General features: G+C 42.6%; 1 protein-coding gene across 1 annotated transcript; it reads left to right on the forward strand.

The window, feature by feature from the left end:
- The first annotated feature begins 24,960 nt into the window (after nt 1–24,960).
- Nucleotides 24,961–52,486, forward strand: C6 (complement C6). Its single transcript, XM_052777749.1, has 18 exons — nt 24,961–25,299; nt 26,563–26,720; nt 27,504–27,660; nt 30,008–30,152; nt 30,797–30,938; nt 31,785–31,923; nt 33,924–34,124; nt 40,096–40,336; nt 41,049–41,171; nt 42,144–42,310; nt 43,254–43,479; nt 44,686–44,857; nt 45,965–46,076; nt 46,501–46,633; nt 47,629–47,820; nt 48,358–48,448; nt 49,593–49,834; nt 52,296–52,486. The coding sequence occupies exons 2-18, from the start codon at nt 26,590–26,592 to the stop codon at nt 52,475–52,477; spliced, it is 2,796 nt and encodes a 931-aa protein (XP_052633709.1). The 5' UTR covers nt 24,961–25,299; nt 26,563–26,589; the 3' UTR covers nt 52,478–52,486.
- Nucleotides 52,487–61,628: the final 9,142 nt, after the last annotated feature.

Raw genomic sequence — 61,628 nt, forward strand, 5'->3', positions numbered from 1 at the left:
CAGAAAAGGGACGTCTTCCTGGCTTTTAAATCCATTTTTTTCAGCTCTGAAAAAACTAGTTAGTAAGAGAGGAAAACTTACTGATTTCTGCTGCAAAGATCCCACATGCCAAAAAAGTCAGTCACTTCAAGAAACTTTATTCCTTGGTGCTTAGAGCTGGGAACGTCAACCATTTCACCCTTTCACATTTGTCCGTGTTTCAGTGTGAACAAAGTGGAAATTATTTTGTAGTACTAAATAGTAAATGTAGTCTTTCATTTGGATCAGTGTTGATCCACAAAGCTTCCATCTCCCCTTAAAATGGTGGAAGTGATACCCAATTTTCATATAGTCATTAATAGCTAGCAAACCTTCCCAGAAGTGAGGGCAGCTGGAATAAAGTCTGGTGCTCTTGGGAGAGAGGGAGAATTTGACTCTCGTGCTGGTGGAGAGAAGCGTGGCGGGGGTGGCACAAATTGCAGAAGGAGCTGATCAGCTGGAAGGGACCCAAACGCGGGATTGAATTTCACAGGATGGCTCTGAACAGGATGTCCTGGGGGCTGTGGTGTGGAAAAAGAAATGTGTTTTGGGGAGAGTCAATGAGAAAGTGGGAAAATCTAAGAACAGGGGGCCTTTGTGCACCTGAGAGGTGAACTACTGCCTCAGGAGGCATCACATGGGAAGGGACTGGGTCTGCTGCTTCGTAAAATGCAACAGTAAATGCTCCAGGTGTTTTGTTTCTCTGGGAGACACAGATGTAAATAACCTGCCTGGCTGATCCAACAGATTCAGCCCAGCCAATATGGCCTGAAAGACATACCTGAGCACCTTCACCTTCAAATAAGCATATTCAAGCAAGACCAAGCCATGGAAATAGAAGAACACTAAGACTGAACAATGAGCTGCAGGCAGATGGGTGCTTGCAGGACTTCGGGAAACCCATTGCTCCATCACAGCATTCAGATTAAAAGGAAGACAGCTTTAAAAAACTCCAGTGCTTGATTTATGTGATGCACGCAGTCCTTGCTCATTAATGCCACATGATCTATGCAGATATATTCAGTTTTCTTGTTCCTGTGCAGTCTGCACAGGTGAGGAAGTGTCATCCTCATTAGCAAAACTATGGTCTGACCAAATCGCTTCCCATTCCCCGAGTAGCCGTCACATTTCTGAAACTCATAAACATCTTAAAATAAAGCTTGTACAATTTGCAAGGAAGAATTGGAAGGCATGAGCTGGGGTGTATTTCAGGTATGTCGGGTACCACATGGATGAAACTGCCAGAATAGATCTTGCCTTGGAGTACAAAAGTCTATTATTAGCCAATTGTCTAAGTCCTCTGGCTTTGCTTTTCTAGTAACTCAGGAAAAACATTAAACCCATCTCTCAGCTTGCATTCAAACCCAGGAGGACAGTACGCTATGTTACTAGGTGATACTTGAACGAATTGCTTATTCCCAACCTTCCAAGCCCTGCCTGCCCCCGTGCCGATCTAGCTCTGCGGGTGAGAGCACTGACACCAGCCAGGGTTTAGTGCTTTCATCTTTCTCTAGTGCTGTACTCGTCTACCTGGCCGTCATCTGACAAGAGTCGTCAAAGATCTTGCAAAAATTTTTTGAGGGTTGGTTTCTTGATAGCAAATCATGATTTATTTCCCTGCAGTAATAGGAAGATTTGCCCATGTTCATTAAAACGCTTCACCCAAAATCTGAGCAAACTCCTTTTCCACTGTCTCATGTATCTGCTACCCCATTAAATTCATGTCTACTCGTCCTCTAATTACAGCATTAAAAAATAGCAAGTGTGAGAAGTCGTCAGAAATAAAGCATACTGCATCTACTTTTACATGCTCAAGCCTTGTAGCTTATATATAGTCACTGCAAGCTCCCAAAGTAGCCAATACATTTTAATAATCCCTTTGGCATTGGATTGTTTCAAGAATAAGTGTCTGGTTTTATATTTTAACTGAAATTAAATATGCAATTGGCAGTGAATACAGTAAATGGCTGTGGCCTATTCTCCGGGCTATTGAGAAACATTTATTTGTCATCTGTCTACCTTTCGATCCTGTCATGACTGTTAGTATCAGCACTGAAACAAACTGTAAATAATGGAGCAATAAAATTCATTTGCTTTTGTGGTCAAAAAGGCAAATCACAGTAGGGATCATGAGGAAAGAAATAGGAACAAACCAGAACACATCATTATGTGTTCAACTAAGCAGTGTCTGCATCTCATGTACTGAGTGCAGTTTGGTTCACCGGTCTTAAGGAGGATGTGACAGATCTGAAAAAGACTCAGAGAAGGACAACAAGGATGAGCAAAGTTATGGCTAACTTCCACCTCAGGAAAGACTAGGTCAAGACTCTTCAGATGGGAGAAGAGGCTGATAGGAGGAGGTATGATAGCTGGCTATGAAACCATGAGTGGCATGGAAAGGGTGGACTGCAAGTTGTGGCCCACAAGTGGAAGGAGGCATCAGCTGAATCTTGCTGGAGGCATGTTCAGAGCAAACAAAAGGAGGGGGTTTCATCTGCTGTGTAGTTACACAGGGGAGCTCCTTCCTACCAGATGCTGGGGTGGGTGTTGAATGTTTTCATCAGCCCAAAGGAAGACTAGGCAAGTTCATGAAAAATAAATTTATTGAAGGTTACTAAATACACAGACAGTGGAGTCATCTTAAGGCATTCCTTAGCTGCGAACTGTTGGGGACTGAGAGGGTGCTTAGGAGCTCTTGTTTCATAACAGAAAGAAAAATTACTAATTTTGATGGTAACGAGTAATCCTTCACACAAAGCAAAATCTGATAGCACTTGTCTAGTGATGAATAGGAAAAAAGTTAATTCATGTTACATGGAAGTGAAGGTAAACCCTGCTTGGATAGCTCACTCTTGAGCACCCCACTGATTTGTTATCATACGGTCACAGAATAATTCAGGTTCATCTATTTCTGTATGTAATCCTTCCTAATACCCTTGGCGAGACAGGATTATCAGATCCTGAAAACATTATCTTGGAGGAAAAGATCCTGCTGTGCCTTCATTCATCTATTTGATGTACTGATTTTCTTAAGACTGCCTGGCTATTCACCCAAACCCTCATTTGTGTAACAGTATTTTTGTGGGCTAAAGATTTGCAGATATAATTTACAGCAGAGTGGAGAGCCAGGAGTACTTTATTAGCTGGAGTCACAGCTTGTCACAAGGCCTGGTATCAAACTGACCTGCATGCCTTGTCTCCATAGTCCAATCTAACAAGCTATTGTGTCTTCATGGTCTGTGTTCAATGAAATAAAGACTGCAATAGCCTTTTCCAGATGAAAAGCAAGCTTCCGCATTGAATGCTTTGGGATGATTAACTACGTAGTTATACAAGTAGGTAATCACACCCACAATTCATGGACTTGCACAAAATAGCAGTGGTCCAATTAATCAAACCATTTAGAGACGAGTCTGTCACCTGCTTGAATTACTGCATTACTAAAGCTCTTATATGGTCAGATCAGGTGCTTTTTTATAATACGAGGATTATTACTCTGTACATCTGTTTGTGCAGACAATGTACTCTGCAAGAAAATCAGGTAATCTGTATTCTCCTTACTAGAACAGTTAAATGCACAAGCTAAACTCAGCTGAACCTTTTGTACGTGTGCATAATCGGTCTGCATGTAACAGGGGAGGGAGGGGGAATTTCTTTCAAAAAGCTGCTTGCAAAATCCAACAGCACCGCTGTAAGCACCAACTATATCGTCTGAACACCGGGATTTTAGCTTGTGTATAGCAAAATCAAAGTTGAAAGCAAGGGAATGGTTGGGGCAATTAGCTGCCTCATCTTTGAAATGCAGCAAGGCAAAGCTGGTGTATCTCCAGGCTAGTGAAAATTGGTGGGGGCTGTTATATCACACATTGCCAGTGCTGGAAGTACATGTGCTTTTTTAGTGAGGACTAAGGCCCGTTCCATTTACTGCAGAAGAGGAACATGGACCACCCAGCCAGCCATTATGAAGTACTTAAGATACAAGAAATTTAGGCTTTGTGTTTTCTTGGCAATAATTATTAAGAGCTGGTGCCCTGGCTACCCCACCACTCAGTCCAGAAGAAAGCACATCAGGTATGATCTCAACTTTCTAAGGGTTCAACTAAATGGTTCTGCTTTTATAAAATTTGGCTGCAGTTTAGTGTGATGATATCAAATTGGCGGTTTAAAAACCAAAACTAGGAGCAGATGAAAGCAAACACAACCCCACCCTTCCTGGAGCCTCCTAAGAGGAGGCTGTTTGCTGGTGAAGGGAGTAAACACGGCTGCTGCTGCCCTCAAATGTTTGTCATCTCTCTGCTTTCTTTTTAACAAAGCCTGAGTCCTAAATTAGAGCTTGCTAAAAGGACTTGACAAAGATAAATGTAAATTAACAATTTATGATGAAGCTGCTTTTCAACTTTCAGGGCTGCTCTTTCTGTACATTGAAAGTGTCAGTTGTGCAAAGGCTGCAGTTAACAAGTAAGTGTAAAGTGTGTTAATTTGCCTGTAATCATAACATTTAACGCAGTAGAGCTCTGACGAGCTTTTCTCCTGATGTTCTCTTTGTGCAGCTAAGATTATCTTTTGGATTAAATAAATACAACTTTTAGAGTAAAAAAGGAGCTTAATTTAGAAGACCAAGTTACTGATGTGAGCACTTGTATGTACGTTGCTAAATTAATTAATTATTCAGTGAACCTCCTGATAGGTTTTTTTTTTAGTTTGCCCTTTTTCCAGACATTCAGAAAAAAACTCTTGAGCTTCTAGAAGAACTAAATAAATAGCTTGGAGAATTATGCTAGCAATTTTGTGGTAACTTTTAGTCCCATAGCATTGTGCAGAATAGAGAATTGGTCCGAAATGTCTCACTTTTCGTATCAAACCAAACGCTTGACCTGCTGTTCCTGCAAGGAGCTCTTTTTTTCTCTTTCTTGGGCATTGTGGACAAAACCAGGAGAAGAACTGGATGCTGTTAACCAGTGGTATTTAATGCCAATGTCCTGCAGCTTCTAATACAGCCTTTGCTGCATTGGTCAGATCACATGAGTGGAAGGAAGTGGTTTAGTGGAACCTTTGTGGGAGCAAAATATCAGTAACTTTTGGTCCTGTGTGTCTTGTGGGACCCAGTGCATGCTCAGAAATAGTTTGGTAATAAATATAAATGGGAGTTATTCACAGGTCTGCACAAGTTCTCTCTTACTTCAAAGCAAGTGGTAAATATTGTAGTATTAATGATCTGAGTGCTATTTTGATGCATTGAGGATTTATGATACTGAGTTGTGAGAACTTTGTCAATTTTTTTGAAAGGCCATGTAAAGGAGCTGAGTCAACTATGTTTACAAAGATTTGTCAGAAAATCTATGTATTTTTATTCTCTAAGAAAATAGAAAGAGTGATTCAGCCCCATAAACATCATACGTGCATACATGGCAGCACTTGCCTATGAGTATGCACTTAAAGGGGAGAGAGGGGACCTCCTCCAAGGACGAATCATCCTGTGTTTTTATATTTTACAAACTTGCCTATGGGTTTGGGGTTTTTTTTTCCTTTTTGAAGTTTGTTTCCCAAAACAGTTTTTCAACACAAAATTGCTAATATCTATCATGTTAGCCAAATATTTTGGCAGTGCAGGAGCCCTGGGCTCCAGCCCCAGGCAGCTCCCGAGGAACAGATCCATGAGCCAGCTGGTCTGCAGCTTTTCCATTTTCTTCTCCTGGGGGTCTTGTATGTTGCATAGAGCACTTACATACCAACAGACATGTGGAAAATAGAGTATCTTGATTCAGGTCCATACTCCTCTAACAATTGGACAAAATGGAAGGGAACATAATGGTCTGGGGACTTTTCTGATGCTACTTTTGTGATTATAAAGGGGATGGATAGCTTCAGAAGAGTAAAGGAGAAAAGAAGACTAAACATGTTTGTGTCCTGTTGTTCCTCATGCATCGTTTCTGCAATTGCTATACAAAACCTGTGTGGCAGATGGTTCAGAGCACACTGACCTTCCAAACAGAAAACCCTTTTCTTTTCTGAGTAAAACCAGATGCTGATTCTCCCTGTTTGTGTTATATGTATTTGCATATGTGCAGCTATTTGGAGGTCAGGTGCCATCTTGTAACATGGGATTGCCTTGTGCTGCCTCTGACAGCATTTCTAGTGTGAGGATGTGCACAGGTTTTGCTCTGCTTTGCCTGCTCTCAGTTTATTTGCTCCACTACCTTGGAGCTTGCCTGGTATTTATACCTCTGCAAAGTAAAGGTAAGATATTTGTGCTCTAATTTGCTAGCACTTCATATTCACTTGGCAAAAGCATAAAGCCTTGGGAATGGGAGCTTCTCTCTGGATTTTGCAGGCAGCCAGGGACAGCAGTGGTGGGAAGCTTGGGGTCCAGCATGTGCCCAGCTGCCCATGGGTGAGCAGAAACAGCCTTCCCATCCACTGAGGAAGGCAACCTCCACTACATCATGTTGCAAAGGACTCCCTTTTAAACTACAATATGACTGCCAGTTTCCATACCTTCAAGCTCTTCTTAAACAACAGCATTTTCTTTGTCTGTCTGACTGTTGTGTCTAAGCTGTGTTATTTGAGATCCCATTAATTGCATTTTTATGAGAGATGGAGATGGCTCTTCCATTTCTTTGCTGTATCTCAAAGTTTGCCTTCAAAGGCGTAGCTGGCTCTCCTGTATGGGTAACACCTTCCCAATAGTTCCTAGGCATGTCAGGATATAAGCATGGCTCTATAACATGTCCAGGTGCCTCTGTGTTGCAGCTGTGTGTCCAAATGGCAGATAGAATACTTCCTTTAAACGCTGTCTGCAAGCTATGCTAATCCTGTTACTTTGAAGGTGATGAACTGTGCAATTCTGAGTGTATTTGCATATTGATGAAAGAAAGAAGAATTTTCATAAAATTCAGGAGAGACATCTGACTCTGAAACGAGCTCCTTCTTCAGACCAGACCTGGGGCTTGGATAAATCTCAGCCTTTAAGGACTCAGTTCTTGGTTACTATAAATCTGTGTGGTCCCATTGCAGTTACAAAGCAGCATATGTACCAGCTTATTACATGGCTCTTATCTATGTTTGTCTCCTTTGTGTTTAATCACACTGAATCCAACCACCTGCAAATCATCAAGGGTTCAAAATACTGCCACTCAGCCTGACCTGCAAGTCCCATGTGAAGAACGTTGCAGGAGTTTTACAGGAATTTTGCAGTGGCTAATTGTGAACTAAACTATCCCCAAACACGTCTACTGGTCCTTCTGTTTTCAAACCAAAAGTCTAGCATGGACTTTTTTTGGCAGGGAGGTGGGCAAGAAAACATCTGCTTTCAGGACAGAGTCACCTCCTTCCCCATCCCCTCCTTGCCTGAAAGTCACATGACTCACATAAAGTTCCTGTCCTGAAGTCCATAACTGTTGCTCTGCAAGTGCTCAGTGTATTATTTCCAGTGGCAGCCACTGTTAATGGTGGCATGACTTGTTTTGTAAGTCTCTGCAGCTTGATTAAGCAGTGTTGTGATCTAAAAGTTATTTTGTCATGAATTATAAAACACAATAATTCTTACTGCAACACTGATCCACATGGTCTCAGCATCACCCTTACAAGGGGTGATGGTGCAGCTGCAAATCACTCACCTGAATGCAGATAACAAGGTTCTGCTGTAATTTAATTCACACAGATCTAGTTTTCATGGTTATCCCTGAGGACTTGAAAAAGATCAGTTATTGATCATGTTTGTAAATTCTCAAGTGAATAGTGCAATTAGGCTTCAAGTGATATTTAAAAAATTAAATCAATATTTTAGTAGCACCTCTTCAGCATTCTTGCCTTGTGTAAGGCAGAAAATAGTAGGCCTGGCTATAATAAACACACATGCATGCACATATACATGAGGCAATATTTGTATTAAATAAGTTGTGATGTGTCTTGGGAGAGCATTCAGCACAAGCTCCCTGTTGTACAGCACTGTTCTCTAGCTTCACCTGCAGCTGAATGTGTCCTACAAATCCACCATGTATAGTTCTGGCACTATTTTTCTTTATTTAGTTTAGTAACCCTAAAAACTGCCTCTGGATCACATCATCTTTCATTTTAGTCAGATTGTGAGGATTCTAGAAATGGGAAGTCTTTATGCACAGCTGCTATGAGATATCAGCTGGATCATGTCTAATTAGATAGTGCACACTCTGGGTAATTAATTTTTTTTTTAGGCAACAGATCCTTCTTTTTCTCAACTGTTCTAATTCTTCCACAAGACCTTTACAACCATCAAAACAAACAAAATAAAACAAAATTCCTGTCAGTGAAGCTGAATCTCACCTTGCTTATACATAAGAAAAATGAAGTTTAATTAATGTGGTGATACCAAAACCCTAATTTTCTTATTTAGGTATCTTGTTCAAAAACAATTAAAATTCCTTCATGGGCTTGGTCATACACAATACAGTTCTCTTTGCTATCATCCTCCTCTCCAAACTTCCAGATCTAGTCACTGTACTAATTCCTTCTCTGCATGCTCACCTTCTGTTACACTCACTGAGTCTTTCTAACATTTCATATAAGAGAAGCTTCTCACCTGACTTGCTCTTAATTTTTTTTAAATTAAAAAAACCTCCAGCTACTACGATCACAAAATATCAAAAGAATTTCAAAATGAAGAGTCCTTTACTGTTCTTCCCAATACTCTGCTTATGACCTTGCTTTTAAGTTCTACCTTTTCTAATTTTTGGCTGAAGAAATAGCCTCTCCTCCTAGAGATGGAGCTAACCATGGCTGTAGCATTGTAATTGCACTGTGCTGTTTTTATGCAGCTTAAAAAATTCAGGTCACTGGCCATTTTCTTACTTCTGCAGAGCAGAATTAACACTACAGTGTCAGCTGGACATTAATGACTTAAATTTCCTTTAATGAAATGAAAGAAATTTTGCATGACCTTCTTGTCTGGGCTGAATAGCAGAAAAAAGAAGGCAAATCTCTGGTATATGTTGCTTAATTTGTTTCTACAGGTTCCCTTGGGCTAAATTACTGCAGTGGTGCGGTCAGCTTTCTTCACATGGCCCACCATCATTAGCGGTCTGAAAAGCTTCTCATTATGAGTATCTTTACAGGGCAAAGGTGGTGTTAAGCAAGTGTTCGTGTAATGTACCATGGGTCTTGGTGATTGCAATATGCTCATGCTGCACAAAGTGTTCGGCTCATTCCAAGTTCTTTCACCAAGACTGACTTCAAAGGTTGAAATGGGAAATTGTATAGCCAAAACCATTATCTTGGGGTGTTGCTTTCACAGTCACCAGAAGGCCTACGTGTTCCTCTGGTTGGTTGTGAAGCAGCTTGTGGTGCCTCAGCAGAGAGGGATATGATGGCCGTCTGGAGCAGCCTGTGCAGGAGAAGCCATAACCAGGGCAGCCTGGAATGCTGCCAAGCCTGTGTGCAAACAGGGTGGGTGAGTGGGTGTAGGGAAGGAGGGATGGACGGATGGATGGATGGAGGGATGGAGAGAATGGGACCAGCAGGTCATTGCTGCACTGTAAACTGGACAAGCAAAGGTGAGTGTCACAGCTGGGGTGGTTATGGACTGGGAACATATACAGAAGCTGGAAGCCAGGGCTCTCCGTGCCCAAGCACTGGGAATGGGAGGATTTAGTGGAGAAAGTGTGGGTGGAAAACCAAGCCTCAGAATGCCTGCAGTTAGCAACATTGACGCACCAGGGGCCCAGGAGCGGTGTGTTAGTCATGAGACTGCCTTCCTGTGGAGTTAAATCCCGGAGGGCAGTGTGGGCTTGCATCTTCACCAGCTTCCTCCATCAGCAGCCTTCTTCCATCCTGCATCCTTGTGGCTTACAAGTGAAGAACAAAAACCCTTCTGGCACGTTCCCTGCTTCTGCACAGCACTGTCTTCTCTCTCCAGTGTGAGTTCATGCAGACAGCAGGGAGCAGAGAGGGGGAGTCCAGGCTGTGCCCGGCTGTGCTGCAATGTGTGATGAGAAGCAGAGCTGGTTGTCAGTGATGTCTTTGTCCAAGAAAACTAGTAACTTGAAGATTGTGTAGTGGTTTTAGAGGTCAACAAATCTTTTTTTTAAATAGATGAATAAACCCCTGAGTCTGAAAATAGAAGAGGAGAAGGCCAAGAAAAGTAAGTGACTTGGCATAATCCATAGAAAAGAAGGCATGGGACTGGGTGTTGTAATTTATAGTTCCTAACCTTGTGTTTGGTTGTCTGGACTACGCTTCCCTCTGCTGCTCTATCTTGAATGTCATTAATTTAATCACTTCAGTGGGAACAGGAGCAAGATCTTAGGCTGGGATTTTCAGGACAGTTGAGGGAGACAGAGACTCACTGCTGGGTTCCAGCACAATGTTGTTGTTTTCAAAACCTCTTGGAAAGCCAAGATCTCAGTTACTTGTAAATGGTGGCTTAGGGAATTTGGAGTTCTTTTATTCACTTTGCAAGCAAGAGGTCAGAAGAATTATGTGGACCCTGATAGAGCTGTCGGTTGATTGTTTATTTGTTGGCCACTGAACACAGCCATCAGGTTCCTTGACAAGTAAGTATGTACATATGCTTTCTGCAGTACATTTTTAAGACAATTTTAAAAAAAAATGTAAAACTAAGAGTTGTGTGACAGACTTATAACAACAAAATCACAGTATGACTTACTGGATCCACCTCTTGAATGCCTCAGAATGTGTTAATACAGGTAAGGCTGAAGATCATAAACTCAAAAATTACTCACTGAGGACCTGCTGACACCTTGGGCAGGGGAAGGGACAGCCTGTGACTGCATGGACATCCACAGCAGGGAGCAAGGAAGGAGTTGGTTTTCCCTCTTCATCAGTCTAACAGTGTGAGTTTCCACCCATGGCTGCTACAGAGGACTTAGCAGTGTGAGTAGATCATGTAGGCATAATGGAGATCGCCCTTTATTTTCCTGGATATGCAAGGATTTGTAGTGCAGCTCAGGAGATCAAGGCTGCCAGATGCAGCCAAGCTGGGAGCTGAGTCAGCCTGAGGGTCTGCCACACACTCTAAAGGAGCTCAGTGGGATGGCTGAGAAGGAGGGTGTCTGGCAGAATGACCGCCTGAGTCATATGACATAGGATATCATTTTTCTCCCATCTTCATACAGGTGTTTAAGGAGTCATGCATGCAGTTATCCTTGGATACAGAGGCATGCACGTTAAATTTGCACAGCCAGCTGTGCTCTGTATGCAGGTCACATGCAGGTAAACGGACATGCAGCAAGTTTGGCATGCAACTCTCCTTCAGACACACAAATGTCAGCATAAGGCATGAGAATTGAGACCCACAGCTGTAAACCTAGCCATTAGCATGCAAAGGAGTTTCAGTATCATCAGAGTCCCCTGCGCTTTGTCTTACCATAAATGGATCATGAATAAAACATTCTGAGTCATGGAGAAGAGCACAGCTCCCATAATTGCAGGTGAGTGATATAAAGATCGCATGGCAACACCACCAACTCCATCCCACTATAGGACACAGGGAGTGACAGAGAAATAATCATCTCGGCTCCATCAGCAGAGCCATTTCAGGAGCCTGTCTGCCTGCCATGGAGGCATGTGTACACCTAAAAAGCATCATCAGATAAATCTACAACCACAGCTCCTGGCTCTGCTGCCAGGATGCTGGACCAGGAATTTAGGTCCATCCCAAGGCTTGGGGGAAGAGCTGAGATCATGCCTTTCTAATGCAACTCCTCCTTTGACTTTTGGATTTCAGCAGTAGATTCTGTCCAGCACTGGACAGAATTGCCTCACCACAAAAATACATACATGTTAATTTTTATTCATGTTTGCAGAACTGTAAGTAAAAAGGGGACAATCTGACTTTGAGACAAAATTGCTTTCAGGATTTGTGGAAAGCTGTGACGACTTACAACTCTCATTATGCCCATGGCAAAGATATTACCATCCAGCAGCAACTGTGGTGTAACCAGCCATCTCTAAAGCCTTTCTGTAGGGGTAGGGACACTGATGGCAGAAGGTAGAGGTGACGTTTAGTCCCAGGGAAATGAAAGCAAAGTACCATTTCCAGATTTGCCCTTTTTCTGAGAATACTTTATATAGGGTTTCCTATGTGAAGAAGAGACTGCTTCTTGTTCCTCTGCTTCTGTTGTGGGTGACCTGTAAAACAAACACACAAATACACATGTACACAGCTGATCAGAAAGATCTAGCCATATACTTGTTCAAGTTACTTTCTAAATCCATCACGATTGGTAGTGTGTCATGTTTCTTGGAAGCAGTCTGTTTCAGGTCACAGAGTGTAATTAAAGGCAATTAATGCAATTACTCACAACTGTGCTACTGATAATGCTCCAGATGCCATTACGGCACTGTGCTTCCTGCTGCTGGCCCTCACAGGCTGTGCCTTTATGTTCTCCTAGTGTTGTCATTGTGGTTAAACCAGGGGGCTGGAAATGGGAGGAAAATACAATTTATTGTTCCTAATTCCCCTCACTCTGAAAATTTCAAGTGTGCCAGGCAGACCTCAAACCCATTTGTCCATTCTCTTTTCTACTCACTTAGTGATGAAGAGTAAGAAGAAGACAAGGGTGAAGACTGCCATGGAAAATGGTTGTAGCTGAAATGTTATAAAATACTTATATATAAAATACATATTTTACAGTAGTCTGTTCTACAATTAAACATGTACTAAATGTGTCAATTTCCACTAATGAGTTTTATAATTATAGAGTAATTATTCAAAGGGACTATAACTTTAGGCAGTAAAATCTGAAAGACTTGAATTAGCTGTGAACTTAAAACTTTTCATTTGGAATTCAGCTCTGTCTTTCCCTTTTGTCTCAGCTGCTGCCAAGTAATTTACAGTTCAAGAAAGGCTAATGGAGCTATAAACAATGCACAGATGCCTCTCACACTTCCTTTATTGGGCTGTGGTATGAAAATAGCCGCTGCTTCCAGAGGAGGGCACATGCATAATTACAGAAGAGCCTCAAGTCTCCTGCTTATCCACAGAACAGGTACACCATAAATCGTCTTTCGTCTTCAGTGGGGCTGGCTTAAGGGGCTGAAACCTACCTGAATTCACCCTCTGTCCTCTGCATTTATTTTTGTAAAATGAGCATTGGCCTACTGGAATGATCGTTAGACTCATTAAGTCTCTAAAGAAGGACTGAGTACTGGAAGCTCGGTTTTAAAAGCTGTCTCAGATAGATAGTGGGATATCTCTGGATGAACTTGTGAGCCTGTCAATCACTGCAATCACATTAAAGTTCGACATTTCCCACTCTCACCAGCATGAAACAAAAACATCTCAGTGGAGCTGAATTGTGTTGAAACCATTTCATAGCAATGCAGTTGTGATTGAGTTCATTAGCACCAGGTCAGGGCTGCCTCATGTTCTCCTATGCCTTTCCTGAAAGGCAGGTTCAGCAGTTCTGGAGCCTGGGCACACAGCACTGTCCTGCTGCAGCTGCTGCCTCCGAGCTCTGCCTGCCTCCAGGGACGGCTCTTGCTGCTGCTGCTGGGACGGGGGCACGGGGTGGCCCAGGCAAGCCAAGAGCTTTGTCCGGGAGGGCTGAACCCGTCTCCCTGCTTCCCATGGGGATGGTTGTAGGAAAGGGGAGACCGTGTCCGTGGAAAGATGCAGTAGGATTCATCCAACGGTTCCTTTGGAGAAGGCGGACTGTTAGCAGATGTTGGTAGCTGATGGTCAGCTTCACTGCAGGTGAATACTTGTGCATATACGGGTATTTCAGGACATGAGGCCAAGTGAGCAGAGGTAAGCTAGCCTGCACGTGCACGTTGCAGTTCACTCCCCGGTTTGCTGAAGCTGCATTTGCTGGCTCTGGGATCTTGCATGGCAAGCAGTCCTGTCAGATAACAGATGGGCTCTGTGAAAAGCTGATCTTCAGCTCTTTAGTAGTCAGCTTTGCCCTGCAATGAAGAGGCAAGGAGGCTGGGTCATTTATGTACCAGCCAGCCAGAGGAAAAGCTTTCCAGACTGACAGTTTTCATGAGCCCTGATGTTAAGCATTTGCATCGCAGCTGACAAGAACCATGGTTTGATTTTTAGGTCTGCTCAGAAATGTCACTGGTCAAAGAATGGCAGAGTTGCAGCAGAGACCTTGGGACCCCTCACACCTCAGGGCCCTTTTCACGCACCCTGGACCCCCACCAAACTTTGGCTGTTCTACTGAGTGCGTGGCTTGCCAGGCATTTTGGAGAGCCAACCTTTAGATGGGTGGTATGACTATAAAGGGAGGTCAGAAGTCAGGTCTCTAAGATACGGTATTTAGAGTAGTTGTTCTGATACTAAAGGGGAAGCAGCTTCTACCTGCATAGGGCACTATTTCTGTACTGAATTGTACAGCCCATACAATGCCCAGCAACCCTCAAGACTTTCATCCTCTGTATGGTTTCTCTTATTCAGCTTTGCAGATCATATCAAGCATAACTCAGGTATGTACCTACTGTTCTCAGTTCAATTTCATTTCCGCTGCCCCACATCTGCTCCCATCTCTATTGCCATCAAACACAGAGTGCCCAAGTGGACTAAGGAGTCCCCAGCTGGGGATCCATGTCCCTGGCCAGCCTGGCAACACCGCGGCTCAGAAGCAGTCCTCTGCATGTGGTCAGGAATGTCATCTTAAAGTCATTGCAGTGTACAAGTGGACAGGAGCTTTCCTACTGAATTCAATTACACCTTCTCTTGATACTTAGAGCACATTCACTACAGTGATATGACTATTGAGAAGAACAAGATATGAGATAACATGCCACTGAGGAAGGGGAGAGCCTTAATCCAACTGGAAGTGGGCTACCAGCCAGGCTAGATGAATGCAGTTTAGTTTCCATACAATAACAAAAAGGTTTTTCCTAAGAGTGTGCCATCACCCACTGCATCAGGTTTGTAAGGCCTTGCAGCTTGCGTCTTTTGACAGCTATGGCATGTGCATGTTTGCTTAGAGAATTTTCTTGCAGTCATGGCTCCAGCCATGGAGGACAGACCCTATGAGCAGTGGCTATAGACGAGTCTCCAGCCAAACCTCCTTTGTCTTGTGGGAATTGGTGTGAGGTATGCCAGGGCTGCTTTCCAAATGGATGACACTGTCATGACACATGGCACAACATCCTGGTTGCTGGGGAAAATGAAGGCTGGGAAGAGCTGCAGCATGGGCGGCTCCTGAGTCACTGAATAATCAAGGCTAATCCCATCTTCCAGTTTTAAAAGCAGAAGATAACATGTGAAATCTGACATTGATGATCAGTTTATTATACACTTTGGTCTGTAACCACAAAGCCATTTAGAAGTCGAGGTTGTGTTGACTTGAGCCTTGCCTTCATTTCAATGCCCTGAGGCTCCTGAACATCCCCATGGAACCGGGTTGATGTGGCATACAGCTAAAACCAGAACAGCCAGAGAGTTTCACAGCACAGTCTGACACCGTCCTTATTGTCACCCCACTCTGCACAGATGTGATGGCAATGCTGATGTTTTGTGTCCAGCTCACACAGAAAGAGAAGGTAAGGAGGGCATATAGTTGTGCTTCTGGCAAGAGGAAAAGGAATTGAAGGTGTATGGGGCGAGCTGTTAGCAACCATCTGTGGACAGTCAGTTCTGCTGTGTGGACTGGGATTTGAGCTACAGCTCCGAATTTTCTCCATCTGCCTCTGAGTCACTGCCAAACACCATCAGGATCCTCTGATCCCGATTTCCCACAGAAAAAACCAAGCTGTTTGTTTTCTCAGCTCTGTAATGTACTTCAGCTTTGACCTAGAAGGTTTGTATCTGGTGGAGAAAAACTCCTTCAGTGCCCGGTATTTGTCTTCTTTTATCATGATAAAGTTACCAGTCATACAAAGACTCGGAAAAAAATATCCAATAGTTGAAGAGATGAATCAGCAAAGCTCGTGATTGGTATCAATTTACAGACCTTGCCTAGTGATCAAATAAATTAAAATCTCTTGCCCCATTACTCCTGATTCATCTAGTTTCTCAGTGGGCAGTTTTAAAAAATTGCAATTTAAAATATTTATTTATTGTGTCAGTGTTAAATGCATTCTGTATTTTATAGTTATAGTTTGATTTCAATAAAGAAAAGCTCTAAAAAACTTTATCTGTTGGTGCTCTCTAGTGGTGACGTTTGCCTGCAGTAAAGCTGCAGGAATTTTGCTAATGATTGTGCAATTCCATATCTTAATTGCTTTAAATTAAGTTCCTCAGAAAGCCTGTTTGCGTGTATAAAGTCACTCACACAAATCAGTGCTTGCAGGACTGTGCTTTCATGTAGCACAGGGCCTTTACAACGTGAAAAATATACACAGCAGCGAAGAAAATCCTTTTTCCTTCCTAGGCTTTGTTCATTTCTGTTCTTAGTCTTAACATGCTACATAAACTTTCCTAAATAAGATGAGATATGCCACTCTTGTTTCTTTTCTCATTCTGTATCAGACAGAAAGCCACACACACACACACAGAGAGAGAGGGGCATGGAGAATATTTCTGCTCTCAAGCCCATCCCCAGGGTCTGTTTCCAGCAGCAAGTGGTGCAGTTCCCAGTATGGAGGTCACTCCTGTCCTGTGGTCCAAGGCTCCCTCCCCATACATGTCCCAGGCTGGGGATGAAGCACCGGTGAAAAGGACTTTGATGAATGCCAAACTGGCATCAACACACGCCTCTCTCTTGGGCCGAACTTTACCAACTTAAGAAATATCTGAGAGAGGAGGAAACCCCACAGCCGTGAGTCTACTCTTGCCTGCAAAATAGCTGTATGCAGCCAAGTGCCACAGCTCCCTAGTGCAGCAGGAGCCAAGCATAACCATGTTGCCCCTGAGAAACAACAGTTAAGCCAAAAAAAGTCTCTTCTGCCCTCATCCACTGGCAGCCGTGGTACGGGAATTATTCTGAGCCTGACCTGATGGACAAAGCTTCACAGACTGGATTTGCACTGGTAAATCCTCATTGTGTCAATCTCCTCCAGCACAAAACCCCTAAAGCCTTTGGGTTTCCCCAGCACATGCTGGAATTTATGTCTACACAGTCAAAACAAGGAACGAAAGGAGAAGTTGGTGCAATCTATATATCCAGATCTGGTATCTTTTAAATACATGTATGTAATATATATATAAGCATATAAAACATGTATATACCTTTTAAATGACACCACTTTCAAACACTTAAGCCCAGCACAATAGTGTTGGCTCAGGTTCATTTATGTGAAAGGTTGCTAAGGCTATATTACAGGAAAGGGAGTACAACAGCACCACATATGCAGAGGCAGTGGGATGCTTCTGCCCCAGGGAAACTGCCACTAATCCTGGTCCAGTAAAGGACAAGGATGACTGCAATGGTTTAGATTCTGCTGAGAAAGGGACATTGTCCCAGGACTTTGAAAGGCCCCAGAGAAAACAGCAGAGTCGGCAGATCATCTGGTTTTGCACAGAGGCAGTGAGTCTGAGCAGGGAGTGGGAGCACTGGGATGGGAGCAGTGATTAGGGATACACCCAGTTCCCTTCACCTCTTCCCTGTGGGGTGGCTTCTGGGTGCTGGTTTAATCAAACAAGGTGATTACCAGATGCTTTGATTGATGACTATCAAACATTTTCATAGTAAATACCATTGCTTACCAGGGATCCTTATTGCTTCACATTGTTCCTTTTGAAGTTTTTTCTACCCTTTTTTCTTTCAGGCAGGCTCTTATCTTCCTACCTTCAGCATTTTCAGCACCATGTAATCTCTTTCATGAAGCTGAGATCTATGTGCAAACTGGCTGGAAGCAAACTGAAATCAGTCTGTGGAATCTGTAAGGGAAAATTTCAATTTCTAGTGTTCACCTTATGTATGCACTTTACTAGACCTTCCTGCCCAATGCAGGAAAGCCCAGTACAGCAGACGGCTCCCACAGATGCAAAGTGTATTTCCAGTGGCCTGGAAAAGAGTCTTTTCCCCATGTAATTTCCATGACTTAGGTCAGTTTTTGAGAGTTGGTTCCCTGGGAGTTTCCAAAGCCCATAGGCAGGCGATGCGCACCCCGGCTCCCTCGCTGCAGACAGGGAGCGGTTGCCCTGGTAAATATCAGGGAAATCAGCTGTGGCACAAGGCGCTGTCTCCTGAACTCTAGGTATGCTCACAGGTACTCACACTACCCCCATCTGCATCGAGCACTGATACAGCTACAGAGTTAGTTGTTATATGACATGACAGGTATTTTCTCCTGCCTTTTGTCTAGAATACCTGCTCAGCCATGGGGTACAAATGCCTCGCAGCCCTGTTGTCCCTCCTGTTTGTTAGCACTCCAGAAGTACTATCATTTCTTGTAGAAGAACTAAACACAGATGCACCTTCCAGCATGACTTGCTGGGTGATGTTTCAGGGATCCTGAATCTCCAGCCCTATTTGCTGTCTGAGGCCTCAACATCTGTCTCTCATTTCAGTGCTCCAGTGCCTATGGGTTCCAAGAGAGATTTAATTTGCTCAATGACTTAATTTAGGTCACTACTGCAAACAGGGAGACCGTGGTCACACATTGCCACGTGATAGATGACCGGTGTAGGACAAAGTGGTGGTGCCAGCTCAGCTGCAGCGATGCCCATGGCCCAGCCATGAACCGTGGGCCAGGCCCTCAACACCGGGTTGATGAAGAACAAGAGTGTGCTGCCCCTCTCCTGCATTCACCCCTCCACAGACTGGGGGCTCCTGTGGTAATCTGGGTTGTCCTTAAAAGCCTTGATGGAGCGATAAACACTCACTTCTGTGAAGGTGGAAGTCATGTATCTCCTCTGGATTTCGTGGGGGAAACTTGCCTCCTTGGTGAAAAAGGGCACACAGCCACCTTTTGTAACTTGTCTTATTTGCTGAGACACAAGGGCGTCTTTGACTTCTCCCCCACAGAGGAATGCACCCCAGTAAATGGTGTGCTTATAGAAATCCGAAATGATATAAAATATGTATTACAAATTATAGCTTTAATATAATTTAATATAATTATAAATTAAATTATAAATTATATAAATTATAGATTGGTCCAGGCAGCCTGTGCAGGGGTGGTGGAAAGGGAGTCCCCCAAGATACTGCCTGTATCTGTGCGCCCAAGCTGTCCTGGGGTGCCTACTCTGCACATAAAATAGGGATACCATGAACAGAAAATGCTGTTCTCCTCATGAACAGGCCTCAGGGGACGTGCATAGGTTTCTGACTGCAGGAGGGAAAAGCAGCCTTACAGACTGCCTGGACCAGAAGTAGGGAGCCCCAGTGCTGGCAGCCAACTATTACAACCAGTATGGGGAAGGGGCACACTTTTGGCATCGAAGAGTCTAATGGGTTTCCGTTTTGGCAGTTCCAGCTGATTTCCAACCCCTTCAAGGCAAGAAGAGACCTCTCCTGGTGCATCTTTTAGGAGATAATTTTTTCTCAAGGTTCTTGCAGTTTGTTTTAAGTCTTATTTTATTTGGATGCATGAAAAACCGAGCAATAATTGTACTGAGGAAATCCTGCTCTGTGTTCTTGTCACACTTAATCACCTCGATTTAAGCACTCAGGGTTGTAGGAAAGGGTCTGTGTACATGTGTGATTTGAGTTTTTCTGGGCACACCACAGATTAGATCTATTTAGCAGAGAGAACTGTGAGAAAAAAATTGCAAGGCAATGGAAAAATATGTCTGTATTTTTCAAATTAATTTCAAGTGAAAATTTCTACTTTTTCTTAAGGAGGAAAAAAAAAGGAAAAAAACCCTCCCCTTTTAAAAATTTCAGTCATCACAAGTGCAAGTTTTCACATTTAAAAAAAACAGGGAGAAGTAGGTATTTTCTATGAAAGATGTTAAGCAGGCAATTTCCATTAAAGTTTTGACAAACATTTCAACTGGTCTCTTATAAAAATAATGATTGGACAATGTTTTACTGGTCATTAATGATACCATCTCATTAGTACTTGTGAAGTGTTAACCAGGAAACAAAACAGTTAAATAAATCACTTGTTTTGTACAGTCATACCTGGATGCAAATTCCTCAATGTACAAGCAGCTTGAATAGTAGCTACTTAATGATAGCTTCTATTCATTCTGAAAAATGTTATAAGGTAAGATCACTATCGCCTGGGCAAATACAAGGTGTGGGTCAAGCAGCCCAGCTCAAGTGCATCCTCCTTCCACCTATGTACCCAAATCACTAGCTAGCACCAGATGCTTTCTGACCTCCTTCCTTCCCCATAAACCTTGCAGTGGTGACTGCTGCAGACTCCTTGTTGTGTTGCAGCTCATGCAATAGAGGATACATGACTCTTCTGAGATAGACCAGCTCAGACTCTCTTCATTCAGATGCTGCTTCCTCATTCCTTGGTGGCTCTTTTGGCAAGCAGGGTATTGTGCAAAGGGTGGCTGACGTTCCATCCACCCTCCATGAGGAGGTGAGGTGGCTGAGTGCTGAGTGAATGCCTGTATGCAATGTTTCTGGCTGGTTCCCTGTCTTCTCCTTTGCTGGTAAGGTGCCTTACAAGCATGGCAACTAGGATTTATTTTCCCCAGAATTTTGTTTTTCCACTGTGTGGTAACTAAAACCCACTTTTAAGTATTTCAGACCCTGGCAGAAGGGGTGCTTTTGCTGCTTTGGGGGAACGTGCCTGTGCTGTAGTTGTGCTCAGGTAATCCCATGCTCGTGCTTCAGTCTGTCAGCACGGTCACTGGGTATTAATGGGTATGAAATCCAATGTGGCCTCTAAAAGTGAAAAGTATTAATTTAATTTCCAGGTGATCTGTGGGATGAAGAAGTGACAAAACAGTAGCCTGAAAGCATAGAAATGAAGGAAGGTGCTGAGCTGGTGTTTCCCTCCTTGGCTCCAGCTCACCCATTACCATGGGATGCAAGCAACAGGGCTGAGGGTCAGGAAACAAAGCTTGTGCTGGGCTTCCTGGTAATGCAAGCAGTGAATGTGCTTTTCAGAGCTATACACCCTAAACTGTGCTTGATCCAGAGCAAAGCTACCTGAACACATTTTCAGAAGCAGTGTCTGGTTTTGCTTGCTGGTGCCCCGGAGTGACCTTGGTGCCGACCACCAACACCATGAAGTCCTGAGTCCTGGGCTACTCCTGATGCACCAAATACTTTCAGCTTGTTAATTAAAGTCAAGGAGCAGCAAATTCTGTATGAGAGGCAATACCTGACTGTTCAACAAAGCAGCCGGAAAGGGCAGCTGCACCTCAACACTTTCAAATCTTGCAGCATAAAATCTGAATCTGCTAACACAATCCTTGGGCAGAAATTGTTTTTCTCCACAGGTGTTGCTGTTTCACAGCATCCTCTGTGCTGATACAACCCCTCTTCTTACAGCCTTTGCCTCTGCTCTTTGACCCCACACCTCCTTGAGATCAGCAGTAGCAGCCATGGAGGAGCCTGCAGCGTGGGTTTCCTGGTGAAGCAGAGCACAAGTGCCAGGCTGCAGGCAAGGCTGCCCGCCACTGCTGTGCATGCCAGGGTCAGTGCCACCCCTATCATCAGACAGCCCAGAGATGGACAAAGTAAGATATTTTATGGTTCACTTTTCTTAGTGCCACAGGGTATGTCAAAACAGCCCAGTATTGAAGCCATTCAGATGACCTTCCGGGCTTAAAGGTACCTTCATTTTTTTGTTTCAATATCCTTTCTCATGGGGGACATATAGGGCGATAAAAGTTTAAAGAGGAGAAAAAATACCTCACTGAATTATTGAATTAAGTGCAAAGTGTATTTTCCTCCCAGTTCAGCCTGATAGTAAATTTTAATCTGCCGTGTAGGGATGAGAGATTTCTCTTGTACTTTGATTTCAGGAAGATTTTAAGGGGAAAAAAGTCTAGTGGCAGTATCAGTTTATGCTCTTAAAACTCCGGACTTTGTCAGGGAGCAGACAGCTGAATTCAAGTCTGCAAGTTCTGTATGAGATGGATGAGGGGTGCAGTTCAGTAAATTCTTGCTATTCATCATCCAAAGAACTGGAAATAGGTGGCAACAGTCCACCATTGTGAATTTTATGGGACAGGATGAATGTTTTTTTCCTGTCTCTGCACCTAAGGGATCTGGAAAGCACCAGGGGATGTCACTTAAACTGAAGAGCTGTTTGACTTCTGTTTTGCTTACTTCCCAGAAAATGTTGTGGTGCTTGCCCCCTTCCTTCTGCTCTTTCCCCTTTACTGTTCTAGAGTTTCTCCCTTGAGCAGAGCTTTGGGGTGAGAACATAGGCTGCTCTCAGGGAGGTCTTCAAGGTTGACTTGGGAGGATAACACGGGTTTTCTGAATAGGAGGAATTAGATATAAGATGAAATATATGAGGTGTGACCTTGTGAAACCCAGCTAGAAACACTACAATCTCAGGCAGAATACTCATTGGATTTCTCCGCTCCCTTTGAGATAACATTTCTCTAATCTTTGAAAAATGATCTTTTATAAACACATTGCAGCAGAGATGAAGGGATGTTATGTTTGTTTTGCTGGAGAAATATTTCTTGTAGAAATAATGAAATCAAGGCCGTGGATATGTACCTAGACACTCTCAAAGTCTCAGTGTTGTAAAATGGCATGCATCTATACACTGACCTCTCTGGGTTGCTCTCAGTTTGATTCCAGGGATAGTGCTTTGGTCTTTGGGGAATACTGCACCAGAGCTTGAGACCAGAGACTTGGTAAGGCACAGCATCATATGGGTGTGAAAGCTTGAAGGACCGCAGTCCAGAGGAGGAGCATCTTTTGGTGCTGGTGCTTTTCCATGAGGCAATCTGTCCTAGAAGGCACCGTTGTCTGCATGAGCCATCACTTGCCATATTGCTGACCAAATTTCTAAATGTTTGTATCTCTAAGCAGACTTATTTGATTTCTCATACTTTTAAAAGGTCATGAGGAAGCCTTGCAAGCATCTGACTGTGAGGACAGAAAGTGAAGTCTCAGCAGTAGGGTATTGCCTGCTGTTCAGATGCCCTAACACATTCTATGGTATAAGGGCATATGAGCATATGCAAGCACTGATCTCCAGCCAGGGCAGAAGAGAGCAAGATTGCTCTGAGGATATCCTATAGACAAAGCCTGTGAGGATCTGCGGTATATATATGAGAGCAGTCCTGCAGTGTCACGAGGTGAGCTGCCACACCTGGGAAAAGCTCCTTTCTCTAGTCACTTTGGTTACATGAGTACCAGCTTTGTTGTCCTAGTCCAGACCCTTCATTCCTCTAATCAGCTGGCCTGCTTGCAGGTGAGCTGACAATCTCCTGGGGCACATCAGCAGCTGCATGCAGCTTTGCCAAAATGTAAGTTAGCCCAAGCAGTGCTCTTTGCTGCTGTGGCCCATCAGCCTCAGGCAACTGAGCTAAGTTCACATGAAGCCCCATATAAGGATTCAACATGGATGTCCTCATCTGTCCTCAATCCCTGACTTTGGTGTGAAGTCTACCAGTTCCAGTCTCCACCTAACATTTCTGTTAATGCTAATGGTGGTACTTCTCTGCTAGCTTGTTCTCTGATTATAAATGGCACAGACTGCTTGTAGACTGTGTGAAGTGCCCTTTCCTTGTAATAATTTTAAAATTTATAAAGTCTTTTAGTAACTCCTTGTTTTCCTGTTAAGAAAAAGCGTAAAAGTAGTTTCTTAGCTAGAAGGTTTTAGCCATCTGCATTATACTACAGTAAACACTGACTTGCAGCTCACAGCTGTGGTTTGTTTCTACAGGCCTGGGAGAAGCCAGGCATCTCCTGCTCAGGATCCCACTGGGGCTGGAGGGGCTGCCCTCAGTGAGCTAGAAGTGCTGAGGGTTAGGAGATGCTCTCTGAAAGGTAGAAGCCAGTATTTTTCACATAACTTTCACATATTTTTCACATAAATCCCACCCAGCAACAACCATGGAGCCAGAGTGATGACTATTTTGATTTCTTATGACAAGTTTACACAATGTAACAAGGATCTGGCAGAACATCAGTTTGCTAATTGTGTCCTCAAGTTGTGTAACAACACTTCCTTGGCCAAACTCAAGAGTTTAAAAAAAAAAACCAAAACAACTGCAAAGGCAACTGGAAAATGAAGCTATGCAGGAAGCTCTGAATTGTTTTTCTTTTTCAAGGATACATGTAACCTTGGGTCCCAACAAATTGGGAAATATCTTTTGAGGACTCTGACATCTTGACATGTTTCTGCCAGTCTGCTAGAGTGAAGAGGGATTCAATGCAGCAATACCCTCTGGGTGGGACGCATGCCGGGTAGTTGGGAGGTTTTGGGTTCTGTTCCAGACTTTGATTACTTTTTTAGGGCAAACTACTTCCTTAGTTTGTGCTTGTCACTGCTGTTTCTGTTCTGCATGGGTGTATTCTCTGGCTTTCCATTTTAATTCCTGCCCTGGCACCTCAGTCTCGGTCGGGGTGGTGCCCGCTTCTCAGGGCAGAGGCTCTCAGCTGCTCTTGTCTGCTGGCTGCGCTTCCCCAGGGTCACTGTGCACCCAGAGCTCACCACCAAGGGCAAAAGGCAAAGAGCTGTAAATAATGTCAAATGTATTTGGATTCTTGCCTTCTCTGGGAGCCCCGCTTTTGCAGAGATGGTGCAGCAGCAGACAGGTATTTTGCCCTGGCTTGGACTCTGTCTTCTGTTTCCTAGTGAAAACAACAATGAATTACGAGCATGTGCCATCTTACCAGGTTCTTACTCTCTTGCCTTCAAACTGAGAGCAGAGAGGTTATGCAGCTCTATCGGGCAGCACAGGGAGACCTGCAGTGCATCGAGCCATTATGGCCTAATGCAAAGGTATTTTTAATTCCTCTTGGCTCACATTGGGCAGCTACATTTGTACGAAGAGCTGTTCCTCCACAGCTTTCTATAACATGTCTTTCTGGGGGTGCTGGTGGACAGGCCGTTTTGTTCCGACCATTTCTGCCACCAGACCAGACCTGCCTTCATTAACGGATAACCAAATCAAACAAAACCTCCAACCTTTCATTTAAGAGACTGCAGCAAACCATGTCAAGTCAAAGTTGACTGACTTTGCAGCTAACAGTAAGTCTTACAGTCTTACAGTAAGTTAATAAGGAAGCTTTTTTGTTGGCTTCAGTGCACACAGGTTACAAGACATGTGGAAGTGTTTTGTGTGCGTGTTTTTTCTTTAAAATGCTGAATTAGTCTTTCATGTACTTACATTTATATGGCTGTTGATATGCTTCTGATGTATTGATTAGCTGGAGTTTTTCTCACAGATGAGAATAAACAGTGTTTTTCTATGTACAGTACAGTGAAGGAATGAACACAGTAATTTTTCTGTAGGTCTTCATCTCTTTTCTAAGCTGGCACTGTTGGTGCAAGGTGCTAGGAACTCAGGTAAGGAAAAAGATGTAATTCCTGTTCTCCTCTTGGTTCATTGGCAAGACTGCTGATTTCTCTGTCTTCAGTTTTACCATATTTTGGGTTTGGTTATACTTAAATCTCTCTGAAAGGCTTGTTCATTGATGAATTATTGTGTAAAAAGTGCTCTGGGTTCTCACTACGACAGCTGTGTGAAGACTTACTGCCTTTCTTTACTAGAGAAGAAAGCAGTGTTTGGACTTCACGCAATTTCATTTTTCTCAGCAAGGTATGAAAAGCATAATAGCATATGTGGCAAAAAACCTAAAATAGAAAATAATTGCACATTTCATTTCAAACTTTTCAAAATGAAATCTTTTGGAGAATTGTTTTAAAATAAATACTTTGCTTTTAAAACTTCCTATTGGTTTGGGGGGTTTTTGAGGCAAAACAAAATGATAATGTTCTACTGTAACAGCCTGTCAAATTTAGGGTTGATTCAATCTCATGATGAGGGGGAAAAGTCTTTTGCATTTTTCAATGAATAAATAGTTTGTCTGGAAAATGTTTTTCAAGTTTACTAAGCATTATTATTTCCTAAAGACTGCCTATAACCTTCTACCTCATCAAATAAAGTTTGATTGACCACTGGAGTGAGAAATAGGCTAGCTGTTCTGTCTTCAGCTGTTGGTAGAAAATTTAGATGAGCTTTGAATAGTGATGGTTTGTGGTTTAGACAACCTAGTCAAAACTAAGAACAACACAAAGCTTCGTTCCTAGGAAGGATTCACTGCAGCAAAGTGCTTATGCAAAGGGGGCTTATAGGCATGTGAAAATGAACTGGTTATGGGGTAATAGATAGGGCTGCTTATTCTTAAGGTCCTTTTTGTTGTTTCACACATTTTATAGGAAGATGTGTCTCATGCTTTTATTCTTATTCCTAGAAAATATTTTTGAGAATACTTCTAAGCAATTAAGAGCAACAACAGATCTTTATTTGTCACATTCAAAATGATTTATAAGCAACTTCTTAAATAGAAATAATGCACAGTCATGATTAGTACTCCTGATAAATAAATGGCTGAAAAAGCCATTGTGACTTCTGGTCCTTAAAGTATTAACTAAATTAATGATAAATATGTATCACGCATTATTGCCCCTTTCTAGGTACAAAGCTTAGCAACTTTGTATTGTGAAGCAGATTATAGACTCTGCAAATTAGAAGAGATGTCTCTCTAAGGGTGCAGGCATAATTATAAGTGATAGATTCTTGAGCTTTTGTTACCTTTACATGTGTAGGTGGACACCTCCACTACAGACAAGACTATGTTAATGCACCTGATCCTACTGAGCCTGGTGATTGGGAGCAGCCAGGGGTGCTATTGTGAACATTACCCATGGGGGTCGTGGTCTGCCTGTTCACAGACCTGCAACTATGGCACACAGACCAGGCACAGGTAGGGCCAAACTATCTCACTACTTCTATGTTTCTATTTATTCCCTGAGAAAATACCATTTCTGGGGAGGGGGACCTGTGTCTGAAGCTCCAGCTTCCACAATATACTGAGAAAAATTGTCATATCCAAGTGTGTACCAGATGAATAGATTACATTTTAATTGCAATACTTAAAAATTACAAAATTATGTATATAGAGCATTATGGTGCCTCCAAACAAACGTGTGTCTGCCAACACGTGTTGTGAGGAGAGAACAGCCAGGTCCTAGGAAGGCCTTGCCAGCAGCATGCATTGAGCAACCGGCCCCTGTGAGCACACGGGGCCAGTGCTCAGTGCCCTGCTCCAGGAGCTCTGCTCAGTGCAGAGCAATGCTATGGGAGGGATGAGCTCCAGCATGGCAAGCATACAGAAAGTTCCTTGCTGTATTGTTAGTTTTATGACAGCAGTTAAAGTCAAATAAAGATTCAGGAGCACCAAATTAGATGAAATTCAGTGGTATACTCTAAACTTGTGAGAAATTCCCTCTTTTCCTCCTGGCTTTTTCTGTAGCTATTCTCTGGGACATTTGAAGTGACATGAATCAAAAAGAATTGCTCTGTAAACTTAAGGCATATTTGGATTTTTCTATTAATCAATATTCTGCAACTACCTATTATCTCTCAAGTTTTTTTCATTGGGCTCAAATAATTTTCTTTATCAGCCTTCACCTACAGTTAAAGAACATCTACGATTCTACCATCTGTCTATGATTCCTTCCTAGCATAACTTGTTAAATTTTTTCAGGCAAATAAGAATGGATGAATATTATAGCCAAAACTTCTGTGACCAGCTATGCACAAAGCAGGAATCTCGTGCATGTAACCAGCAAACATGTCCTATCAACTGTCAGCTTGGAGACTTTGGCCCTTGGTCAGAATGTGATCCATGCGTTAAAAAACAAGTAGGTAGAAAATGTGTTATATGGGTTAAATGCAAGAAATTATGCCTAAGACATGTCTTTGTTTCAGACATTCAGCTTTATGGCAATTGATCTGCAAAATTACAGTTTAAGTTAACAAGGGAAATGGGTTATGAATTATAACAGTAGAAGATGGAGAGAACAAGTTAAAATAAGCATATCAAAACAGGTGCGATTTAGTAGCGTAAATCCATTTATAAGAACTTACTTCAAAAGTTCCATTGTCACAGTTAAAGATGAGTTTTCCACATAAAGGATAAATTAAGCTATAGAGTTTGCATGTCTGTTCAAGCAGGAGAAAGTCATGGAATATTTAGCTTATCCATAGCATTCTATACATTCTAAAGACAAGAAAAATAGGACCAAATAATCTATTAAAAAGAGTTAACTGGCAAATCCTAACCATAACTGGCTAGAAATGATCAGGCTATATGTTACACTGATAGTCAGGATCAGTTTGAGATTGCTGTTAAGAAATCTGGAGCACTGTTCCACCAACCTTTATAGCCCACACAAAAACCAGGTGGATGTGCTTAATATCAGTGGAACAAAGCCCCAGGATTGTCTTTTTTTCCTCTTGGGCTTGTGTCCGTCAACTGATGGTGGACTTTGAGGTGAGGTGCCAGAGGGGGAAGAGGTGAGAAGTCAGGTTTGAGTGGATTTAACCTAAAGAAACTGAGCTCTGCCAAACGTAAGGTTGTAGGGAGTGGAGGGGAGCAGACTGCAGATTATTTGGGGTAGTTACATGGCTGGTGGGTCTGAGCTTTGAGGCTGACCATAATAGCAGCTCTGAGTTTCTGTGCAGACAGAGCCTACAGCTCTCTGAATGTCCTGCTCAGCTTCAGAAATCCATGCCTGAAAAGCAATCTTGAAAAACCTGTCACATATCATAAGTATTTTTTTACATACATATATAACTTTCTGATGCCCATGCAGGATGAGGAAGACCTGAAGAAGTTTTCTAGGTGTGAGATGTGAACCACCCTGTAGGGTTCCTATCCTACAGCTGGGATGGAGAGTATGAGAGCAGAGCAGGGAGAAACAGTGAGGGAGTGGGAGACAGCAAACAAGCTGCAAGAGCTGAAAGGGAGCATTGCTTGAAATTGAACTGATTTTTTTTTGTAATCAATATCGTCTAAATGGCTGAGTTTCTTACCTACGCATCCATATATCGAAGCATTGTTCATTTTTATTAACTTTAAATATTGATGCAACATATATGCTGCTTCAAGCAAAAAGGTGCTTTTGTGGACTATGATCCATTTTTTCCCTCCAAGCTATGAAGATCACTGCTTGTGACCTTTATAAACATAAACCGTAAGAATGGAGGACATGAATTCCAAGGTAAGTGTGAAGACTAGTGTAAGCAAGCTCCCAGTGAGAGGAAAGGATGAAGAGGTGGAAGCTCACACAAATAATATAGTGAGTGTTGTGGATCCCAAATGGAGTACAAGGAAGGGATATCTTCAGCTCAAAAGCTTTCAGATGGTGTGCTGTTGCTCCTCACACTCTCCCTTCATAGTCACTCGGTTACTGATTTTTACTGGACATCTTCCTGCATTGTTTGACTCCAGGATCTGTCTACAGGGAGGGAAGTAACAGAAGTCTGCAGGGAACTGTGCTTTTCCAGTGGGAAAAATTCTCAGAGGAGGAACTGTTCAGTCACATGCAGACAGGTCTCACCAGCAGTCCTTTGAAATGGAGTGGAAAACGTATATGAAGTGATTTGTCTAGCAGCCTTCAGCTTTGTTATTCTGCACGGAGGGTGCTGACCTGGGGAAAGAAAACCCAGTGAGCTCCAGATTTTGGTCCCAGATCTTCTTTAGTAACAAACTTTCAGGAAAACCATTTCTGCCCTCCCCAGTCATCCAGTGCTCCTCAGAGAAGAGGCCCCAAAAGCCAAGACAGCTGGTTTGGGGATGGGGATACATGCCACTGTCAGAATATTTCTATTTCAACAGAGATGATAAAGAACAGGAAAAAATCTCCATAAGGCTGTTCACACACCATTTCCTACCGTACCTTTAGAACTGAAGATACAGGGTCTGAACTTTTGATTACTCCAGTGATGTAGCCCAGGTTGTCAAGTGTTTAATCATGTATGCTACATCAGGGCTATGGAGGATCTTGGATTTCGGTTCCCTGCCTGCCTTACCTGCGATGATGGTGCAGCAGGATGTGAGGACAAAAATAACTGATTATTTCCTTCAGGGCTCTGGTTTTCATAAAGCTTCAGCAGCACTGAGGCATGTGGCTCTGCCTGAGGGGGCACCTAGCTACAAAAACAGCTCACACAAACAACCCTGGTGTTATTTCTTCTGCCTTTCAGTTTCGTGTCCGGACACTCCTGAGACCATCCCAGTTTGGGGGTCAGGCCTGTACGGAGCCGCTGGTGGATTCCCGCCCATGCTTCCCAACTAAGCTCTGCAACATAGTGGAAGTTGATTGCAAGAACAAATTTCAGTGCGAAAGTGGTAATGATAATCCTCATTGTGTAACTGCTGCATTATTAGATAGTCAAAAGTTTAGACACTGAGACAAAAAAGGTCTGGATGATCCAGATCTTGTATATGCCATGCACAAACTCCAGGGAAAAGGAGCAGGAAAAAAAGTCTACTTAAGGATTTCATATGTATTAGTAGCAGCATGTGTTTGCAGTTTCTTCTGTAACTAAAAGTAATTCAAGTGCAAACTCTAGCCTGAGATGTCAGTATGACCATGACAGCTAGACAGTAACACTGTTCCAATAATATTTCTTTGCACAAATTTTTCGTGTACAAACATATCTGAACATAAACTCACACTATTTTTATTAAATTGTGGGTATTTCTTGTTTACTTCAATTTAAATATAGGTGATTAGCCTCAAAATAACTTTATCCACATATCCTTTTTCTAAACCCTGAATTAAGCCTTTGCACCTTCAAAGCAAGGCAAAACTGGCAGAACTGAAACAACCATTTCTTATTGGAATAATCTAGGTATTATTCTGCCTTGCTGTTAATTCGTATGGCAAATTCACACCTTTACTAGGGAAAAAGGCAGACTGCCCTTTTCTGCATTCAGACATGATGAATCTTTGCATAAAGTTTCTTGCTGTTGCTGTTTCTCTGGTGCAGGTCGCTGTATTGCAAAAAAATTGGAATGTAATGGAGAAAATGACTGTGGGGACAACTCTGATGAAAGAAATTGTGGGAGGAAAAAGACCGTGTGTAACAGAAAGTATGAGAGCATCCCAGGTGTGCAGTTAATAGGCAGTGGGTAAGCCGGCTTTGCTTATTTTTCATGAATGTGAGATTGTTAGCTCACTAATTTACATAAACAAGATAGTCCCCAATTAACATGTGATAGTATCCCATTAAACCACATAATCTCTCAAATTAAAATTAACAAGAAATTATGAAAATGCAACCAAACCACCAGGCTAGGACTTGCCCACTGCATCTGCCAGTCCTGCTCTGCACTGCCGGTGCACTAGATAAAGAGCTGTCAGGGAGCACTGCTGTCTGAGTGACCCTTCCTGCTTCACAGCAACCACAGCATCACGTCCTGCCAACTTCCAGCTCAGTTATGCCAAGTGCTTCAGAAATTTTGAGGATGGTCCTCTACAGATGTTTGTCTGTGATACATTTCACACAATAGTAACCGTCATCTCTTCCAGACTACTAATTTAAGCAGTGTAAAACCTAAACATGGGATGCCTGTACCAGGTAGTCTTGCATTTTTTAACTGAATTTTGAACTCAGTGCACTCTGGTAGCGTCACTTATGGTAGAAATGGAGAACTGCTGCTTCATTTTCCTAGGCCATTTTCAGGTGTTTCTCTGCTTAAGAGTGACTATCTCAAGCTGACATTGGGATTATCCAGAGGGTTAGGCACTGCTGGGAATTAGGAAACAGGCTTGCTACTACAGCATTTTTCAGGTGAATTCAGTGTGAATGTGAAGTTCTTGTAGAGGAACTTCATTCAAATCAGTAACATAACCCAGATGCTCATACCGTTTCACTCAAACCTACAACATCTTCCATGCAGCTATATACCACGAAATGTTTCAGGTCTGTATGTCTTTCTGGGATTGTTTAATCTCTGGAAATGATTTTTTGTTAGATTTCACATTCTGGCAGGAGAGAGCCGAGGGGAAGTCCTTGGCAACTCATTCAATGGAGGACAATGCACAACAGTGAAGCGCAATGAGACAAGGAAATCGTATCGTGTTCCTGCGAACCTGGAGGCTGTCAGCTTTCAGGTATTCTGAAGCAGCAACTCCTAGCTGAAAAACCATTGCCATAATCACAATCCAAGTTATGCGCTCGAGGCTTAGGCAGTAATGGGCATTTCAGGACAAGATTTCTCAACCTGGTGAGGCATGAACATGCTTCAGGTGTTGTGTGGAAATGGGATAAATTGAGCAGTCGGGTGGTTCTACTCACGCCTTTCAGATCTGTGTCTACTCACTGCATCATATATCAGCATCGACATCATCAATTTCTGTTTCTCTCCTGCTTTCCTCATGGCTGTGGCCATGTCTTTGTTCTGACTTGGCACCAAGGGCTTTGCTCCTAACCCTGACATAATCTGGCCAGAGACTCGTTCAAGTCCAAAGCTCATTTCAGTATCACTGCGGTATCCTTGCAGTACCAATGGCTGTCCTAACTCCAGCTTCCTCCTAGTCACCTGCAGCCTTGGACACAGTTCCTCCCTGAGCCGTTTCAGCCCTTCAGTCCTGCCTGTTCCCTGCCCAGCTGGTCTGAAGAGCAGCAAGGAGAGGAGGTGGACACCAAATTGGGGAGGCAGGAGGACAAGAAGTACACAGTCTGGGGAGGAGTCTTGCAGGACAGGCCAAGGACAAATGAACCTGGCTTGTATCTTATAAAAAATCTGGGAATCACTGATTTTGGGAGGCCTGATATTTTAGACTTTTAGACACTGACATTTAGAAAATTCTTTGAATACCGTGGTTAGGGCACAGCATCTGGCTGTGCACATATCGGCAGGCCCTGTCTGAAGCCAATAGATACTGCATTGGGAAGGAAGGAATGCAGGACATGAAAAAGCTCAACTAATGGATGAAATCTGAACTGCTGACTTTTGCCACGAGTGCTGTGAGTTTTTAGTATTACTTTAACAGCAGCAACTGAACAAAGGACACCCTAATATGTTCCATGGAAACTGCAATTGGATTGGCCATAACATGTAGGTTTTGTCAATAATGGTGAAAAATTACTATGTGCAGAAATACCCAATGGGGAAAAACAAGCCTTGTTTTGCCCAGGTCTCTTTAAAGCTGTGTGGTTTATTAAGTTACTGATGTCCATTTGCAGAACTGTTAAGGGTTTGTGAATCTCACCTTTGAGATCTATCTTTGAGATTTATATCTTTTAACTCTTAGAGCAGCCTTTGGTATAGAAGGGTCACTGGATCAGGCTTTCTTCTTGAAACTCCAGTGTGTTTTCATGCAAAAACATATGACTTCTTGGAGAATGGAAGCGGACTGGGGGAATGGACCACCTCACCTCCCAAGGTCCTTAGCAGCCCTATTAATTAAACAAGTCTAGAGGAGGGAAAAAATTGAATCTTTCAAACATCCACAGGGTTTGCCTGAGTTTTGGGAAATGAATAATTTCTGAACTGCTTCTAAACTTGTCTTGTGCTTTGCACAACAGCATCGCTGAGGTTTACCAACTTGATCAGGCAGGTTTGTGCCCAGTTCCTCTCCACCTACCCTTAGTCCATCATACAATATGGGTGCTAACACTGCAAGCATACTCTAAGACTCTCCTCTGGAAACCTATTCATTCCTCTAGCTGGGAATTAAGAAGAAAGGACAGAAAACATCAAGCTCTTTGCCTTGTATAATATAGAAGCCATGGGACTGGGACTTAGTCATAGTGTGGACATAGCATGAAGGTCTGAGAGTCTTTGAAAACTGTGTTGAAACACTTGTTGAAAATTATTCCTAAGCTTTGATGCTTGGGGGTGGGGAATTTTAGAAGAAAGTATTATGTGCTTTTTTTTTTTCCTTGTATAAATGCTTATTAGTAAGTCTACTTCTTATCTTGTATTCATCTTGCTGTTAACCTTTCTCAGTCTCATCTTTGGTGTTAAGAACAGTTTTTTAGCTTACTGCCATGTCTCAAATAATCGAGCATGTTTCTTTCATAAAAAAACCCAAGAATTCATTGCTTAATAGGTTTATGTTTCAGATTATTATTTGGGCAAATGCATTTTCCTTTACTGAACCCCCAGGTAATGAATGAAGAGGATGATGTAACATCAGATTTCTACAATGATTTAACTCCCCTGAGTGATAGTGCTCATGGCAGTACATCATCCGCTCATGGTGCTCGAAGATCTTCTGGTATCCCATTTTTATTCTCAAGAAAGACACGGGTTGAAGTCACATCATCTTCCTCCTTCAAGAAAGCCATTGAAGCCTCATATGAAAAGGTAATTCAATGTTGCCTCCAATTTCTTCCTTTCATTTGATTTCTGTCTGCTCATTTCAGAATAGAGCTACCAAAGGCTATTTTCTTTATCAAGGCATTGGCATTACATTTTTTTTTTCAAAAAACACTAGAATTACACATTTAAAAGTTCCTTTTCTGATACTACAGTATGTTCCTGGTTGTAACACACTTTCTGTAATGTAACATGCTTTTCTGTTTTTAGTACAGAAATTGTAGGCTTTTTCCACTTCAGAGAGCATAGATTTCACATAGATTTGAGATTTTTAGATCAGGTAAACCACTCCTTTCCCTGTCCTAGTTACAGATTAAGAAGGCAGCATGCCATGTAGTAACAGTAGCAGACAACTCTAAAAAGAAATGAAGTGTACTCAGGAATGTTATACATATGCATGTACTGGGAATTAATCTACATCAGCTTTTTATTTGGTAGCTAACTTGCATGTTGGAGTCTTATGGCTGCCAGGATGCACTTGGTCATAAAGATAATCTCAGAAATAAAACATCCACAGAAAAGTTTCTGAGAATAGCAAAACTTTTTCCCTTAAAATTCCGCACCTTTAATGGAGATGAATACTGTGGGATATAAGATTATGTACTTTTATAGTTTAATGGCAGTAAAGATTAAAGATTAAGATTTCCTATGATGGAAGTTTTCCACGGGCCTTGCTAACTTGTCCTCATGGTTAAGTAACTTGACTGCTTAATTAGTCCATTACTTCTAGTTTGAATTCAACTATATTGAAGTTCTAGCTACCGGAAACTATTGACTTTCGTTCCCATCTAGATACCTGTATACCTTCTCTTTTGTACAACTGGTAAGTTTCTTTTGGTGGAATGGTGGCTTCTTGTTGGCTTAAACCCAGACCAAAGCTACTTATGGAGATGTTAATTTAAATGAAACTTTTATCAGGAAAGTTTTTTCAAGGTACATTGGTTTTCAGCATTGTTGTCATGAAATCCCAGAAATGCATGTGAAATAGCCAATAACTTAGTCTGGTGTTGGCTAAAGATGACACAGGTTAAAATCCTTTCTTAGTGGACCCATAGCAGGAGTTTTAATTTGGGTCTTCCTCATGTATTCTACTGTATCATACAGGAAGCCTCTATTTTTATCTTTATCTTCATAAATTTTATTTATGTGTGTTTGTAGATAGATGTATACTTGCGTATGTTTGAGAAACTTACAAATGAATTTTAAATACTTTCTTAAATAGTGAAAATAGAAGTTTATACAGATCACTTAAAAGGACGGGGAACTTACCTGGGCTTTGGAAGGTCAGATTCAGGCTGATATATTAAACTGTGTGCAGAAGGCTTTCACATGAGCATCCCAGGGACTCTGGAGGGCCCTAGCCACTTGAAATGTCATGCATTTTTTCATATTGGCATGAAAGAAATATGAAAGCTTGACATTTTTCAAGTTTATTTTTGTTTACCAGAAACTTCTTTAGCTAAGCTGACTGGTCCTCTAGTATGTCTTCTTGGTTTCTGATCCTTTAATCATAGAATCACAGAATCATAGAACCATAGAAGATTTGGGGTTGCAAGGGACCTCTAAAGGTCATCTACTCCAACCCCCTTGCGATAAGCAGAGACATATTCAACTAAATCAGGTTGCTCAGAGCCCTGTCCAGCCTAACCTTAAATGTTTTCAGGGATGGGGCACCTACAACCTCCCTCAGCAGCCTGTTCCAGTGTTTCACCTACGTCATTGTAAAAGATTTCTTCCTTATATCTAATCTAAATCTACCCTCTTTTAGTTTAAAACCATTACCCCTTGTCCTACCTACTAAAAAGTCTGTCCCCATCTTTCCTATAAGCCCCCTTTAAGCACTGAAAGGCTGCAATAAGGTCTCCCCAGAGCCTTCTCTTCTCCAGGCTAAACAAACGCAACTCTCTCAGCCTGTCCTCACAGGAAAAGTGTTCCATCCCTCTGATCATTTTTGTGGCCTTCCTCTGGACCTATTCCAACAGGTCCATACCTTTCCTGTGCTGAGGACTCCAGAGCTGAATGCAGTACTCCAGGTGGGGTCTCATGAGAGCGGAGCAGAGTGGGAGAATACCCTCCCTTGACCAGCTGGCCACCCTTCTTTTGACACAGCCCAGGATACTGTTGGCTTTCTGGACTGCGAGAGCACATTGCCAGCTCATGTCCAGTTTTTCATGCACAAGTACCCCCAAGTCCTTCTCCACAGGGCTGCTCTCAATCCCTTCATCCCCCAGACTGTATTGACACCAGGGGTTGCCCCGACCCAGGTGCAGGACCTTGCACTTGGCCTTGTTGAACCTCATGAGGTTCGCACGGGCCCATTTCTCAAGCTTGTCCAGGTCCCTCTGGATGGCATCCCGTCCCTCAGGTGTGTCAACTGCACCACTCAGCTTGGTGTTACCTGCAAATTTGCTGAGGGTGCACTTGATCCCACTGTCTCTTGTCATTGATGAAGATATTAAAGAGTACTGGTCCCAATACAGACCCCTGAGGGATACTACTTGTCACTGACCTCCATCTGGATATTGAGCCGCTGACAACTACTCTCTGGATGCAACCATCCAGCCAATTCCTTATCTGCCAAAAAGTCCATCCATCAAATCCATATCTGTCCAATTTAGGGAGAAGGATGTTGTGGGGGACTGTGTCAGAGGCCTTACAGAAGCCCAGATAGATGACACCTCTAGCTCTTCCGCTGTCTGCTAACGTAGCAACTCCATCAGAGAAGACCACTAGGTTGGTCAGGCAGGACTTGCCCTTGGTGAAGCCATGCTGGCTGTCTCGAATCACCTCCCTGTCCTCCACGTGCCTTAGCATAGCTTCTAGGAAGACCTGTTCCATGATCTTCCCAGGCTCAGAGGGGAGGCTGACAGGTCAATACTTCTCAGGGTCCTCCTTTCTACCCCTTGTAAAAATGGGTGCAATGTTTCCCTTTTTCCAGTCTCCAGGGTCTTCATTCGACTGCTGTGACTTTTCAAATATGATGGAGAATGGCTTGGCAACTACATCAGCCAATTCCCTCATGACTCTAGGATGCATCTTGTCAGGTCCTGTAGACTTCAGTAGGTTCAGGTTCCTCAGGTGGTCTCAGATCTGATCTTCTCTTACGGTGGGAGGGACTTTGCTCCCCCAGTCCCTGCCTTGAGGCCCATCCACTCGAGAGGTGTGGGAAGAGAGATTGCCAGTGAAGACTGAGGCAAAAAGGTTGTTGAGTACCTCAGCCTTCTCCTCGTCCGTTGTTACCAGTTTGCCAGTTGTGTTCATCAGGGGGGTACGCTTTCTTGGACCTTTCTTTTCTGGCTCATATGCCTACAGAAGCCCTTATTATTCTTTGCATTCCTTGCCCAGTTCAGCTCCAGCTACGCCTTGGCCTTCCTGACCCTATCCCTACACAACCAGGTAGCGTCCCTATACTCTTCCCAGGGCACTTGTCCCTGCTTCCACTGCCTGTGCATTTCCTTCTTGCCCTTTAGTTTGACCAGCAGGTCTTGACTCAGCCATGCTGGTCACTTGCCTTCCTTTCCTGATTTCTTATACCTAGGAATTGAGAGCTCTTGTGCTCTATGAAAAGCATCCTCAAAAATCATCCTCATGACCTCCTTCATGTCTTCTGCTTGCATCGTGGTAACTGTCTATGGTGGGGTTCAGCTTACATATCCATAGGCAACAGCAGTTCCACAGGGATCTGCATATCAGCTAATTAGCCTCCTTTTGTATTGATGAAGATAAATGGATGGGTTTCTGCACGTCTGTTAACTGAACAGTGCCCTAGTAGGGCTGTAGAGGGAGCCCAGATGACCATCTCTCACTCTTCTCTGTATAAATGTAAGGAAAGATTCTTAAAGTGAGACTGGAATATTATGTAACACATTTCATTATAAACTACTAATATTGCCCATCATGCTCCATGTTGTTATTTTTGTATACTATTTTCTTCACTTTTTTGTCACTGAATTCCCATGCTGTGCTGTCAAAGGACTGCTGAAAGCTTTGTATCAGAATTTGTGCCCATTCCCTTAGCCCATGTTCCTATTATTTCTGGCAGGAGTTAATTTAGTTGGACTGCTTGAACTACAATTCAAAAATTGAGAGGTCAAAGATAGGAGGCCATCTGCATCCCTGGGGATGTCAGGCAGTGACAGACATGATTCTGTGGCAACTCTGCTTATGATATTTGGGATGAAAGATTACTTAATTAGCATGTTTTTGTGAAATACTGCTTTGTTAGAAAATTGCCAATTAAAACTACTGGTTTTAACATCAGTCCAGCTCAGCTTGTGTTTGGTTGCTTTTTGTCAATGAAGTAGCTTGTATAACAAAACTGAACTTGAGTACTCATACTTGATTTAGACCAGGCTTTCTTTGGGAATAATCATCCCTGATCTACTAAAATTTTGTATTAACACCTGGTACTCATGGGTGAAGCTTGCTACAGGCACCAGCATTTACCACTATGATTAAACATGTGCCCAGAAATAACTGGAGACTGGAATCCAATTTCCTGGGATTGTTCTACAAGTGAAGGTTTCCAATATTGTGCATGCCTCAGGGATTTAACATGGAAATCACTGGGTTTGACAACTGTAAGTTAAATTGCTAGTAATAAAAGCACTTAATTGCTGGTAATAGAAGCACTTAAGATACTTTTACTAGCAGAAAATGCAAATACAAGATGCATGTCAAGCAGAAATTCATATTTAGCATGCAAGTGCATGTTAAAACCAGCAAAGGTTTTAGAATCAATATTTGCTGAAGTGGCCATGCATGTCATAACTGAAATGTTAGCTGGCACAGCTGAAAGTTGAGGGTCAGAACCTAAATGACACCAAAACCCTGAAAATTATGTTACCACAGGGTATTTTAGGAGCTGAATATAATCTGGGAATTGTTACATACCCTGTTTCTTCCATTCTTATTCTCACTGCAGCAGAAAGTTGAGTATCCTTAGCTTATTTTCCAATGTGCAAACAAGAGCACTGAAATGAGCAGTGCTGTGCAGAACTGAGAGCTGAGGTCCAGCTTGTATGTTACATTGCTTAGTCCTGGCTGGGAGAACCCCTGTTGAGATGCATCCCTGTGTCTTCTAAGCCAAGTGACCTTAGAGACAGAAGTGGAGTAGAGCCAACCTATCAGCAGCAAAATTCAGCAGAAGAACCCATGTATAAATCAGTAACAAATTGTTTTATAATGAATCTTTCCTATCTGCTGGTTGGTCATTTCCTCTTTTCCTGCTGCTCCTTCTGCTCTTTATCTGTTTGCTTAGGCCTTGTGCCATCAGTTCCCCTTGTCACTCTATAAGTCCCTTCTTTCAGTATTTTCTATTCCTTTCCTTTCTATTTAGTTAAACTCCCACATAAACAGCCTCTAGCATTGCAGAAATATATGAATTAGCTGTTTCAAAAACATCACTATTTCCTAAATGTAAGTGATGTTTCTGGTTTTTGAACTTCCTCCCTTTTTTTGCCCCTTACATTAACGGCCTGACACATGATCTCAATGAGATCTTTATCCCTGTGGTTTAGTTTTAGCAAACTGTTAAATGGTGAAACTTCATAACAATGAGTTAGTATTCAAAACATACACTCACTAGATCAGTTGCAAACAACCCATGGATACTTATAAGCTGAAGCCTTTCCTCTGAAACTTTTGGTTCTCTTATCAGTTGCTGGTGTATTTGTTATGGCAGGAATCCTTTTGCTTTCTGTTTGGTAGGTGCTTAGAGAGTCCTCATTTTTATTGGAATGCTATATAGTCCCACAATGTAAAGCAGTAATGAGCATTGTCCTCAAGAACCTCACAGGGCTCCTGGAAACTCCAGGGCTAGTTTGTTTATGGTTGAAGCAGCATGATACACAGGATTAATTAGCTCTTGCAATGTATCTCAGGACATACTCTTGGCTTCTCTACTTTCTGCAGTTAACTACCTATGAAGGTGCTAAGAGTCCCCTTTTCTTATTTCTAGAATTCCAACTTTATTAGAGTCCATAAAGTAATTTCTGTTGCAAACTTCACAATGAAACAGTCAGATCTGCAGCTCTCAGATGTCTTTCTAAAAGCACTTAACCACCTGCCCCTGGAGTACAACTACGCTTTATACAGCAGAATATTTGACGACTTTGGCACTCATTACTACACCTCTGGGAAGATGGGTGGTTCCTATGACATTCTTTACCAGTACAGCTCCGAGGAATTGAAGAACTCGGGTATGTAATCTTTAACAAGAAAATATCACGATTTGTTTACTAGCTTTTCTTATTACTGTTTTTAGGTCTTACACCACATAGTAAGTTCTCCAACAGCAAAAAGTCCTTTAGACTTGCATAGACCCAGAAATTACTCACACTGCCTAAATATAGAGCAAGAAGAAATTTTTGCTCTACAGTGTCTTAACTTGAAAAGTTCAAGAGGTTCCTTGCTTGGTAAACATCATTGTGTTTAGGGAAACCTCTTAAGACCTTCAGATCAAGATCAGGTGCCACCAAGAAAAGGTGTTCCAGCATACTTCAGTGTGGGACTGAGGTCTGACAGGTATAAGTGGTACTTTTTGGGATACAGTCATTAAAGTTGTTGGTACTGATTAGAAATTACTCTAAAAATATTCCCATGGCTGCCAGACTGTCAAAATGAAAAGACAATACCACAAAAGTGGAAATCTAAGATCAAAAGCTGTGATCTTTAATGCCACTGCTGTAACTTGCATGGGTATTGGAGGGTACCTAAAGGGGATGGTAAGCATGACTCAATCCAATGCTGCTTGTACCCAGCGAAGCAGGTGCCTGCATTAGTGAAGTCTCCAGTGGTAGGTGAGGAGCAGGGAGACCTGCAATGGCTCACCTTGGTGTGGGAGCCTGGGGGCATGGTGCTGTCATGTAACTTGGTTATGGTGATGAAGCTGCTGCTCTGTGGTATTTCTAGGCCTGGCAGTGGATGAATCAGTGGAGTGTGTCCGAAGAGAAACAGTAAGGCGTGTGCTCTTCTGGAAGAAAAAGAAAGTCAGTACCAGATGCACCACAAACAGGATGACTGTGAAACACGAAGGTGACGATGAGAACAGGGCCCATGTCCTGTTACTTACCCTGAGAGATAGCATTCCCCTCAGCTAGGTGCCCCAGGTGACCTCCCAGCTTTGTTGGACTACAGATGCTCTTCCTCCTCTGTCAGAGGAGCCAGTGTTTCACTATCTCTGAAGCAAGCACTGGAAACATCCTCTTACTTGCAAAAGGAATTATGATGTAGGAGCACTCTTCTCCTCTGGAGCACCATCATTGGGGATCTGATGGCACTGGCTCTTCCAGTGAGTCACGGATCTGACAAACATTCCCCATGGCCCTGGGTCCAGGGCCAGGCACGCTGAACTGGGAAATGGGCACGACTAGAAGCCTGCAATCACGACTGAGTCCCTGATCTTCTTTAATGGTTGCTCAGGGCTCATTGAGAGAGTCAGGCAGAAATAACACACTCCCTGATCTTCGCCTCCCATCTTCCTCATGCCAAGCAGACACCTAGATGCAGAAGTTCCCTGGCAATGCGAGAGATGTGTGTCTCAGGAACTGCAGAAAGTTGGTGCATTTTCTGCAAGAATGGCAAGAGTTATGTTCTGCATCACTAAAAACAGGGATTTCATCACCTCCACCATGCTTTTGTCCTCATTTTATGATCAATTTCCGTTACTCAGGTGTTTACAACTGGGACTAAAGATCCTGCCTTGCAGTGTGTTCTTCTAGAGGAACCTGCTGTATCCCCTGCATTTTCCACGAGTGTCTTTTGTAGTTCTGAATATCACCATGGCTGAGGTCTCAGACACTTTCATCTGGAAGACTATGACAGGCTGCTGTCATAGTGGGGATTGTTTTTCTGAGCTTAGACTTCATTCTTCCAATGGTAGCTTCAAAATATTAATCTTAGTATATTCTTTTATGTCCTCTTACACTTTTTCTTAGAGCTCTGTTGTTAAATCCACTGACTTTGGAGGCCTTTGTCTGACAATACTGTGATGAAATCCCCTTTCAGGTTCCATTTTGGAGTCAGCCGAACGGTCAGTGTCCCTGGTAAAAGGTGGCAGGTCAGAGTATGCGGCAGCTCTGGCCTGGGAGAAAAAGGGGGCTTTTCCAGGACACACAGTCTTCACAAACTGGCTGGAATCAACAAAGGACAATCCCGTGGTGATTGACTTTAAGGTAAGAGAAGAACAAGAAAAATTGGGATAGTAAAGCTCTTCAGAGAGATCTGCCAGGTGTTTTGCCTTTTAAATTGGGATGGTGCTGTGTGTGATATGAATGCACATACATATGGGTGTAACATAAACATACAAAACATTTATTAGAACTACTTCTTGTGCATGTCGGTTTATAAGCCACAGCAGGTTTGCATTGCCCATGGACAGTGAGAGTAAGAGGGAGGAATATGAGTAAATTACTCCAGCATCAGCAGGAGCTCAGGCATGGGTAGGGCTTAGTTACTGTGCAGGAAAGCAGCGTATGGTGCTGGGAATATTTTTTCCCTTGTGCTCTTTCCCTATGTTGAGGCCTATGTTGAAAGGTATGGCACATAGCTAAACTGAAACAAAACAGCAGTCCCCTGGTATCTCTGTCCCGCTCATTTAATGCAGTGTGCCGGCACTGTTGTGAGAGCACTGAGCTGCCTCGCTCCCTGGCTGGCACAGCAGCCACTCAGCAGCAGTAGCAAAGCACTCGAGGCAGACAGCAAAACCTGCCTCAATGCAGCATGCAGTGATCTTTCTCCCACTGCAGCTGCTGAGCTCCTGAAGGCAGTGTAGGCATCTCATGTGACAGGGACTGGCTGTAAGCAAACCCCATGTCATCTATGATGTCCTGAATTTTTAGACGTGGTATCCCACTTGGATGGTTTTCCATTGGCTCACAAAGCCCTAACTTGGGGGCTTACAAAGCCCTAAATTGGGGAAATAAAAGCAATATAAACAGGATAATATAGATGTATAGCACTGTCATGCTCCTTCAAAGCTTCCATAACTTTCAACACATCTGAATCCTGTGTGATAGAGCTTCACATGTAGGCTCTAATGCCTTTAAAACCCTGCAGCTACCCCCAGCAGGACCCTGCTGTGTCTAGATAACTGCTTACTGAATGGCTGTCTACCAGGTGTCACCCATCGTGGATTTGGTGAAGAATGTGCCATGTGCTGTGACCAAGCGCCGCAACCTGGGGAGAGCCCTGAGACAATATGCAGGCAGGTTTGACCCTTGCCAGTGTGCCCCATGCCCCAACAATGGCAGACCTGTTCTTTCCGGGATGGAGTGCCTCTGCCTGTGCCAGGCTGGCACCTACGGCAAAAACTGCGAGACACGAGCTCCAGGTTACAAGTCAGGTATTCGGGGTGATACTGTCACAATGTAAATACAGTCCTTCTGGTATCTATTTGTCAAAGATGAATCTGACATAATCTTCCCTTACTAAATCCTTAGCACTTCTTACCACATGGTGATGGACAGAAAGTATGAGAATAAAGGATTGAAAATAAAAAGTCAAACTGAATAGGCACAGCTCAAAAGAAATTGTAAGACATGCTAAGAGATTCCTTAGCTGCATAATTAAGATACTAGGAAATGAGCTGTTCAGCAACAAGGATGAAGTTGAGATCAAAGATAATTGGTACAAAAACTAAGAAACCCATTCCTTAGTTTTTCTTATAGCCTATTATGCTTAATACTAAATGGCTAATGGAGATAAAAATTGGTGATTACAATATGGAAGGAAAACTCAGTTGTCTTAAGCAGAGGGAACATAATAATTGTTCTGAAGAATTTAAAGAAGAATTTCATGCAAACAGATTTTTGAATGAAATTGGCACTAGTGCCATACCTATGGGAAACAGAAGAGACTTACAGTATTATATTTATTATTACATATGTTTATATTCCTGGATTAAAAGGGGACAGAAGGGAAAGTCGCTTACGCAGTTACAGGTCTCATTATCTGCCCCTGATAAAGAAATATTTTGAAAGAAATAAAGAATCGAGGATATGCAGGTAGAGATGAATGTAGAAAGTTTATTGCATACAGAAAAGAAAGGGTGTATAAATAAAAATTTTTGTATATGCTTCATTGTGGCACAGACAAAATACCCCAGGGTTAAGAAGAGACAGTAGTGTTTTAATTTAGCTTGCATGGAATGTAGATTTGGGGTTTAGACATGGTGTTAGAGCTCCGATTTATTTAATAACTCAGTAAACTCTGAGCTATCTAAAAAGGTTGTCAGCACCCTGAAAACTCAAACATCTGTGTGTGCAATAGAAGTAGAAAATAAGCTGCTTCTGGGTTTGAACGTTACCTGCAGTTAAAACTGGAAAGGAAGATATACTTGGTTTTCATGAAGCAGCTGGAATTTGGCTGACCATCTCTTTTGAAAACTTCACATTCTAGATACAATCTACTCCCTTAACAGTAACAATTTTAAATCCTCTGAAAATGGCTATTGTGAATTTACCACAATCCCTCTCATAAGTGGCCTTAAGAGAAATACTATGTATGGTACTGATCTACCAAAAGACGGGATTTCTTTTACCTCTTGCAGTTGCTGTAGATGGCCGCTGGGGTTGCTGGTCCGAATGGAGTTCATGCGACGCTTCCTTCAAAACGAGAAGGACCCGGGAGTGTAATAACCCCTCCCCGATGAATGGTGGGAAGCCCTGTGAAGGTGAACGGGAAGAAGTGGAGGACTGTTATGTCTCTGTGTTCACAGACAGGTAAGAAGATGGTAGATCAAAAGATCTCCATAGTCATGGGGCAAAGTTAACAAGTCCTCCAAAATGGCTTTGTGACTACGAAGGAGAAATAGCAGACAACTCTCCTGTCAGAACTTCTGTGATGGGGTTGAGAGAAGGAAATGTCTGAAAATCTTTGCAGCTTGCTTCAAGTTTTGATTTATTCATTGATTATTCCCAGAAAATGGCTGAGGAATTACATACTAAAGTATGCCTGTAGGTCTCTTAGCTGCTTTGCATGGCTTCTTGTCCAAAGCCATGGAGAACTCATCTGCTTTTGTTCATGGGAGTTTGCAGTTTCAGGTTTTTTAATATCACATCCTCTTCTCTTAGATGTTTAGGTCTGAACTCAGTGTCAGAGAGAATTCCACTGAAACTACCAAGCTTTTCATATTCCTGCTTTGAGCATGGCTGGTGTAACAGTTTTGCATGGTTTCAACTTAAAATCCTAACTCCAACCCCAAACTGGCTCAGTTTCTTGCATCTTCAAGAGCAAGGCTTTGTACAGATTCAGTTTTTCTACTGGAACCGAAAGCTGAAGCAGGATTTTCATCATTCCTGCTGTAATGACTACAGAGGAGGTTCTGGAGTGGATAGGAGAGGATTAAAAGCAATGGGCTGCACAGTTCTTTGTTACTCATCTCAGTTAGACACCACAGGCAGTACATCTCCATGCTCACCGACACCAGCGTCCTTTAACTATTGCCTGATGGCAACAGGAAGCTTTTGACTGTGCTATCTTAAACCCTCTCAAATGACATGGACTCCTTAGAGACTTCCTCCATATGCAGTTCTTTGCCTCTTTTTCTTACTCTGTAAAAATATTTCATGAGTTATGTCAATAGAAATTGTAGCCCTGTATCTACCACTTTTTTAGTGGTCTCACAATCTCCCTCCTATCAATACCTGCAACTTCTGATGTCCACCATCTTTTATTCTTTTATTTAACAGAATAAAGTTTTTTTCCACTGGGCAGAGGGACACACAGACACTCAGCATTCCTGTCCAAAGTTCCTGACATTCTGCCATTGTTACTTGGTGACGCCAATGCTTAAGATACATCCTTACCAGCAAATTCTTATTTTTCAGAGGTGCTCCTTGTATAAATGATGATGAAGCCAGGAGAGAAGAGGATGTTTTGATTGGTGAACCTGAGTCTGGATGCTCCAGGCCAGACACACCAGAAAACAGCTTTATCAGGGTGAGCGTGAAAAATGAGTGATACAGAAGGAAAGTGTAGTAGTTGCAGAGCTGGGAAATTTTAGAGCTGCTTTGTTACATGTGCCTGATAACCAAGCTAGCTACTGTGCTTGTGAGCATGTTGCTGCGTGTGTGGCATGCTGTGGGACTCCAGTCCACCAAAGCCCACCAGCAACTGAAGCAAAAGCAAGGTAAAATCCATTTCAAACAGTGGTCCTTGAATTCTTGTTTTGTAACCATGACATCCTTTAGTGCAGCTGGGCAAACATATAATTATATAGGTGAGTGGATGACTCATATTTCAGAGCTGGAAAAGCACACATTCATTACATCAAACCATCAGGCTTTTATCATTGTTTCTTTTGACAATGTCCAGTCTCGTTACCATAGATTTTTGAAGGGCTTTTTTGCTTCTTTTTTTGTAGAATGAAAAGAACCTGTATGCTGTGGGGGAAGAAGCTGAAATTGCCTGTGTGAGTGGTCATGTCCTCAGTGGCTATCAATTCCTTCGGTGTCTGCCAGATCAAACCTGGACGCAGCAACCTGTTGAATGTGAACGTAAGAAAGAGAAAACTAATTTAGCCCAGCAACAAAACAGAAGTGGAAGAAAAAGAAACAAAATAGATTTTAATACAGGTTTTAACAAAAGAATCTGTAATGATATCTGAAAAGATAGCATTTTAAGAAGGTATTTCATGTAGAAGTGGCAAAAACCTACTGAGTCACTACATCATTCCTCTTTCAATTCAGAAGTGTTACTATTATGTACTTTGTAAGGTTATTGTAATATTGAATGATTTAGAAAATGCTCAGATGGATGCTGTGAGGTCCTTCTTTTGTCTAGTTTTAAATACCTTTAACAGAAGGACTCATCTTTTGTTTCCAGACTTACATAGATATCTTTAAGTTGATGACAGTTATGCTGAAGAAAGTGTTCTTAGAGCAACTCGTCTAATGCTTTTTATATTAAATGGATGGTCTGTCTCTAACCACCACCCCCACCCCCAGGCTGCCTTGAAAATCCCCACAATAAATCAATGCCTTGAAGTACTTATAGTCCAGTTAAGAATTAAGGATCAGAACTGACCTGGGTTTGCTAACAGGAGAGATTCCGGTAGTTTTCTACAACTCGGTGTGATTTCATTGACTTAGTGTTCATTTTATCAAAAAAATATACTCCCTGAATATACTTATGAGATTTCTATTGGCATTCATATTACTTGTTTTGTTAATAGCTTCATTTACAAAAAAAAAAAAATGCGGTTAATGACATTCTTATTTTTAAACTGTAAAATTAAATTACTTATACTAGCATACCTTAGAAACACATAATTATTTAGTTATTGATTGAAAAATATTTTTAAAGACTATGACAGTGCACTGAAAATTTCTAGACTTAATTATGTTAAATATTTATTAGTTTTGAATGTCAGTCAAATCTTCAGTGTTACTGAGTATCTTTATGGCTCTTCAGATGAAGCATTATGACTTGCTGTAAATATCCATACACCATAAAACCAACAAGAATTATACTTTTTTCTTGTTTATTACAGCCTCGGTATGCCTCAGGCCACCAACATCTGACAGTGTCACAATTTCCCCATTTAAGCAACAGTACAACATTGGTGAAACCATGAAGCTGAGCTGCCAAGCTGGGTTTATTGTCACTGGCCAAACACAGTATACCTGTGGGAAAGACCTGTCCTGGATACCTCCTATTTTGACATCTATTACATGTGAAAAAGGTTAGTATGCCTGCAGATACTTTACAGTTTCTATACTGCTGTTATTAACAGCAGAGTTTATTTTAGCTAGCTAGAACTAGGAGGCAGATGACTGGTTTTAAGACACATAGCAACTGTTCATTAATTTTGGTTTTACTTTGTGCCTACCGCAGTACCATATAATTTCAGCTCCAAACTTCTCCATTAAGTTCAGAATTTTTGTGTGCAATGTAGTGTACACTTTAATTATGAAATTGAGATCCTGAAAATTTTCTTAAAAACAAAACAAACCAAACCCCAGCTGTATTAACAAGGCTTTATGAAAGCAAAGTAGGAGAATGCATTCTATTGAAACTTCAGCTTCTCTTCTTATACAGGATTTTCCAGTGATTTTTGCAAAGACTGCTGTGTACTTGTGGAATCCCAACCACAGCAGGTTTTGAAGAGAGAAATATAGGGTAAATGGAAATAAATCCATTTCAGGTTTTACAGCAGCAGTCTAAAAAATTTCTGTTCACTTTGTTACTAGTTACAATAACTCTCACTCCTCTGTTTCAGATGTGCAAACTACTATTAGAGGCATTTGCAATCCAGGACAAAAGCAGGTTGGATCTCAGTGTGTTTGTATGTCTCCAGAAGAAGATTGTGGGTAAGTTAAGTACTTTAATTAGAAAAAGTCAAGTCAAAGTTTCTCCACTGATAGACCAAGAGTCCATTGTGGCAAAAACCAGGATGTGTAACAAAAGACAACAGCAATTCAGGGCTACTGTCTGTTCAGATATTAGCCAGCTATGCCTCTGTGTCCAGATTACAGACCCATTTATCACTGTCATCACCTTGCTATAATAGGTTATGCTCCTTGTGTTTGAGATTCACCTTTTTCAGATGAACATGCTGCAAAATACACTGTATGTTTCAGTCTCCAGACCATATACAAAATACGTAAGAATTGGATTTACTGTCTCTTTGCGCAACATGACCTGCACAGACCATTGAGCCTTCAAGTGAATAGAGGGTTATCCTAGAGGATTTTTTTAGTAAATGACTGGCCAGGGTGGAGGTGTGGTGTGGGTCTGGAGATAGGAAAGATGAGAACAGATTGAATATGAGTTGGGCAATTGTAGGGCTGAGATCAACATACGTTCCACCAAAGGGCTCAGAAGGTGATAGAAAATGTCAAAAGTATGTAAGCCAAATCCTCTGAAAGCTAGAGAGGTTTTGTTGACTAAAGCTCTAAGCTTAACTCAGGAACATAAACAAAAAGTGAGTTGTATTGCTCCCTGTCTTTGGGAAATGACTAAGCTCCACAAAATGATGCTGCTTGGAAATGCCTGCACTTGCTGAGAACAAATCCACTCGGGAACCAAGAGCAATGCAGAAGGAAACTACAAGCAGCATGGCTGGGTTTGCCTGCCATTGTTCTCAAACTAACTATGCCTCAGAGGCAGACTTGCGCACACAGCTGCAGGGCTGCATTAAGTAAGTCAGACAAGCCACCCCAGGGCCTGTGGAAATTTCACATGCATTGTCAGGTAAGAGCACCTCCTGTTTTCTTGTGCAGGCACGTGTCATTCACCTCCCATCTGTTGGACAGGACCAAAGCTTCCTCATCTCACAGCACTGTGCCATATCAGGTCCAGGTCCTGCAGTAGCTGGGACAGCCTTAGGTCTTCAGACAGATATCTAACCTGTCCATGGCTTTGTTGTGTTTCATCCAATACTGGTGGAGCGTTTAGGAGCATGGACTTGTTCCACAGCCTGCTAAAATAATTTTTCTCTTTTTCTTGGGGCAGCCACTACTCAGAAGACATCTGTGTGCTACACACCATTTCTGAACAGAATGTGACCAAGCCCAGCTGTCAGTATTCAGCTGAAATGTGCCTCGGAGAGCAGTCATTTCATTTCTTGCATGCTGGCCCTTGCCATGGTGATTCCAACCTAGACTGGCCTATTGAAAGGGCAAAGCTCTCTACAAATAGCTTGAAGAAAGTGCCCTGTGGCTATGACACCTGCTATGACTGGGAGGAATGTCCAGGTATGACTTCTGAATGGTGGGATTTATCCAGCCCTTTGGATCTAAAAATAAAACGTGCTGAGTCCTTCACTGCTCCAAGGATGGGACTTACAGGCACTGTGGTCTATCTGAGCAATTTACGATGAGAGGAGCATGGAAGTGTGGTCAGCCCCATGTCCCTGCTAGCAAGTGTTACATTTAGATATGTGCCTTTTCCCTCAGGCACAAGTGGTGTAGCGTTGCCACTTCCCATTAGTAAGCCACAAAAGGAACTTGGAGATTAAGGGAACTTCTTCAGGAGAATTAACGTTTGAATCTTTAATCACAAAAATGTAGTCAGCAATGTTATCGCATATTCCCTGTAAGGCTACTATAACTACTAGTTTGTACTTCAGGAGTTAATTTGGGCCACACCCTCTATAGCATATAATTAAATTATGAAATTAAATCATGATACTACTTAAAAAGAAAGACTGGGGCCATCAGGCTTAATGGGATTTTAATGGTAAAATCTGTAAATATCCGTATGTGAAAACTGTGTTTATTAAGAGTTTTAATGAACTAGCTAAGCTGGTGAAATCCCTAAGAGGATTATTTTATAAACACTGTTGTGCAATTTGGCTATTTACTGTGTAACTTGGTGATAAGAGCAGTGCGTTTTCCTGTAAATGTCTGAGGTGCTGGCTGGCTCCACACGTCAAGCGCTTGCCAGGAAAAGGCTGAGTGGCAGCCACACTCATTCCTTCACTTGCTTCCAGAGACAAATGTGATCCTTATCACACCTTGTCTACTTATGATAAATAAAGCATCAGCAGTGTGCAGCAATCCTAAAACCCTGTTTTGAAGATGCAAGGTTTCTGCAGCACAGGATTTGAAGTAGGTGCCTGTAAAATTGCTGCATGAGATGTTGTTCCTTGTGGGGCCGAAGCAGAGGGCATGACCAGACGTGCTGTGATGGAGCCTCTAGGAACCTTGGGCTCCTGGGAAGATGGTTATAATTTAAAAAAATATTGGGCTTATTTATTCCAGAGCCCCTAAGAAGCCTAGATCTGCTCCCACTATGGAAGTGGCTTAAAGCTGGATCCTGTGCCAGCATCTCAGTGTTTTTCTCTCAAAAGCCTACAGAGGAGCCCTGTTCAGTGACGAAAAATGAGAGAGAGGAGAAAAACACATTAAATAAAATAAGTTTTCATTGGACTTTCCTCCTTGCCATCTCTACAAAAGTCAGCTTTCTCATGAGTATGCACAAACATTTAGGAAATGGAAGTTTTGGTTTTCCTGAGAACGAGTAGTTGGTATCAACACAGAGGCAGAAGATGCTGCAGTACCATGTGAAAACACACATTTTTCATATGTTTTAAAAAAAGGGAAGGCAGGAACTTAGTTTCCTGCCCAGGGAATTTCTGGAAAAGAATATAAAGATTTAGAATCTGATTAGATCAGAAATGGGTAATGAAATAACAGGCAGGACTGAGCTTTACCACAGCCCAGCAGCAGGTAGCTTAGCATTCCTAAAGGGAGCTTTAATGAAATAGGAGCTGACACAATATGGACCTTAAGACTCCATTTCACAGCAACATTGGGTGCAAGGATAATTGGGAACAGAAAGTCAACTTAATATCTTTTTGTTTAGAAGAAAGGTCAGTGTCGTGGTTTAACCCCAGCCAGCAACTAAACACCACGCAGCCGCTCACTCACTCCCCCCCACCCAGTGGGATGGGGGAGAAAATCGGGAAAAGAAGCAAAACCCGTGGGTTGAGATAAGAACGGTTTAATAGAACAGAAAAGAAGAAACTAATAATGATAATGATAACACTAATAAAATGACAACAGCGATAATGAAAGGATTGGAATGTACAAATGATACACAGTGCAATTGCTCACCACCCGCCGACCGACACCCAGCCAGTCCCTGAGCGGCGAATCCCTGCCCCCCACTTCCCCGTTTCTGTACTGGATGGGACGTCACATGGTATGGAATACACCGTTGGCCAGTTTGGGTCAGGTGCCCTGGCTGTGTCCTGTGCCAACTTCTTGTGCCCCTCCAGCTTTCTCACTGGCTGGGCATGAGAAGCTGAAAAATCCTTGACATTAGTCTAAACACTACTGAGCAACAACTGAAAACATCAGTGTTATCAACATTCTTCGCTCTGAACTCAAAACATAGCACTGTACCAGCTACTAGGAAGACAGTTAACTCTATCCCAGCTGAAACCAGGACAGTCAGGGAAAGCCAATGGATAAAAATAGTTAGATACTTCATTTCTGCTTCTGTATGGGCACTGCTGCAAAACCTGATATTTAAAGGTCTTTGTACCTAATACTGTACCATCTCATGTATGCATTATAGGCTTTTTGTAACTAATGTATCATGAATCTCCAATAGTGTTTTTCCCTGTTGGACTTTGAAATGTTGTCAAACTATAAAATGTGATTTTAGTCATGACATTTGCAGCTAAAATTCCAACTCATTCATTCCCAGAGCCACAGACCCAGTGCTTCTGCCTCATGCCTTACCAGTGCCCCAAAGAAGAGAGCCGCCTTCACTGCATCCAAATGGAGTCGACAGGGAGGAGGAAGACAGTCAGTCATTGCACACTGGCAGCCATGAAGTGTGCTGGCATCAAACTGGAGGTGCTGGAGCAGGGACGTTGCCTGGCGTAACCCATCAAATCTCCTGGCAGCCACCATGATCATCGCACTGTGCACAGGCTGAGCCATCCTGGCAAAAACTTGGCTGGTTATGAAAGGACAAGTAGATCAAAAACAAAGGATGGGGGGAAAAAAAAAAAAAAAAGCACTCACTTAGATTTTTGGGAGAAGGGTGGCAGTGGGCTTTTTCTGGTCTGAAAATGACCTGGGGTGTGGGGTGTAGGGACTGCTCTGACTGCTCATAACTGTGGATGTGCAGAGGGAGGGAGGGGAGGGGATTGGAAAGGAGAAAGAGGACCATTGCCTTTGTCTGCCCTGGTGCTGGATGAGACTTTTCCTTTCCTCAGCCATTTGTTGATTTGTCCCTGTGCTTGTGACTACTGTGCACCCCAGCTGTCTCACTGGCTGAGTACCTGCTGTATCATCCAGGCAGGCAGACCACTTCAGCATCATTGCATGTTCCCTCTGACACTTAATGGGGTCATGAAAGAGACTACTTGTATGGGCACTCATGGTACAAATTCAGGGAGCAATACAAAATATTGAAACCACAAATATGCAATGATTGAGTGGAGTCTTCAAAACCATGCGATTTTTAAACACAGTAACTGAAGGGAGGAAGTGTTTGCTGTCTGGGTTTGTTTGCTGGTTTTGAGCCTTAGACACTGTTGGGGAATTTTTATGGTACCCCTCAAGGTGAATTAAACACACATTTGTGCTTAAATATAAAAGAAAAATTTAATGAACAATGCATTGGGCAGAGTCCTACCACAATACACAGTTCTACATGGAGTCTGCAAAGATGTTTCACAAGCAGATTCCTTATATACACTTGCACCAGCACTAATCCTGAGAGCAGTTGCACGGGGCACCTCAGCCCAGCTGTGGGTCCATCCCCCAGCCCAGCAATGCTGCCCGAAGTTGGCCCCTGAGCACTCCCATTCCAGGACAACTACAAGACTATGCTGAAGCTGTTTCCTATCACCAAGGGAAACTTCAGTCCCTTGCAAGGAGTCAGTTCTTTCTCTGGCATTTCTTCTTCCAGCCAGTTTAACACCTTCTTGTAGTTGGGCCTTCTTGCCCTCTGTGCCAGATCATTCCTCAGTCACAAATGACCACTGCTGAGCAGTTACAATTGGAATTTCCCCTTCATCACTCAGAATTTTACAAAACTGAATATTAGAAAGCTGCCTTCCAAGAAGGGGAAAGCTGAAAGTCACTTTTTTTAACCAGCAGTCAGCAGAACAATGAAAATCAGGGAAAAAAAGCATGAGAAGTGTCCATTGGTGAATAACCTGCCCTGTGTATAAGTGTCACACCTCCCCTGGGGCTGGGCAGAGTCATTTGGGAGCTGGGAGTAGGCTGGATGTGAAATGGTTATTTTCCCTCCAAGGAGGTATCAGACCCCTAGATTTGGGATGTTGACAAGCTCCCTAAAGCAGCAACTAGTCTCAACTGGATGGAGCTCAAGGAAAAGAAGCAATTAATCCTGCTGCTAAATACAATAAAGCACTGTGTTTTCTTGTTTAAACTGTGTAGTAAAAATGATTATAAAAAATGGAGATAGGTTTGCCTTTGTAGTTCTATAGCTTGTTCCTCCAGCTGAAGATATATACTAATATGCTGGTGATGGTCTAGGAGAGGGTTGCAAATTTGATTGTACCCAGATTGCTTTTTAGTGCCTTTATTTCTTCTTCTTGGTTGCATTTTGTGGGGCAATGATCACTCAGAATGGCTGTGTATGCCTTCTGCACCCTCAACGAGCAATGAAGATTTCTTGCTCCTCACCCTCTAACCTTAATACTAGCTTTTCATTACAGGACTCTGATTCCAGTGTGACCATCTAGAAATGTTTCTGATATGAGGAATTTTTTTTCCCTGACACTTCTCACCATGATAAATTGCCAGATGAAGTTATCTCCTGGTAAACAGAAGGCAGCTGAGAGCTCCCTGGCTGCCCCCATTTCTCCAGCACCTCTGGTCTCAGAGTGGTTGTGTGCTGTGCGAGTGCTCACATTAAGACTTGCATTGTACTGTCTTGCTAATGGGGATAACTCCCATATTTTCTGTTTTACAGTTGAGCATTATGGCACAGAATGGAGACATCATCTGCCACTCACTAATAAGGTGGTGATTCAGCCATAAGCTGAATCAAGAGGAAATATTCACCTTGCTGAAATTAGTGAAAGTTTTACTGTTGACTTCAGTAGGGTCAGGACTGCACTCGCAAGGACTTTGGGTTTGCTGCTGTACTCTGTCACAGGGGTCCCCAACCATCGCATCAAAGACTTCAGCTCTTTCATGTTTCCTGCAACATCTATCTTTTTCTTGGATAAGCTCTCCTCTTCTACCATGATAACTTATATTAGGTATTTTCTTGTTTACTGGTGGCAGGAAATGCTGTCCCTCCTTTGCCACTGTAAGCTCCAAGTAATGCTATCTGGCTTGATGGATCATTGCCTTGAGTCATAAATTATAATTGTGGAAGATAAAGCAAACATGAACTGAATCTGTCAGGGTCACAGAGACCTTACCGATTCTTGAAAGACGGCTTTCTTGGTAATGCTGCCTCTCTACTGCACAGAAGAATCCCATCTATTTGTTCTTAATGGCAGAGAAGAGGCATTATCCAAAATGAATATAATGAGCCTTTCCATTGACGCAAAGTTCCATACAACATCCCAGCATATCTAATTTTTCACTAGCACAAGAGTATGTGAAGTGTATGTAGAATACACTTACCACAGTGAGGCAGCTGAGGCACACACAATTCAATGGCTGGACAATTAGCAGCTGCTGTTGTGAGCTTCTGTATAAATAGTTACTGCAATTGTAACATAGAATGCAAAATTTGACCAAATATATAAGAGAACTGAATACATATATATAGTAACTGTGTTCATCCTTATGCAACCTCAGAAAGGGGTAATCCACAGTTTGCTTCAAGGGTTTGAAGATAAGGCAGATATGTAAGTTTAAATATCAACCTCCAAACTTTTGCCAATGAGCCACTGCTTAGTTATAGCAATTACTGTTTCCTGTTACAGCTATGAGAGAAAACATCTTGTGTTAAATGTTTGAGTCCTGATGTCTTTATTTCAGCTGCTATGTGAGAGAAAAACATCTCTTAATTTAAGAATTTGGTGAAAAATATGACTGTGGCTATTAAATGCAAAGTTGCTAGGTGCAGTAAGCACAGCAGAAGATGGGTACCAAAGCTTTTGCCAGTGCCACTTTCCCAGTAAGTGATAACCCAGAGGCAATCTTGGCCAGCTTTTTCCCACTGGGTTGCTGCAGAGCTCACTGCTGTCCAACGCACGTCCTGGACTTGCACTCCAGGGAGTGCTGGGATGTATCTCCAGCAGCAGCATAACTTGTTGCATTCATGATAACTCCAGCTCAACATATTCAGTTTATGTATTTAGAGGATGAGGTCCATCAGACTTCTTCTCACCCAGAGATCCCTGAGCAGGCATTCTGACACTAGCTTTGGCTAGTTTTTTCAGAAAAGGGAGGCTTCAGCCAAATCAGCCAAACAGAACTGACTCAACTCTGCTGGTGGAGTGTTATGGGATAAAAATGCTGCAAATAACGTTGTTTATAAGGTAAAACTTAACTAGATTTAATAAACCCTCTGCTCAGAGGTCTCAGTTTTACTATAAGGGGTCTTTCAACTGGCTCCCAAGGTTCTGTGTCTCCATGTGTGGGTAGGTGTGAAGATTTCCAGCACAGAGGGGTTTGGGTAAGCTGATGTTCCTTCCTTGGTTCCTGGGAGTGAGATGCCCCTAAAGGTGTATGTCTGCATCCAGGCTAATCATCTTTTGCTATCCTTTTAGTCAGTGGAGGAGAGAAACAGTCCCTTAGAGGGCAGGATTTCTGTCTCGTTAGGTAGACATCTCAAAACAGGCTGGGTGAGTCATGCCCTAAAGGTGCCTGTCTTCCTCTGTTGACTGTGAAGGGAGCTGGGGGGTGACTAGGCCAAATACAAATATTTATGCTATACGTATCTAAAATTGGATTAAATTAATCCTACTTCTATTTTTAAAAATGAATATTTTTTTTTTAAGTATATAAATAAGTATATATATATATACTCCTAACATTTAATTTCCAGCACTGGGTTATTTCTCTTCCAGATTGGCGCCATTTCTGTTACCACTTTTCAGGAATAACTGGCTCCATCCACAAAGGACCAAAGCTGTTGTAGCGCTTGGTACTGCGATAACGCAAGGTTAGAGACTGCCTCCCAAAATGGTGCTGAGCACCAAATGAGGTGCCTGTGCTTCCTTCTCATTGCATGTTCTGTAAAGCAGAAACCGTCAAGTGTTATTCATGTGTGGGTGGAAGAAACGAGCGTGTCTGTATGAGACACAGCCAGCCACCAGCAAACTGGGGATGGGATGATTTTAGTGCATTGTGCCCTGCTCATTACCCAGTGGGGTTTGAGGCGCAGTTGTTCCAGGACCTGCAATAACCAAACCCAGAGCAGAAGGGACTTGATTTTAACATGTTGCTTTTTAGATGAAGCCTGGTTGCCTTCTTTATTATTATTATTATCCCTCCCTAGAGCCCCCTTACATCCTAAGTTGAGAGTCAAGGGGTCTTCAGCCTGACAGAAATGAGCCTAAAGGAAGACAAGAAATTACTGTAGAGATATATGCTAAAATTCCCATTTTGTTTTTGGAAGCTGTTCCTTCCGTAACTTGCAGGGTAGCAGAGCCTTTCACCCAGCATCAACCTCAGGTGATGAAATCATTTACCTAGAGCACAGTGAGGAGTCAGGACCTGAGGGCACCAGCCACACTTAGGGCCCAGACCAGCTTCCACCCTGCCCATGGCCCAGGACCCCGTTTCATTCCCCCGAGGCCGTCGGGCCCTGCCCTGCCTGGCCATGGACCTGGTTGATTGGGATCCCTGCCCACGAGCCAGTGTCCCAGCCTGGCCTGGCCTGTCCCCATCCCCAGGAAGGTGCCCAGGGCTGGGGCTGCCCAGGTCCCTGGGTGTGGGGTGGGACAGGCCTGGGCGGCCGGGGTGTCCCCAGGGAGCCCCTGGCTCCTGCAGCACCCTGACAGGAAGGTAGAGAAGTGCATGTTTAGCTGGAAGCCATGAATGTGTCAGCAAGTGCAAACTTCTAATGGTATTTTCTTTGTTGGGCATAAACCCCGACTACCAGAGACTTTCTTGCTGTACTGCTCTCTGCTGCTGAGATCTTACTAAAATAATAAAAACAGTCTTCCTCTTTTACTAGATCCTTCTGCGAGCATAGTGTAAATATCGCAGCTGATAGGAAAGCCTTAGTTTTCCTGTGGTGATATCTTACTTTTCAGACAAATCAACTACAAAAGCTGTCATACACGAGTGATTGTGGGTAACTGGGCACCAACTGGGAATTTCAGGTCCCTGATGAGCAAGTAGGTCTTGCCAAATGCTGTCTCGGAGACTTCAGGCCCTCGTCAGTGTGACCCAGGTGTTAAAACCCGCTCAGGGAGAAAATAAAGCTGATTACCTGCTGTTTCCTCAGGTCACTGGCTGTTTACTTGTATCTCAGAAAGGCATTCTGACACAGCACTGCAAAGCAGCTGACCCGTAGCTTCAGATTACCAGTCCAGAGAGAGAGCTGCAATTAACAGCAGAGCAGAAATTAGAAGATCTGTTCCTGGAAATCAGCTCAGCCAGAGACAATTGAAACTTCTAGCAGAATAAACCATTACTGGTTGAAACACTTAATTATATTTTTTCCTAATTTCCACAGTTAATGTTTACAATGCACATGTAATCAGGGTGATGCAGGTTATAGTAAGCAGGTGGCACATGTGCCATTGCCACAGTCTTTCTCCAGAACTGAGTCACTGAATATGCTGCCAGCCACGCTGGGGGGTGCAAGACTGAGGAGGGCCCTGACTGCACTGAGGCCCATCAATGCTCCCCCCGGGAGCTCCGATGATTGCTGCCTGCCACCTTCTGCTGCCTTTCAGGGGACCTCAAGGGATAATTGTAATTTTGGACAAGGCAGGTTGGATCCCAATGCATCTGTATGACTACAGCTGAAGACTGTGGGTAAGAATATGTGGGGAAGTTTGGTGTTTCCATTCCCTGAGATTATTACCACATGAGCTAAAAATAACCAGAAGCCCTTAAACTGCTGTTCTAAAATAACCCATCAAAAGTGAACCATACTTACAACCAGGGTGACATGATTTCAAACCTGAACATGTGCCAGGTAGCGCTAGATTGCATTACAGAAAAACGGTGGTCTTGGTTCACCAGAGCCACGCACCAGGAAAAATATCTATGCAAAAAAAATGTATCCAAGGTCTGCAGCAGGAGCAGGGACAAAGAACACCACACACACCAGTCAGGCTGCTGGATTCAACATGCGTGCTTTAGATTTCAGGAGGCAGAAGTGAACTGGCTTTTTATCAAGTTTGGGGACTAAGGATTTTTTCTGCTTCATTTTAAGTTTTTCTCTTTTGATAGTGACAGCTCTGGAGACATCTGTGTCCTTGTCAAAGTTGCAGAATAGAAGAGAATGAAGCCACATTGCCAGTATTTCATTGATAATGTCTAGATGACCAATAACCCATCTTTCTGTGTCCTGGTCGCTGTAATTGTGTCATTGACATGAATTGGGCTATTGAAAAGATAAATTCTTCAGTGAGGATTGGAAGGAAACAGCCCTGCACGTATGACACCTGCTACCACTGAAAAACGCATTAGGTATAACTTTCAATGCCTTGATTTAGGTCTCACATTTTCAAAGCTAAATTTGATGGTCAGTCCTTGGATTCACAAAAGGTCTGTGACTGCTAGTTACAAAGCTTTGTACTGCATGTAATGACTTGCTGATTTCATTTGCAGAGGTTTGAAAGGCAGAGATGAGTCTGGCAAGTAAGTACTTCTCTTATGAAACCATTTTGGGAGCTACTGTTATTAACAGTGATTGTCCAAGAAATAAAAATGATCTAGCAAATAAATAGCACTTTAGAGTTGGACATTATCAATGGGCTAATTTTCTGGAATTATTTCAGAACTGTTACTTTATGAAGCCATTGCACTTAAGATTTCATTGCTCGTGTAACTTTAGGATATTTTGCGAGTGGAACATTTTTAGTACTGTGTCCCCAGAAGCAGTAGAGTGGGGTCACCATAGCACTGCAGCCGTTTCTGTCCTCTGATGAGCAGCGTGGTTGTGTCTGTGCTGCTTAAACAAAAGAGGACCAGGTCATGGGCTTCAGGAAAGGGCACACAATTATCCTTCCTCTTCTATTATTTAACATGGTTTTGGTCTGTGCTAGCTAGTCCTCCCCCAAAGAGCATTTGGGCCCAATTCAACCACTCACATGGGCCAAGGACTGTTTCCAGAAAGACAACTGTTTTTGTGGCAGGGGGTTAGCTGGCTGGATGTGAACTGACTTATACCCCTTTGCCTCTGGGAATGTAAAATGAGGTCCAGTTTTATTTACTGTTATAAGCACTGGTTATTTGCTCTTTCCCAGGAATTCCTAGACTTGATTTACTTTATTCAGATGCCCGTATCTGTTTTGAAACTCTCTAGCATGCACTAGGGACAGACAACAGCCCAAAGGGTCACTGTTCAGGGCCAGAGAAATGTTCCAGTTTTTGAAGTATAAATGAAACTTGACAGTAATGTTTCAGTCATCTGGGACCTCTAAATGGGGCTGGGAAATTTTAAGAAACTTAAGATCTTTTTTCTGTATTGGCTGAAACCTCAAGAAATACTATATATGTTCTTTCAAGCTCTCTTAAGTTAAACCTGCATAGTACCATACCTGATGTATCATATGAGTTATGATAATCATCTCATATCCTCGGTTTAGGTCACTAGGGAATAATGTCTTAATAACTACATGTGAAATCCTGGGTTATTTTGTTAGCATCTGTGAATACATGGTTGTTTTGTTTGTGAAATTTCTCTGAGAATTACTGTGTCAACTTTTGTTGTGCAACACTTTTATTTACTGTGTAACAGGGTGAGGACAGCAGTGGGTTTTCCTGTAAATGTGAAATTTTTCTTGGCTGACACAATGTGCAGAGCCCTGCCAAGAAAAAGCTGGGTAGCAGCTGCATTCCTTACTGGCTTGATAGGTGCACTTGGGTGTGTGTGCAGGTATGTGTCTGCACACATGTGCAAAACCACACATTTACTGGAGGGACTGAAAATACTTTAGCACTGGCCAACACCACCATGTGCTCCCATCACTGATGTAGTCATGGATGTTGCAGTCCCTGTTGCACGTGTGAGCATGCATGACAGAGACACTTCACTAAAGACTTAATCATTCTTGCCCCTGTAGGTGCAAACTCAGTGTCAGGACTTTGACTTACTTTTTAGCCTTATGATATATGTCCTCTCTTTCTAAAATCAAGAAGACTTGTAAATACTTGTAAATAGATGACAAACATCTTGAGTGCAGCAGCAAAACAGCATGAGCAGTCAGTCCTTGCCAGATGCAGTTGTAGTTGGCACTGCTGGCTCAGGCTCTGTATTTGTGCCACCTCTTCTCAGCCTAAAAGCTGGCTGAAGTCTCAAAGCACTGTCCTGTGCTCAAGTTAATCCATCCTAATCTCCCCAGGGCGTATTAGTTTAGCCACTGTATTACCCTAGTGCAGCTACATGGTTCCCAGATCAGGCTATCTTGTGTCTAGACAGCTTGAAGAGCAAGGAGAGTAGATATGCATAGCCTAAGGCCATCTTTGGGACCTATGGGAATTTGGCCTTCTTGGAAAGGCATTTTATTGGTGAGCTTCCATAAAATTTGGTAGAGGAAACAATGTAGAGAGAAAAAAAGAATAAAACTCCAACCATTCTGTAGATAATGCCCCCAAATTTTCCCAGTGAGAGTCACAATACCTCTTCCCCTTGCTTCAACTAGTGTTCCGAGGTTTAGAAGCAGTCTGACTGCATCTTGTTGGGAGCTTAATGCAGAAAGACAATATCCAGTATTTGTGTGCTGGGAGCAATTTTATGTACTGAAACAAAGATGGCAATCCTGTTTTCAGGGAGATATCAGCATGTACATGTCCTGGGAGATGATCCAAATAAATTCATTTTCACTCAAGAAATGCCTGCCTTGGAGTCTTTTTCCATTTGGAGAGGATTTGCAGCAGCCTTTGCTGCTACATGTGCCTGGACTAATTGCAC

The sequence above is a fragment of the Harpia harpyja genome, chromosome Z (genome assembly GCF_026419915.1).
Source record: "Harpia harpyja isolate bHarHar1 chromosome Z, bHarHar1 primary haplotype, whole genome shotgun sequence".
NCBI lineage: Eukaryota > Metazoa > Chordata > Aves > Accipitriformes > Accipitridae > Harpia > Harpia harpyja.

What these genes read in the sequence shown, in the direction of transcription:
- C6 (XM_052777749.1), top strand. Translation starts at nt 26,590, where the DNA reads ATGTTAATGCACCTGATCCTACTGAGCCTGGTGATTGGGAGCAGCCAG. An exon ending in GATGACTGTGAAACACGAAG is followed by an intron (nt 41,172 to 42,143) that starts GTGACGATGAGA and finishes ATCCCCTTTCAG; the next exon opens with GTTCCATTTTGGAGTCAGCC. An exon ending in ATCTATTACATGTGAAAAAG is followed by an intron (nt 47,821 to 48,357) that starts GTTAGTATGCCT and finishes CCTCTGTTTCAG; the next exon opens with ATGTGCAAACTACTATTAGA.